At 33.2% G+C, this 72089-nt stretch overlaps 2 protein-coding genes across 6 annotated transcripts; both read right to left on the bottom strand.

Annotated features, from left to right (window-relative positions):
* Window positions 1–4427: 4427 nt before the first annotated feature.
* On the bottom strand, window positions 4428–9672 carry LOC133183243 (zinc transporter ZIP1-like). Of its 2 annotated transcripts, none has more exons than XM_061318197.1 (2): window positions 9648–9672; window positions 4428–7778 (listed from the first exon to the last, which is right to left on the bottom strand). In XM_061318197.1, the coding sequence occupies exon 2, from the start codon at window positions 7504–7506 to the stop codon at window positions 6469–6471; it is 1038 nt and encodes a 345-aa protein (XP_061174181.1). In that variant the 5' UTR covers window positions 7507–7778; window positions 9648–9672; the 3' UTR covers window positions 4428–6468. The 2 variants fall into 2 exon arrangements, with proteins under 2 accessions (XP_061174181.1, XP_061174180.1); XM_061318196.1 differs by lacking the exon at window positions 9648–9672 and adding an exon at window positions 8672–8840.
* A 23344-nt stretch (window positions 9673–33016) lies between these two features.
* LOC133183242 (zinc transporter ZIP3-like) lies at window positions 33017–56404 on the bottom strand. 4 transcript variants are annotated; one of them, XM_061318191.1, is made up of 4 exons: window positions 56323–56404; window positions 52740–52838; window positions 50139–50237; window positions 33017–34219 (listed from the first exon to the last, which is right to left on the bottom strand). In XM_061318191.1, the coding sequence occupies exon 4, from the start codon at window positions 34202–34204 to the stop codon at window positions 33245–33247; it is 960 nt and encodes a 319-aa protein (XP_061174175.1). In that variant the 5' UTR covers window positions 34205–34219; window positions 50139–50237; window positions 52740–52838; window positions 56323–56404; the 3' UTR covers window positions 33017–33244. The 4 variants fall into 4 exon arrangements, with proteins under 4 accessions (XP_061174175.1, XP_061174178.1, XP_061174177.1 ...); XM_061318194.1 differs by lacking the exons at window positions 50139–50237; window positions 52740–52838; window positions 56323–56404 and adding an exon at window positions 47147–47223; XM_061318193.1 differs by lacking the exons at window positions 50139–50237; window positions 52740–52838; window positions 56323–56404 and adding an exon at window positions 35232–35290.
* Between the last annotated feature and the right edge of the window lie 15685 nt (window positions 56405–72089).

The following is a 72089-nucleotide window of genomic DNA, read 5'->3' as shown; positions in this document are numbered from 1 at the left end:
ACTGCGTTTTCTTTTTACATGTCACTAAGTGGAGTTTATCGGAGTTAGTAGGTACAGATGTGTACTTATTCGATAACCTTCTTTTATTTAGGTCCTTGCAACCCTGCATGTGCTGTTGCTTAAAACAAAACGAAAAGGTGTAAGTGCGCACTGAAAGTGGATAAACCAAGTGAATTTTCGTTGATTTAAAAAAAATATTTTCCTGTAAGTGACATATACTGAAAATGAATGTCAATCCTTAAATTCGTATAAAAACAAGATGTGTTTGTGAAACACTGATGTCCCCGTATGGCAGCTTATGGTGAAGGTGAATGTTTCTCAAATGCAAGTCAACTCCAAGGTCAAGAGATCAAACATGTTGTTACCCAAAGAAAGGACTTGTGTCAATGGATATACCTGGTAAATATGAAAGCCCAAGCATCAACCATTCAAAAGTTATGGTCAAGGTTAATATTTCTAAAAGTGGGTCAAACTCCAAGGTCAAAATTAATGGAGCGCAGGGGAAGACCGATTCATAAGAAATACACATGCAAAATATAAAAGCCCTAGCACCGAATGTTCAAAAGTTATGGCGAAGGTTAAAGATTTTCAAAAGTAAGTCAAACTCCAAGGTCAAGGTCAAACTTGTTGGTATCCAAAGGAAGGTCTTGTCACAAGAAATATTACTGTGAAATTTGAAAGCCCTAATGTTAACTGTTCAAAAGTTATGGCTGAGGTAAAGTTTATTAAAAGAGGGTCAAACCATTGGGTCAAGGTCAAAAGGTCAAAAATATTAAAACCATGGAAAGCTCTCGTCACAATTGAATGCACATGTATGAAAGCCCTAGCACCAACTCTTCAAAAGTTATGGCCAAGGTTAAAGTTGGATAATTTTTTGCAAAAGTGGGTCAAACTCCAAGGTCAAGGCCAGGAGGTCAAATATATTGGTTCCCAAAGGAAGGTCTTGTCACAAGGAATACACATGTGAAATATGAAAACCATAGCTCCAACCAATCAAAAGTTATTGGTAAGATTAGAGTTTTTGTGGACAGACAGACAGACGGGTGGACAAGGAAAAACTATATAGCCCCGAATCTTTGATTTCGGGGGCATAAAAAATATAACCCATATTATGGCCCCGACTCCTACCTCGTGGGACTTCGATAAACCTGAATCTGCACTTCTGAGAATACTGGCATATTAATATTAATAGCCATACTGAAGTACTTATTGAAAAATATGTTACAGATTTTTTCCTATAAATTCTTATGGAAAATTTTGACACCCCCCCCCCCGGTTCAAACTCTCTCGATCTGCAATACTGAGAATGTTTGTATATTAATTTATTCAAGCATAATCCTGCTGCACTTGAAAAGATCTTTAAAAGATTTGTTTCAAAATACTATATATATAGTATTCCTATGCAAAATGTGTATACTTATTGTGACCTCCCCCATCCGTGGGAGACCATTATTTGAAAACAAAAAATTAAATCTTCACTACTTGAGACATCTTGCGTATCAGTTTAATCAAACATAACCCTGCTATTCTTGAGGGGAAAAAATCAATTTATTTATTTTATTTTTTAATATTGGATTAACCATAGGACCGTGGGCCACAGCGCTCACCAAAGGACTTCACTGGCCCTGCCTTTCTTGAGGAGATTTTTTTCTCCCCTCTTTATTCTTGAGAATGCTTGCAACTTCATATAAATTCTTACCCCCGCTAATTCTTGTGAAAAAAAAAACAATTTTTCATAGTTATTCTTATGTAAAATATTTTCAACTTCCTCATTTAGGAGATTTGATCAAGACATTTTGATCTGCATTTCCTAAGGACGCTTGCATATTAAAATGAGCAATCATAAGCCTTCTGTTCCTAAAAGGAAGATTTAAATGATTTTAATTTTTCTTTCTTAATATTTCCTTCAAAAACTTACCCCGAGGACATCTATTGAACCAATCTGAATCTGCACCCTAGTGTTTCTGCACCCAAGCATGCCGTGGGCCACAGCAATCACCTGAATCAATATGGCCAAGCTGTTTTTCATCAGCAATTTTTTTTCTATCAAATATTCCTGAGTAAAATTTTGATCCCTGTTATGACCCATACCAAGGTATCATGATTTGAACAAACTTGAATCTACACTACCTGAAGATACTTCCATATTGATATGACTAATCATGGCTTTGCTATTCTTGAGAAGATTTTTATTTTTTCCTATATACATTTATCCCTATGAAGAATTTTGATAGCCCACCGTGGCCCCATCTTTCCTCCGGGGGTCCTGATTTGAACAAACTTAAATCTGCACTACCTGAGAATGCTTCCATATCAAAATAACGAATCATGGTTTTGTTATTCTGGTGAAGAAAATTTTTAAAGATGTAATCCTCTATATTCTTATGTAAAACTTTGATTGCCCATTGTGGCCCCATCGTACCACTAGGGTCAAAATTTGGGCGAACTTGAATCTACACTACCTGAGGATGCTTCTTTATCACTCTGACTAATGGCTTTATTGTTCTTGACAAGTAATTTAAAGATTTTTTCCTATATATTCCTGTGGAAAACTTTGATCCCCAATTGTGGTCCCATCCTACCCTTGGGGGTCATGATTTTAAGATATTCAAGCCTGCACTACATATAGTTTCAATTTTTTTGCTCGTTAGTTCTTGAGAAGAAGATATTTAAAAGATGTCACCATTTTTTGAATATAAATTCTTAATTATCTCCCCCTTGAAAAAGTGCGTGGCCCTTTATTTGACAAAATTGAATCCCCTTCACCCAAAGATGTTTTGTGGCAAGTTTGGTTGAAACTGGCCAGGTGGTTCTGGAAAAGAAGTCGAGAATGTAAAGTCTACAGACGGACGACGGACAAAATGTGATAGGAAAAACTTAATTGAGATTTTAGTTCAGGTGAGCCATATATATTTTGCCATTAAAAAAACTAAAATCCAGGCCAGGATTTCCAAAGTTATTATAAAAGCTAAAGGGAAGAGAAACTTACAATCCTAAAGAAAAAAATTTATATTTCCCCCACTTCTTTTTCCCCCAAAAGCGACAGCACCCCCACCCCATCCCCAAATCTATCACTTTTATTATTCAATAGGAATTCTTTTACAGTCATGTTGCTTTTGTCTTTGTAATTCTATCATTACCTGGTGTATTCTCCAAACTTTTGACGTAAAACATTTGAGAGAGTTCGACCTTGCGAGGCATAGAATAAGGTTAACACAGAAATAACTGCGAACGATAGTACATGTATTGTCCTGCCGCCTACCTCAAAGTCAATTATCAAAAGTTTAGACATTTGACTGATTTTTCATATTTATATAGATGTTCATATGAAAATTCACAAAACTTAATTTATTTTGGAAAACAAAGAGAGATAATTTTGGTAAAACTTGTGGTTTTCTCTATAGTTATCAATGGAAAACGGAAAATAGTTTTAAAACATCTCCCCCCACCCCACCCCCCGTGAAACAGAAATTCCTTTTTACAGGTATTAAATTTAACATATTCATGCCAAAGCACCAAAAAAAAAAAAAAAAAAAAAAAAAAAACTCCAGCAAAAATGACCTTTTTTCACCAATTTCTAAGGACTTTACAACTAGACCATTGTATTTTATCAGTCATATATATTTATTTTTACATGAGTTAAGCAAAATAAAGATTTAAGGGACATTTATCCATATCCAAAAATATTGTAAAATCTGGTGCCTGATTTCAATAGAAAACATCGTCTACCCCCCTTATAAAAAGAGTTGAAATTAAGAGTAATTAAGTATTTGACAATGGTATTAAAATTATTAATCAATTATCATTTAACTCTTCTTTGCATTTAAAAAAAATTATGGCCAAATTGTCATTATTATTAAATTAAAAGAATGTACAATGTAGGCGGGATTCGAGAGTTCTTAAATTCATTCTTTACTGTATTGAACTTACTTGAAGTTTCCCTTCCCAAGGACACATGACGATTATTTGTTTATTATCTAGATTTTGTTGATGTGATCTGATCTGATGACATTGTGATAAGAGGTATTTGTTAAATTTGTACTTAAATGTTTTTCAACTAATACTTCGTTCTTAAACAGTTCTTGTAACCGAATTCCTGCTGTGACGTCAGAACAACTTGTTCTTACTTCCTTTTTTATTGGCCTTAATACAATTTTTAACAAATATATCAATTACATGTAAATGTATTATACGCATTTCCGTCTTACTAAACTTGTAAAACTGCAAAGAATATTTGAAATGTTTATCAAAAACTCTGACAAGTGCAATATGCAACAGAAATGAGGCCTAAGGGACTTGACAGTCACCTGAGTGTAATAAAAGGTCACGTCTTGTGCATAGGCACTCCCCAGCTTAATTGTTAAAAAATATATATCTACTATACTATAAACATAACGTTATGTTTATAGTATGATAGATATATATTTTTTAACAATTAAGCTGGGGAGTGCCTATGGTCTTGTGATCATTTTCTCAACTAACCCTTCATAAAACGTTTAACTTTGAACAAGTTCGATTATTATACATGACAATGATTGTAAATAGATATGGCAATAACTTGCTTACTGGAAAGATGTTTCTTATACTTTTATGTAAAACATTGGGCCTTCTTAGTGGCATATTCCTGCAACAGAGTCCACGGTGAGGGAAAAAAACTGATTTATTGGTAGATCATCTTTAGAGTGTCTCAGGTGGAATTGAAAATGGACACATTTATGAATAGTTACTAAACTAATTGAGTGGTGAAACTTCATTTATTCAGAATATAACATGAATTCCAGTCCTAAAGATATCATTTAACACTGGGTCCGTAATTTAGTAATGATGTAGCGGAGCAGCAATTCCTTCGGTCACAGAAGACCAGCAGTCCGTAAATGACGCATCACCAGCTATTTTCATCTTGATGGAAGAAATGTCTCTATTATTGTTTAATGCTTAACTGTGTCCTGCTAGGAAAATACGCAAACTACTACTGGCATTTCCGATTTGTAAGGGAAAACCTTGAACGAAAGAGATCGTTTTATGTATTGATAGATATTTGAATAAATAATATTTATTTAAAGATAAACAGGAATAGTTATGCTGCATTAAGTATATGTACTTTGCTCTACGATGCTGCACTAACCACTTGCAAATATAAATTCTGAAGTAAAAATAAATCCTACATTGGCTACTACTTGCACAGGCATTGCATCAGGAGATGCATATTAGATGCTTGGGATGCTGCATGTGAACTCTACTTTCCAGCTGATCATGTGTGACAGGGTTAAAATTTCTGAAAGAGGTCAATTTTGAAGTAATGAAATTAAAAATCCAAAAAGAACAAAAAATTGCAAAGATATTGCAATGGGGAAGACATATTATCAATCATTTTAAATGCTGTATTTGGCCAACATTTTTATCGCTGGTGTATCAGTTAAGAGCACTATATTCTCAGGTAAATATTATTCAAGCAATGATATCTCGACATGATCCCTTGAATCTGTATGTTATATAGAATTTTTTATTTGACAGATGGAATTTATTTTTACAGTGACATCGTCATAGAATCATACAAAAATGAGTGCAGTTATTACATGTATATGTAAATGTAGTTATGCTTGTCATTCTACAAATCATAAACAAGAACTCGCTTATTTTCTGATTATGGATGTTACGGAGTAAAATCATCGACGAGTTAAAACTTAAGTATAGGGTAGGGTGGTGTAATTTCCACCGATTATTTCCCTGTACTTAAGTCTTGTTCAAGTATGCCACTGCCTGTTATGTTACAGACTTTACTGAATCTTCTTTTTTTTTTTACTTCGGAGTACCTTTTATTTTTCAGGTTACATTGTTTTTATATGCATAATTCGTCATAATGTGAAATAAATGCATTTGATTTACACATTTTCTATACAGATATTTTCGGGTTATAAACCTCTTCTTGGATAACGTAATATTCCAGTAAACAACTTAATTACGCTCATGGAAATGAAAATTATTATCGACAAAATACATTGAAAATGCATTTTGTCTCTGCATAAAATAGATGTACATACTACATACACAATAATAGGCTATATTGAAATAAAATATTTAAAGGTATTTAGGAAGGGTGGAAATTAACCCGGCGGTCAAAGTTACATCACCCTACCCTAGGGACTAAATATCACTCTAAGCAATACTTTATCTGAATATGTTTTTTTGTAGTACTAACAAGATACTAAACAAAATACTTTGAGTTTCAAGTTAAAATTAAAAAAAAAAAATATACAATATATAATCGTTCTTAATCATACAAAGAAAATTATTTTTTACAATTGAACCTAATCACTAAATATTAGCAATATTAAATGCCATGATATTTAGGTCCTTACCAAGTGCTTGTTAATGACAGTATGAAGAGGTGTATTTTTATGCATTATTTACAAATTGAATATCAATGACGGAGACATTCAAATCTGCTCCGAGGATTTTTACTCCTCCTCAGTGGGCTTCGTCCTTATAGAACTGCAGTCCTATCACAAGCCCAAATCCCAAGATTGTGAACACGACCTTTGATAGATTACGGCCTTTCCTTAGTTCTTTATTTAAGATTTCAAAGAATGTCACGTAAATGAAGGAACCAACGGACAAACTCTGGAGCACCCCTGCAGCAATAGCCTCACTGTGACTGTCCTCGCCCGTTTCAGTTACGATGTATCCAATGACAACACCAATGGGGGCAACGATCGAAAGCAACGTTAAAGAAACGAGAATGGATCGAAATTTCTTGAAACCTTCAGCTAACTGTAGCCCGACACTGAATGCAACAATGCATTTATGTATAGTTAATATTCCAAGAAGTTTCCAAGTATTTGGATCGGATCTCTGAAGACCGACGGACAGACCCTCAAATATCATGTGGAATGACAGAGCCATAAGAAGAACAATAGATCTGAATGCCAGAAATTCTGGGTCATGCATTTCTATTTCTACTTTAGGTTCCTCTTCGCTAGGAATCGAGATTACTGCCTCCTTTTTGGTGTTGTCCAAAGTAATTGCACCATATTTAACATTGTCTGAACAATCACCATTCTTCTCCAACTGTTCTTTCTCTGATGATTTTAAATCGAACGTGCTCGTTTTCTCATTTTTTCCTTCTTTATATGTATCTATATGTGCTGGGTTTTCATGTCCCACGTCATGCATATGATGAGAATGCCCGTAACCACAAGTCCCGATTATATGCTCAATCAGTAGAATAAGGAAGAATCCAGCCCCTGTCAGTCCCTCAGCTATTGGATAGTCAAAGGAAACGGACTCCTCAAACAATTCCACCGATTCTGGTAGTAAATGCAAAATGGCTGTTCCGAAGAAGACTCCACCTGCAAAACAGTTCAGAACTCCAATCCATTTCTTAAGCTTGCTCTGAGAGGCTAGTTTCTTCTCAAATAGTTTTAGCATTGCCAAGGGCAATAACCCTATCAGAAAAGTAACAAAAAAGAGGATGAAAATGGACGCAATTTTCGCCACTGATGCCATCGTGAGCACAAATAATCGGGACTGACACAAAAATCTTATTTAGTCAGAGGCTTATATAGTAGGAAATAACTCCAAATTGGCTCCATGTGATTAGTCACCTATCTGAGAACACTGAACCGTGTGCAGCACTGAGCAATACGTTTTTGTACACGCATGAGCTACTTCAATTTTTTTGCTTCCATTTATCACCATCAATTAAATTTCCTCCTCGTGGTAATCAGCGTCGATTAGTGCATTATAAAAGGTACATGTACATCATTTAGTTTTCTAACCTGCAAAGCATGAATAGATAAATAAATAAATTGATTAATAAAATAAATAAAAGCTTGTTCATATCATTTTTGTAAACGACATTAAATTTTACACGTTTAAAAATAGCAAAATAGTGCACATGTTATTACTTTTTTCCCGTGAATGACAAATTCAAACACTATTTATGATAGTACATGTATGAACATACCATGTATCAGTCACCGTACTGTTAATAAATCATCATCGATACTGTACCCCTTATCTTGCCTATGACAGGGTCAGTTATAAGTTATCTTATCAGCAACGCAAAGTTAATCAACGTACAATAATGTAATTTTTTTAAAAATGATTTTCCTGGCATTTGAAATACTTTTGAATACCTGTTAAAAACAGTCATGTTTTTTATGACTCATTGATCTTGCTTCTCACACATTCAGAGAATAGGAGTTTTTAAATTAGAAACATTCATAAATAAAAATATTAAATAAGATATATCCAAAGTACGAAGAGCACTTTACGCAATAGGCATTATTTTAGGTTAATTCAAAATTAACAACTTTTTTCTAAATCCCGAGAACATCCATCAAAATATCGTCAATCCTTTTTTCCGTGAGGGATTTTACACACGAGACTAACATTCTCGTGTAATTTTTCTTCTTTTTAAGCACAATTCCTAGACCACTATAAACGAAGTAATGAGATCATTAAGAATGAATGTGAAACAAAGATCAAGGAAGTCTGTCTGCGCTTATTAACAAATCAAATTAATAAATCTATTAAATTACGTAAGAACTTGTACTGTGGTTAATTTTTACAGAGTTAACTAAAAACATTAAACATACCTGTATTCTTTTATGCTCCAGGAGTTGTATTTGATATATATGATCATAACTGAAATCATAAATGAACTCACCTTATTCAATAGGTTTACTTATAATGTCATGTTTGCAGATACCACATGTTAAAAGAGTCCCATTAATCACCGAATTAGCAATTCATGTTGATATACTCCTGAAGCAATGGGAGAAATAGTTGTGTAAACAAATCAAATGTATTTTATTCAAGTGTAAAACACGGTTATTTCACACCAATGGACGCGTGTAGTCGAGAATCGGGCTTTGGGGTGACAGTTACATGTATTTAACAGCACGTTTCGTTTGCTGAAATTATTGACTTAAAAGTTTCGTACCACTTTCACAATGAATATAAACGTATAAGGTAGTTTTGATATTCAGTCATATTTTCGTTTTAGTTTAGTTTTGAAGGGAATAGATTGATCATAAAATGACAGAGGGTGTATATCATTATATGGGTGGGTCTGACTGAACCAAAACCCATGCGCGGATCTAGAAGGGGGGGGGGTTGGAGGGGTCCGGACCCCGCCCCCCCCCCCTGGAATTTGCAGAGGTATTAAATGTATATACTGAAGCAAATAAAAAATGACTGGACCCCCCTAGAAAACGTGGACCCCACCATCACCACCACGAAATAGGTGTTTTTCACGTTTGGGAAATGGATTTTACGTTTTGTTTGTTTGTTTGTTTTTTGGCTTGTCAAGTAATTTAATGGATAGGGAAGGGAATTTAGGTTTTCTTTTTTCTTTTTTGGACCCCCCCCCCCTGGAAAAAATTCCTGGATTCGTGCCTGAAAACCGACAGAGAAACGGACAAAGCAATTTTACTGGATTGCATGCGAATGGTGGGTAAACGGAGTTAGAAAGGCAGGCTGAAACGAGAGGCCCATATAACACAACGCTCACCAAAGTAACTCATAAGGTTTTTATCGTATTTTTTCCCTTTTTATTCCCATGAAAAATTTTGACCACAAGGGGTCATGACCAAACTTGAGTCCATACAAGATATGGATGCTTCAACATCAATATGACTTACATATGATAACTGTCTGTGTTCTGAAGACTGAAGCCCCCCCCCCCCATACATCGTATACATCTTATAGATGTATTATGGAAAACTGATCCCCGATTAGAGTCCCATCCTTACCCAGGGGTCCATAATTGTGAAAAGACGAGTCCAAAATGAAAATGTTAAGCATGATTCAGTATGGTCCTCTACTCTTGAAATACATTCCTTCATTTTTTTTTCTATATACTAGTGTAAAACGGTGAATCCCTATTTCAACCCCAGCCTATCCTCAAAGGCCATTATTAAACTAACTCGAATCTGCTCTACCTGAAAATGCTTGCATATTAATGTAATTATTAATCATGGCCTGATTGTTCTTGAGATTGATTGATTGTATGTTGTTTTACGTCCCTTTCGAGAAATTTTCACTCATATAGAGCCGTCACCATAATCCCTATGTAGCGTGGATCCAAATTTGGTTAAGTCATGACCCAGTAAAGCTAGGATGGGGCAACCCATATGGGGTCCAAATTTTCATGGCAATATAGAGGGAATCTACTGAACCAACCTAAGAACAGCAGTGTCAAGGTTACCAAGGTCAGGTGGGCATTATGAGCTTTGGGCCTCTTGTTACTTTAACTTCACAGAATTATGAATCTTTATAATCCTTATCTTTTCTAAACGTGTAAAAATATTTTATTAAAACGGAATGAGGAGAAGCATTTTAAAAGATTTTCACAGAAATATACTAGTGTATCTTGTTGTAATTTACTTTTGCACTGTAAAAAAAAAGTGCATTTGGAGTCGTGTGTTGAACCCATTTTTAATAACCATGGTAACATCATTCTGCCATTCATGGAAATGAATATATAGTACTATATTACTGTATCTTAGTGTAATTTACTTGCATACCAAGATTCTCCATGCACAAAAAATGTACAAGGGGTAGCATTTTGAAATATTGTTTGACAACAGACAGATAAAGGAAACCTTACCAATTCATAGTCCTTCTGGTCTTCAATTATTGTATATTCTTTTTTTTTTTCAATTATTTCCCTTAAGTATTGCATGATTATACATCCGCTTGAAAAGCTAGGGGTGTATAGTGATAGGGATGTCCGTCCGTCAGTTACGCTTTGGGGTACCCATCCCTTATCTGCAACTCCTCTTAAACCACTTGAAAAAACATTGAGACTTTTCACAGAATCTTTTCTACATAGAATCATTGTGATCTCCTATTTTACTTCTTGGTTGGACATACAACGTATGTTTTGGGGTTTCCTATAGCAATAAAATGGACTTTGTACTCATATGAAAGCCGGGGGTATCATTTTGTGAGCTCAGTGCTCACAGTACCTCTAGTTACAGTCTAGCATCAAGATATATGGCCTCAAGTAGATTCATATCTCAGGCATAAAACAATTCTATATACATACTTAATAAAAGAAAACCTGTCATTTAATGCAAGTTTTATTCAAAATCAGAATTTGATTCAAGTTAAGTGATATGCCTATTTGAATCAATTCACTTATTTGCCTTTTTTCTATTAATTTCAAAGGAAAATTTGAAAAGAGATATGAAGAAAACTAACATTCATCACGCTCAAAAGTACATTGAAACAAAACGAATTTGGAGCAGAGCAAACACGGATCTTTAGAAGCATCAGAGGTGCGATCAGGTACCATGGATCGAGGAGAACCATCCCCTATCCATTGGCGCATCCGGGGGGGGGGGGGATCGGGGGGACCCAGGGGGCGAAGCCTCCGAAAGCTCTCGAGTTTTAGGAATTTTATGCAACAGTTTTTTAAAACTTATTTCAGCTATATTTTACATATAATTAATGCAATATCCACACAAAAATTGATTTATTTTTCTCATGTATATTTTTGCCTCCTCTAACCCCCCCCCCTCCCCCCAGTGCTGTCGTCCACTCACAACTGCCTTGTGCTCCCCCTACAATGAAATATACATTTACGTGTGCGGCATGTGACTTCTTCAGGCTATATTAGGTTTAGCTGTATAATACATATAATTTAAGACGTATTGCTGAAAGAAGACCAACCCAAATATAGTGCATTGCGTACCTTTTTTTAAAAAGATCCACTCTTTGATAAAATACGCAAATACGAAAAACCACATCCTAGTAAATTTGGCAGAGAAATCAGTTTGTGCTGTGATTGTGACGGGTTTTCTTGTGTATTTAAATGTTATGTTCATTTGATGGACAGATGTTGTTTTAGTAAATTAGTAGATAAAATTCTATAAATCATTTGATAAACAGCAAGGAAAAGATTGCACACGGCCTTTAAGATATGCAAGGGTCTTTTCTTTAAAAAACATCAGTCATAAAAAGCTATTTCTTTTTTTTTCATTTAATTGTGTTTATATGTTTAAACTAAATAGTTAACTCTCTCTTTATGGTTACTGTAAAGAGTAAAGTTTAACAGAAAAAGTAAAGGCATCGACAAAAATAAACTAGAGATGATCACTAAGTTCATAAAACAACCCGCTCACAGGCACTCACTCCTGTAATAATCTTTTTAACCCATTGTATATTATTAACACAAGGTATCTAACTCCGAATTACAATGGAGTACCATCTCCCCAGAATCGCAATATTTTACACTTTCAGAGAAAATGCACTAGCAAACTGTTTATAACCATATGCATTCTCTTCTACAACAATTTATCTAAAAAACCATACACGGCATGTTTGTCTTTATTTTCATTCATCTCCGTAAATAGCGTCAAAGCTCGCCGACTGGAACATGAAGTGCTATGTACTAATCTCGGACAGAGAACAAAATTAAAAAGATCAATGGGTTAAAAAAATTCAATTCCAGTGTTTATTGTAGTTAATAAATAAAATTTGTTTATGCTATATTTTCATTAAAAAAAATCATGATATTTTATTATATTTTCCGTAATTTTAGAAACAGTTGAATTTTTCAGTCGGGGAGCAGAGTTTTGACGCTCCAAGAAATATAAAATAGGAGATGCACAATGACACTATGTAAAAAAAAAATGTGTGGAAGTCTCGTTCACTTTTAATATTCAGTGGTATAGGAGGAGTTGCGGATAAAAGTTTGGTACTCCTAAATGTTACGGACGGAAGGACATATAGACCGACACCCTCATCGCTATATACCTTCATTTTTCAAGCGGGAGATATAATGAACACTTGACCCCAACTGTGGAGAAAAATCGAAATCTTTAAACAATTAAGAAATCTAGGTGTGAATTTTAAGGAAGTCCATTTAGGACCTATCAAAAAATATTTTTGAATTTGATATAATGAATTGTCGAATTTGTTATCAAGAATTTAATTCGTAATAACAATTTTTTTTGAATTCGTTATAACGAACTAAAATAAAAGTTGTTATAACGAATTCCAAAACGTTTTATAACGATTTAAACTCGTTAAAACGAATTCTTTAATTTGTTATAACGAAGTAAATTCGTTATATCGAATTTTTTTTATATTTTCCTATAGCACCCGATTGTTGAATTTGATTAAACAAATTTAATTCGTTAAAACAGAAAACAAATTTTTGAATTCGTTTCAACAAATTTTTGAATTTGTTATAACGAATTCAACAAATTTGTTAAACAAACTTATTTGTTTTAACAAATTATTGAATTCGTTATAACGAATTCAACAAATTTGTTATAACAGATTAAATTCGTTATAACGAATTTAAGGAAATAACAAATGCGACAATTTGATTTATTGAATTCAAAAACAATTTTGATAAGTCCTAAAAAAATTTCCGCAAAACAATGCTTCATTTACACTGAGAACACTGTATCCAAAGCAGATACCCCAAGTAAAACGTAATCTTAAACTTATTGGCAATTTTCTTTCATTCGTTCAATCTTTATCTCCTCATTCGGAGATTTCAGGAACAGAGTAATTAATACATATTTACATTCGTGAAGAGAAAATTAAGTGTACGGTTGAAGGCATTATATAGTGCGTTTTGTACATTATACATTGCGTATAATTTAATAATACAAGTGAAAGAACTTTAGAGCATGCGTGTTTTTACAAGTGGCAAATATTGAATTTCATAGTTATAGAGAGATACAACTGTTGATTTTCCCATTGAGTCTGGTTTTATTTTAAGCTGCTTGTTTTCTATTTCAGTATGTTTTTGCAAATTAATTGTTTGTTTTGTGTAAGTGTCTCTTTTTTTTTCCTTTTCCGCCGCTCATATACCTCTAAGAACGGATAGGTAAAATTGCACTTAGATTGATAAAAATCTATATAAACATTATCATATCTAATTAATAGAACAGACAAAAAGACATTGTTAGATGTAAGAGAGCTCGGTTATATAATTTTTTGATACACTATTGTTTTAATGATTTGAAAAAAAATCAGAGGAAAGGAAGTAATTATCAATATCATAACTAAGACTTGTATCTTTTAAAATAATGCAATTAGGAGTTTTAAAACCAATTTAAAAATCATCTGTTTGGTCACCAAGTGCAGTTTCTACTAACAAACATGTTTATGAAGTTAATTACACCATTTTACTGAATTCACACAGAGAAACGTGCACACATTTCATGAACTTGATAATATTTAAGCCAGCCATTCAAATTCTAAATGTTTAAAAATCTAAGTTTCTCACATTTGAAGAAAAAGATTTTGTAAGGATTCTTGAAATAGGAGACGACAGGCCCACCCTTATTGTAGCCCTGTATGGCTGTTTATTAATGCCAATCACAGACAGTAATTGACAGGCAATTAGATTGACCAATGGGTTCGTATTTCTGGCGATAATCAGCAATTTCCAGTGCATTAGAGAATGTTAACCCCAACAGGTCTGATCTGTAATAAGGAAAAGGCCGGTCATAACTTTGCCGATTCATGTAATTGTAAATATTTTCACACAGAATGTGATTTTGTTTGTTTGTTGTTTAACGTCCCTTTCGAGAATTTTTCACTGATATGGAGACGCCACTACTTGCCGGTGGAGGGGTGCAAATTTATACCTATACTCGGCACCCAGGGCCATTGAACAGTGAGGTATCTTGTTCTTGTTAACAGCTACTGCGACACGGGACCTCGGTTTATACGGTCTCCTCCAAAGGACCGGTCTCCACGCCCCGCAGTGGATTTTAACCCGAGACATAAGGATCAACTCGTTACTCCGCGACTCTGTAACCACTGCGCCACGCAGGCGACCAGAGAATATCAATGTAACAAAATATTTTTCAGAAATAGATGACATCCTAAATTAAGTGATGAAGATAAAATATCTATATATATATGGAAACATATTTATAAACTTTTAAACAATATTCTTTGTAATAATGTCTACCTGAGCAAATGGAAAAGAGAAACAGATAGTCATTGCAAATTATGCCATGTGAAAGAAACTTCAAAATATCTCATTTTTGAATGAAAAAATGTAATTCAAATATGGAACAGATTCAGTTTATACCTGAAAATAGATATCAAATGGAAACATGTAATGATTAGATTCAGCTCTGAGCGTAACAGAAAAATTGTATCACTCAATAAACCCATCTCTTATGTTGCATATGGAATTTATATACCATGTACGTATAAGGTGTGTTGTCGACTACATTCATTGGATGAAACCGGCTACAACATTCTTTATCATTTTAATTCTCCAATTTTTTTCTACGCTTCAATTTTGAAAAACCTTAATTCTATTGTAGACTATAGACTTTTAAAACAAAAATTGCGTACAATATTTCTGCATACATGTTTCTATTGCTTTAGATTGTCTTAAGTCAATATTGTCACTGTTTGTAATGTAACTTGTTCTAAATATGTTTTATATCTATCTATCTATCTAATCTTATCTATCTATCTATCTATCTATCTATCTATCTATCTATCTATCTATCTATCTATCTATCTATCATCTATCAATCTATCTATCCATCCATCCATCCATCCATCTATCTATCCATCTATCCATCTATCCATCCATCCATCTATCTATCTATCTATCTATCTATCTATCTATCTATCTATCTATCTATCTATCTATCTATCTATCCATCCATCATCTATCTATCTATCTATCTATCTATCTATCTATCTATCTATCTATCTATCAATCTATCTATCTATCTCAATGTTTGTTTTTATTAAGTAATAAAAAAATATCGGGAAAAAAATCATAAATCTTATGCTTTTTATAAAGGCCTTATTAGAAAATATTACCCATTATTTGGTCGTATTTCGATATTTTGTTTTTCATACTAATTATTAGGCCTTTGTTTTTATACTAAATTCGACTAAGGGATATTCCCTCTATCAATAGATGGGGCTCACAGCAGGTGTGACCGGACAACAGGGGATGCTTATTCCTAGGCACCTGATTCCACCTCGGGAATTTCCGGAGGTCCGTATTTTATGCCCTGTTCACAGATTTTTATTGTTTGTACCTTACTTTTTTATTAGGTCGATCGTCGTCACCCTTTTACTTCTGGTTCTTTCGAGATATGTAATTTTTCCAACCAAATTGTAAAAAATAAGGCTTATGATCCAATCTCAACTCTGTCCTTTTTTAACTGGTCAGTTCCATGCATCTTGACACATGGAATAAAGAAAGATCTTTTCTATCTATCGAGATGTATTGACACCTATTAAATCTGATTCATTTATACTGTGAATTTCGATGCATGCATTCAAAACGAATGTGTCAAGATGAATGGTGTAAACCTACCTTAATAGTGTGCAAATTTAATCGGCATGTATTTGCACTAAAAAAATTAAACCTTTTCCTTTCCACCCAATTTTCAAACAATTTAAAGAAGATAGAAATGTTTGGCAAAGGTAGAATTTTTTCTCTTGAACGAATAAAGCTTCAGTATTCAATCAGAAAATATAGTGAATTCTTCTATATCCTTCTATATATCTATTTTTTTTTAAAGAGTTTAATTTTGTTTAATCCCAATTCATTAAATTTTCAGACACAGCACTTATTATTTTTCAAATTTACCAATTTTGCATAGAAAGTTTTTTTAAAATAACAATTAAGAACAGACGTGTGGGCCACAACGAAACGCTCACGCGAATCACCTTTGTCCTGCTATTCTTTAAAACTAAGACTTTTTTCCCTATATTTCGGGCACTCGCTTCGTGATTGGATTCTCGTTCGCCGCGCCTCATCAAACCTAACACGTAAACATAGGTAGCGACTGTTCCCTCGCAAAGCACCCGGCAAGAGAAGTGAATATCACGTATCTTATGGATGAGACCTTAAAAACCGAAGTCTTATGTCACAGAAGACGTTGGGACGATAAACAACCCTCATTGCTCAATGACCTAGAGTACCGAGTAACTTTGAAACCCTTCATCGGCATATGACTACGTTTAACAACAATCAATCCATATTTCTTTCAATAAATAATGTTGATCCCACATAATTCCCATCTTAGATCAAAGGGGTTTAAATTTAACTTGGTTCCCCCAACCTATTGATGCTTCAATATCAATATGACTGCCATGACCTTGCTATTTTCGAGAACATTTTTCAACAACTTTTTCCCTGTTTATACACTGTACTTTCAATATATAAACGTTGATGGCATTGATTTTAGCCTACCCTTACCTCAGTGTCGTTAATTTGAGGGGAAAAAACTTAACTTTCATCAACACAACTGTACAACAAATGTAACGTTTCTATTAGAGATGTATTTGAAGATTCCTTTTCCGATCCCATGTTCTGTTAAAAAACCGTAAAACCTGTGATGTTTTGATTACAAGCTCTGTTTTTTTTTACTATTAATCTTACTGGGCAGAGCTTCAATACCAAAACTTGGGAAAATCTGAACTTCAAATCTTCAAATGTTGTCTACGGAATATAATATACCCTTTGTGGGCTTATTGAAGTTGGTGAAACCAAGGGTTCACTTAATAAAAGAATATCAGGGTATATATTTTAAATTAACAACGGGGGCTAGCAGCTTCTATAGAAGCACTTTAATTTACCTGATCACTCTATTTCGTCAATGAAAGTAAGATTTTTAGAAAAGATTAACCATCATACTAATAGCCCATCAATGAGTACACCTTTCCGTAGACAACGAAAAGAATACTGGGTTAGAAAACTAGGCACGGCCTTTCCATATGGTAGCATTGACAATGTCGATAGTTTTGGGAATCTTCCATGTCCACATTGTAGCAAAGTGAATGTGATGGGGCTTCTTTAACAATACACAGAGACGTAAGCGTAGACATGGGCATTGGTCTTACAATGAACCTATTATACACAGTGTCTCCTTTGATTCATTACTACTTTATGTAAATAAACATTTAGTTCATCACATTCTCACCAAACTTTAATCTGTCCCTTGTAAAGTTTTAAATATTCTATTTGGTAAAAAGTCAAGAGAGTCTAAATTTAGATTGTTCAACAGCAGAATACAGGCTCAGATCTGTAATTATGGATATTGCAAATTATAGATTTTTAAACCGCCACGTTTTGCGGAAGAAAATTCTGCTCAAATAACTCGTTTGTCCTTAAACTTCAATATGCCAACAAAGGATTTGACGCAGTTAATATAAGTAATATTTTTAATCAAAAAATGGTGCAGTCTTGTATTTCACCATATTTCATTAGTTGAAGTCCATGTCTTGTATTTCTTACAAATATACATCGACTATTGCTTCCAATTTTTTTAATTACAAAAAAACTCTACAGTACTTAAACAGGTCGAGACCTCTATATTTTCTGACGCCAGCATAAATTTGCATGTAAATTAGCTATCTGTTTACTTTACCAACTGTTGAATGAGTCGCAATGCATTATGGGCTACTACAAGTATCAATACGAACTCAGTTGTGTTGAAAATAAAGGGCAACTTGAATTGTCCCTTGGAAACTCATTTTAATTTCTTTTTTGATATGTATAATCTTTCTTTTCTAATCTCATATTTACAAAATTTGCTTTATGAGGCCTTATATAAACTTGTAATACATCGGCGTAAACCATTGTTCACTACTGTCTCAGATATGTGATATACATGTACATGTGCATAGTTTTAGACAGTAGTACAAGGTGCGCAATTATTATTTAACTACTCGATATCATCAATTTTTTTTATGTACACTCAAATATCAAAGCGTTTGTACGGTATTTGAAGCAACTATTAATCATCTTAAACAACTCAAATATTGAATGTGAGCATTGTTCGAACAGTGTCTTCGGCATATCATCTTTCAGTTTTAGCCTTATAAAGTAAAAAAGAAGCTTTATGGTTTTTCCGGTGACCATGTAAATATTATGCAGTAAGCCGACGAAAACCATATGTCGTTATTGAATCGTAAACACGTAGTGGACCGTCATGCTTTGCGACTCAATTGATTTGAGAATGGGTTTGACGAAAACATCGTCACGTGTTGAAAAGTGCCTTCCATAAAAGGTAATGTACCTGACCTGTTAAATATCGAGCATCTGAAACATATTCCTCCGACATGTTTATGTTCCTCTTCACCCTACAACTATAGTCCTGCTGGGCACGTTATTACTGGTGACGTAAATATAGTTATCAATGATGACCTAAAATCACTTATTTTAAAGGGGCCAAAATTTAGGAACCCTGGTCTTTCAACTGGCGTCATAATTTCAGACATATTGTGATTTCTGTAGAAGATTACGCCAGGCGATGGGCCAAACATGTAAAAGACCTTGATACTTTGTCAGAATGGATTAAAAGTATCAGATGGATGATCAGAGTTTCTTAAAAACCATATGTCAGTTTTAAATATTTTTAATATTCCTAATAATCCAAATGAATTTGAATTACCATACCTATACTGGATTCCTAAACTTTTAACATTTTGTAAAACCATATATTAAGGTCCGGCTTTTAAACATCATAGAGAGGTGCTTTTCAATAAAAATAATACTCATTAATTTACTTAACTTGTCATCGTTCATTTGCAAAATTATTTTGTTAAAAAACATTCTGATTGTACACACAAGTACTTTGAAGTAGACATTAAAAAGATGCTTGAGTTTCCAATTAACAATATCTTTGTAGTGATCAGGTTTTCCAACAATCTGTCGGAATTCCCATGGGTGACAATTGCGACCCTTTGTTAGCAGACTTATTTCTGTATTCAAACAAAGCAGAATTAATTCAAAAACTTATACATGAGAAGAACAAGAAAACATTGATGTAGCCATCAATTGTCGCCCGGGAAATAAATAAAGTAAACAATGGAAATGAGTCTTGATCATCAAACCGCTTCAATATGTGTGAAAAAGGCATGCGTCTAAATGATGGAGACGATAGTCAAGAATATTTTGAAAACTTATAGTCGGATGAAAATCGAACAAAAACGATACCCTTTTAAACTTTATCAATTCCTCAAGTAAATGTTGGCTGCATAAAATATAATTTGAAACCAGACACATGCATCACCTATTTTCAAAAATGTCTTTCACCTTAAGAATATAAAACACGAACTGTGTAAAGTACGTTTTTACGTTTTTATGCGATAAGTAAAATTCGATGTTCTAAAAAAAGGGACCTGTCGTTTTTTCGATAGTAAATGATAAGCAACTTTATATATTAAATATGAAAAACATTCATATTTTTACAGATTCACTTAATGGAAGTAAATATATTGTGTATCTCGTAATTTATAAAGGGAAAGAACATTCTGATTAACAATCTTTTTAAATGTTTAGAAAACCTTTAATTCTGAATAACTTCTCCCACCTCAATCCCCATATACCAACACTTAAACTTATATGTATAGAGCAGCCCGGTCCTCTGGGCTGCAATAAGACACTTGCTGTAGCCTTCAACTCGACATTTAGATATATATACGACGTAGATATAAATTAAAATTAGCTACTTCCATTTATATGTCGACTCGATATATCCCAGTGAACTTGATATAAAAGATACAACAGAGTCAGACATATCTACTAGTATTTCAAATTTGGATGTTTTACTAGAAAAAGAAGTTAATGGTGACCTAAGACCAAAACTTTATGATAAACGTGATGACTTCAGTTTTTCTATTGTCGTCTTCCCTTACTTAAGTAGCAGTATACCCTCATTACATGTGTAACCAGGATTTGATGAGGTTTCAATCATTTATTAAGAAACTTCTTTTAAAGGTACCGTTCTACAATAATATATAAATACAATGACAGTTAATGCAGTATAGGACAGTTCACAATTAAAATATACTAATACTTTATCTGTCTTATTTCTAAAAATTATATCCCAATTACACATTTACATCTGTTGAATATGATAAATGAAACAAATAAATAATTTCATGATATTCAACAAATGAGATACTTATATATATTACTTTCATTATGTACCATACTACTGATAAATATCATTCATTATAATATGGACATAAAAATAAAATATCATGATTGTCACATACCCTAAGTAAGGATTTAAACAGGAGGTGTACGTTGTAATTGAGCCAATGAGTAACACAATTAGGTTCACATCAACCTGTCATCAATAATGACATCATATTTACTATTTATCAAGTGTAAAGGTTTCAGTATAAAAAAAATATCCTTGGTTATAAAAGTGCTGTATTTGGAAATATATCATATACTTTGAAAATCTAGAATTACATCATTATATTCATGATTTATCTCTTTGAGAAATGATTATAATAGAAACATTATAATAACTGAACTGTTTGACTTAGAATTGTTACCTAAACAATGAACGAATTATAACCCAGTAAAAATATCAGAATAATTAAAATATTTCATATTATCACATACACTGCATTGTTATACATATAAAAATAAAACTATTTATGCCACAATTTCACTTACATTGCAGAACAGTCCAAGAGATCTTCCATGTATTTTTCTTTAGATTGAACAAAGCAAATATGGCTTCAGATAATTACAGGAAGTATGTTAGACAAAGAACATTATATTTTGAAAAATAATTTTTTTTTTTTTTAAATCACTTTTTATCAATTAAATATTATAGTAATATTCCTAATAAACCAGGTTCTATCATTCAAAATTATTGCTGATCTAAGATTCTGAAAATTTTAAATGAAATATATATCTATATAAGTATTAATTAAATGGACATTCTGTGCAAGGTGTGAATGGTCATGTGGATAAGCATCCGCTTATCCAGAGGTCCCCGGATCAAATACACCCAGTGGCAAATATTTTTTTAGTGCAATTTATTTTTATATGTTTAATAATTAAGAGCCCTCTATACACTGCACACTAAAGAGTTCTGATTTGTGGTATTTTTATGCAGATAGAGTAATCTGCCCTTTGATCTAGAATAAAATAAATTGACGTGTACTGTTTATTTCTTAATTTGTGATCAAATAAAGCATTTATAACATTTTAATAGGCTAAGATGAATAGATTGAACACTTTAATTTGCTGGTATTTTGCCCATTTAAGTAAACAACAGTGATTTTTGTTCACCAGTACTACATTGTCTTTGAACATTCTTCCTGGGGGTAAATGCAAGGACACTATGTTGAACATGTAATAGATAAGCTCAACATTTACACCTTTACACACTATAATTTTCTCAATGTCCAAAAAATCTTTTCCTTTAGTGTATAGAGGATCCTTAAAACAGTATTTTACACATGCATATGGGATTTATATCTTCCAGCTGACTTGATACGCAAGAGCATGCTCCACGTACAAGCAATTTCTAAATAGAGGCAAGCTATAGACAACACGTCGATGAAACAAGGATATCAACAGTCTTGTTAAAAGTCATCATTTCCCAAGTTCTATGGTCGGTACAATGACCTTGTCAGCAGATACTATCTATCATTAAGTCGAATGCTAACTGACGTTTTTCATACCAATTGTTAGGCCATTATTTAAACACTGAATTATCTACGGATTTTCCCATTTGCCCGAATCATGACAAAGAGCACATGGCGGGTGTGGTCAGTCTAAAGGGATTGCTTATTCGTCCACGGCACCTGATCCCATCTCTGATGTTTTTTGGAGGCCTGTGTTTGCTCTGCTTACGATTTGTATTATTTCAATAAACTTTTGATTACTCTTCGTTATCTCCATATTTCATCCACTACTCTGACCCCACCGTACCCTTGGGACTACTAGTATATGAATTGAAGATACTTGCACTACTTTGGGATGCTTGCGTATCAATAATTTAATCAAGGACTGCTTTTCTTGAAAGAAAGAATTTTTTTTTAACCTGTAAACATGTATTCCTATATTAATCTATGATCTTCTATTGTATGCATTTTTATCATTTTATCCCAAGAAAAATTATTTATATGCTCTATTTCAACGATTTCTGTTCATCAATAATTTCTTTTTTTCCATTTTTCCTAGCGGAAAATGGCTGGTATCTTTGTTGAACCCCTATATTAACACATATACTAGTATACTAGTATATACAAGAAGTTAATGCCAGACTTAAATATTTATATAGAAATGCATCTTGCTTAGTACTCAGTCTAAAAAGACTCTATGTTCTGCCTTGATACAATGTTACTTCTTGGTATTGCGGAATAAATAAGCAACTTAAACACAGATTACAAGTTACCCAGAACAAAGAAGTAAGGTTCATTTTAAACCTTGGTCCAAGAGAGAGTATTTCTAGTAATATTTTAGACTCTCTGAATATGTTTAGAGTGGAGGATAGCGTTAAACAATTAAGATTAAACCATGTTTTTAATATATTTTCGTATATCATGGAAATGCACCAGCTTATCTCCATGATCATTTTGTACTGAATAATAATATTACAAGAAGTGCAACTAATAAGAATGTTCATGGACCTAAAATAAAAGGGAAAGATCTTCATGTTTTTTTCTATAATGCTATTAAAGACTGGAATGCATTGCCACGTGAGATCAAGGAGATGAGTACTAAACAAAAAGATCTTTTTTATCTACAAATGCTAGTGATACTACGTGAAGGCTTGTCTAATTTTATTTCTATTTAATTTTATGTTAGTTTTATAAGCATTATTGTGATAATTTTTAAGTTAAATGTGTAATGAGAAACATGTCATTTTTCAAAGCATTATGCTATATTCATTCGAGTACCCTGCCTAAATTCCATTATTGTAATTTTTTTGTTACTAACATATTTGTAATTTAAGGACCCCATTGGAAATAAGCTTTTTAAAAAAAAAAAAAAACTTTTATGGGCTATCCTTAGGTAATACCTATAATCTGTATGTCATTTAACTTATATAATAATACATGTATATGCTCAATTAGATCTTTATTAAGTAGCATAGTGCTGAGATAATGTCTGTTTTTTTTTTCTATTAATAGGCTAATCTGTAGTGTTTTAAATTGTGTGTAATCATGACATTCTGTGATATTTTTACCTGAATAAAAATGCCCGAGAACATTTTTCAATGGAGTATAGAGAGTCCATAAAAAATATATAAACAATTCAACTTTTCGTATGTTTTGACCGGAATTTAATTTTGTTAAAATACTTTGGTTTTTTGTTTTGTTTTTTCTTTTGTGTTTTCTTTGTGTGTGAGGATGTGTGTGTTGTGTTGTGTTGTTTTTTATTTTATTATTGTGTGTGTGTGAGGGTGTGTGTGTGTATTTTTTTCTGTAAATTTCTTTGTTTTGTTTTGCTTGTTTCTTTCTTTCTATCTTTTTTTTTTTTTTTTTTTTTTTTTTTTTTTGGTTTTGGTTTTGATTTGTTAATTTATTTTTTTTTTCCTGCTTACCTCTCTTGGTAAATTATGTGGCATCTTGTAAACTTTAGCTACAGTTTACGAAGAGCTTAAATTTATTGTCGATGAAACTCAGTTCCACCTATTAACTGATTTACCATTGAAATGTTGTATTGGTAATTTATCGAACAGTTACTCCTTGTTCCTGGCTTTTCTCTAGAACAGAAAACTTTTCAAAACGATCTTTTGCAAGGAACTGGGTATGATTTTGATGGACACTCGAGATTTTTTTTTTAATTTCAAAACAATGTGATTTTGCAAAACAGTTAGTGTTAATCAACCAGACCACATACCATTTAATATACCATGACTTTCTTTCGATAATACGAACTTGAATGGGGTACAATGTATATTCGATTTATTTAATGTAAATTTATACTGCATCTCTGACAGATATTTCTTTCAATACTGCCTTCTATTACCTACCAAATTAGTCCCTCCCACGACTTGAATAAACTTTAATATCGGCTAGCTAGAATATTTGATGAGTAATAGTCCAGCTCTTCTATTTACTTTTAAAATTAGTACATATTGAAGCAGAGGCTGTTGATCCCCCGATTTTTGCTTCACCTAAGTCACAGGAAACCAGAAAAGGGACTGATTTAAACAAACTTTAATCTAAATTAACATGGATTTTTCCTTACTAATTTTACTTATTGAACACTCTGATTTCAAGGAAAATTTCTCCAGATTTTGCTAACACTGAACTTTATTGCGGACAAACCTTCGGTGTAGATTAGAAAAAAGTAAACACTCATATATAGGAGTTTATACATACGTTTTGCCTTGTCCAGTTGTGGTAGTAGTTCTTCAACTTTTCAAATGAGGACATCTTTTGTTTCACCACTTCTTCATCATCTCTTATTGATATAAAGCAGGACTATGCATTGGAACCTTAATTCTGAGATGCTTTGTTGCAAGTTTGTTTTAAATTTGTACAGTGTTCTGTAAAAGATTATTCTAGTAACTTTTTCAGTGAACATAATTATAATAGTTAATGTACATTAGAAAAGGATAATTAAAATGATAATTATATGAAATTTCAGTCTCTTAATACATTTTGACAAATATATATGATATATTAATCAGCAACTTGAATTTTTTTTATTTACATTGGTTTAAACATGTTAAATAAGTCTATTATATATGCTTGATAGATTTTATTCTCTGAATGCATCTTTTCTTATATATATTATCAACAAATGATTTTAAAGAAGAGTTCTCGATAAATGGTACAGGCTCAATAGAAAAGAACCATGAGCTGGAAGTTTACGGAGGAAACAATTCTATTATTAAATGGGTAAAAGTAAACATTTAAGACAGTGGACAAAGTAGGTCAGGTGGTAGGAAATACACTTAGCAATTCACACAATGGATATTCAAATGGAGAGTATACGGAAAAGAACGAATAATTGTGTACTATGCAGATCTTTAATTACACATACAGACAACGGAAGACAAACAGACGGACGTGATGAAACGTTTATTATTTTCGTCTTTGTTTCTACTTATTTTTCAGTCTCTTACTATTTTATACCATTGGTGGTGTTTTAAAAAAAAAGTGTCCCTTGTATTTCACAAAAAGTATTCATTTAGCAATTTTTAAATTGTAAATTGTTATAAGAAACACAGTTCTAACAACTTTGAAATGGGCACGAGAGGAGAGCATGTTATATTTTTATAAGAATCCAAAATATCAAATAGTAAGACCTTCTCAAAAGAAGGATGTTTACAATTTAGTTGTATTTAAATACAAACTACTTTATCACTTCCTATTCTCTTAATCGCATTTTTTCTGTTAATTGTAGAAGACATTACACAGAAATTGTTTGTTTTTTAAAATACCGCAGAATGATAACGTTTTTTGTGTGTGTTTTTAAAATTATACTGATAATAATTTTTTGCTTTTGGGTTAAAGTTAATAACATTTTTTTTAATTATGAAAAGGGATTAAAATTTGTAGATATAATTAATTTAAGTTTAGTCCACCATTGCCGTTTTTTCTGCTGTTAAGACTTCTTCTAAACCACAAATAACCCTTAATCCTATTCTAAAGTGTGGAACATTTGAAAACATTCAAAGAAAAATATTCAACTTCAATTTTTTATAATGAAGTAGAAATGTTTGGCAACTGTTTCTTGAATTGAAGATGGGAATTCATCTGCTATGCCATATAAAGGTCAATATTGATACTGTTCATTAACAACTGTTTTTGGTTCGGATTCGGATAAGGGCTATATAGGGATTATTGCAGATTCCCTATTAATCAAACAAACAACAGATATTATTTTGCTTGTTTAATGTGGCGCTTCTGGCCGCGGTGATCAATTTGCTGGGGCTACCACAGGGCTGCCCCACAATCAACAATCAATACAACAAATGTGACGACCCAAATCGGGCGGATCATGCACTGGGTAGGTCACAAGTGCATGAACGTCACCAATTCAATTATAAATCAAGTTCAATCAATAAATCAATAATCAATCAAGTTCAATCAATCAATCATTCAATCAATCAATTCAATATCAATCAAGTCAACTGCTTGTCAATTACAAGCCAATGCACAAATTCAAATCCTGAATTTCAATTTACATGTGCAATAGGATAAACAATGGAATGAGCGTAAGAATATGTGTTGCACTCCTCCAGTTGCGTTGAGGTGCGACGAAATACGCAAACACACAGAATTACCACCGCGACGTCGGTTGAAGTGGACGCTGTATCAAGCAGGCAGTCATCACGGATTACGTAAACACACAGAATTCACCACCTTGACATAGGCTGATGTGGACGCTGGACCAATCAGGCTGTATTTACGGAATGAGCAAACACACAAAATTCACCATCGGCACATAGGCTGATGTAGGTGCTGGACCAAGCAAGCCGTCCCTACGTACATATAATATCCGAATACACATAATCCACCACCGCGACATAGGCTGTTGTGGAAGCTGGGCGAAGCAGGCAGTCTTCAGCTACAATGACATAACAAAAAGCAGCAGTATTTGTTCTAAAAACAAGAGGAGGGTGGGTGGGTAAAATTTAAAACATTGCCACAATTTAACTCCCAAAAATTTTCCATGACCTTACCGTTTAATCGATTCTTCTAGAAAGGAGGTAGAAAAGAACTTATTATTAGACTATATACAAATGGACCTAAATTATCCGGAATGATAGCTTGTGACTAAGGGTGAAAATTTATATTTATCCGAATGTACGTAACTTATCCGGAATAGATAAATATTACTAGGGTTACTGAAATAAACTCACTTATCCGAGACCAGGCTCGTATAAGTGGTATTATTGCAGATTCCCTATTAATCAAACAAACAACAGATATTATTTTGCTTGTTTAATGTGGCGCTTCTGGCCGCGGTGATCAATTTGCTGGGGCTACCACAGGGCTGCCCCACAATCAACAATCAATACAACAAATGTGACGACCCAAATCGGGCGGATCATGCACTGGGTAGGTCACAAGTGCATGAACGTCACCAATTCAATTATAAATCAAGTTCAATCAATAAATCAATAATCAATCAAGTTCAATCAATCAATCATTCAATCAATCAATTCAATATCAATCAAGTCAACTGCTTGTCAATTACAAGCCAATGCACAAATTCAAATCCTGAATTTCAATTTACATGTGCAATAGGATAAACAATGGAATGAGCGTAAGAATATGTGTTGCACTCCTCCAGTTGCGTTGAGGTGCGACGGAATACGCCACTTGCAAGGGCCATGAATACTCGTGTCTACCACGAGTAAGAATGGAACTGCAACCGCCACCAATGGGGGTGCCAAGAACCATGGTGACGGCGGCAGTACCTCAACGCAAATGGTCACCGTCGACCAGGGCCTGCTCATTCACCAATACAACTTATAAAACAAGTGACTTATTAGTCAATTACTATTCAATGCATTAAAGCAAAATATGAATTTAAATCGTCAACGGTCATTCACCTATTCCGTTATATGTGTTGAAATGCAATTATGGACTTGTGAGAATAAAACAACTCCCCGTTTAATCTAAAATTGTGGATCCTTACCTGCACTCTATTCCCTGTCCCGTTGGTTTATTTTATCGTATTACTTACCTACTAGGCTGTTACTCCTGTTACGCATTTTTATGGCTTTTATAAAAATTTAAACTATCTTTGCGAGTATTGGTTATAGTTGTACTAAAATGTGTGGAGTGTATCAGACCCAAATTGAACAAAAACGAGATATTTACGTCATCTCTCAACTTAGAATACTTTTAAACAATATTTGTGTACTTAACCCCCCCCCCCTTCTCATTTCCCTAGCTGCATAAATCATATTTCCTCTTCACAATTTATCAAACAACTATAATCCATAGTAAAATAAAAAAAAAAAAAAAAAAAAAAAAAAAAAAAAAAAAAATCATTGAAATGAAAGAAAGTAAAAATATGTGAGCCTTGTAACAACTACTTAATGGATGCCTAAACATGTACATTTTATAGCCAGCGTTTCAAAGCTAAAATAACCCCCCTGCATGTTGGTGGCAAATGTGCTTTAGCGGTTGCTCCCCAATTGTAGTGAATGAGATTTAAATTTTGTATTCTACAAATAATAAAACATATGGGCATAATATGCCGTATCCAATACTGACTAAACCTGCTCGAAGTTTCCCTGAAAAAAGGATAAACACCTTTTATGACTGGTCATGGAAGTACTTGCAACTACATTCGAATCGTTAAACTGTTTTAATTAAAAATAACTGCCAAGGCTTATTTATTTAATCATCACCTATTAAGTGTTTTAAAGTACGACTAATTTTAGTTTTATATAACCTCATGCCATAAGGGTAGTTTAACCTATTTCAAACAAAAGGAAGAATACTTTATATCGCTATTACTTAACGTAATGAAACTCTTTTGCGTTGAAGGTAGGAAACGTTGATTAATAGCTGAGGACAATGTGCTATAGCTATTGACTACACTATGAGATCGATCACTGCAGATTTTTAAGGGACATATAATATAAGAAAGAAGCCCTGGTGAAATACCTAGCTAAATGTTCGTTGCACCACGCTATGAAATTAAAATGCTAGCTCTCTTGTGTTAATTTTTTGTGGATATTTCCCGCTAAGTAGACTATTCTAATAAAAGTTTAATCATTTTCTTTCTGATAAACGTTATTTTGGAAGTCTAAATATTCCGAATACTTTGCCTTGCTTTCTGAAGTGCAACCATCGGCATTACATTGTACCTTCGGCATACTTATTGTTCGTATCATTCAATTGTCACTAGCGTAAACAATATATGTAAACAACATGTTATGCCCCGAAAATGAATGGAGATTTATAAGTTTCTTGACTTTATTGCAAAACAGCCGCAGTAAGTTATACAATTCGAGGTAATTGCGATACTAAGTGTTCTGAGTATTCAAAAAATATCTGTAAGGGAGTAGTTTTATCTCTGGGAAATTTAGGTATAATCGTGGACCATTGTGTATTACACACAATTATACATGTATTTGGTAAAAATTAAACAGAATGATAAAATTAGTCTCAAGGCTTAAATCCCCATTAGGCACTGACATAGGTGTGCAATAAAATAGATAAACACAATAAAATATCCGAGAAAACAAATTCTTGAGTACGTTGCAACTCTTTGTCCATGGGTATGTGCGGTGGAAAAAAACTGGTATACTTTATAAGGCATACTTCTGGACATATCTTGGATATCCCTTACCAGATTAGCTTAAAATTGAATGTCAGTGTACCTTAAATAAATGGATCAATATTGTTTTGACAACACATTATTAACTCCTTGGTTTTGACTTTTCTTATGTACTAGTAAATTCAATATTGCAATTTCATATCAACCCATTAAATCTTTAAATAATAATAATAATAATTGATTCATATATAATTTAACTGATTATTTGACAAGCTTTGTTTCCCCGTCTCCTCGAACACATTAGCAGACTATCCATTCAAAGATAGCCTGATAAGCAACATACGGAGCAAGTACTGGGTGCTGCTTATCCTAGTGAGACTCCTGACCAATCACTTTTATTAATCTGCCTATCACAGTGCTCTAATAGCTTAACTAAATATCAGAACAAGTCCATCCGACGGAGACGAGGAACCAATTTGATTTTGACCATCTTTTTTAAAAAAAAAAATTACCAGTTTATTTGAAATATCCCCCCCCCCCTTCACACAAAGACTCGCTTAACCAAATTATACTTTTCCCTAGAATGTAATCTAATAGCTGCGATTAATTGAAGCTGGATTAGGATCTATATCATTTGCCAATTCCACTTTTATATCTAGTATTAACACAACTGCAACATTTCCTACTTGTTTCTTTTTTGCAAATCTTTAATTACTATTCTAATGAATTACTTGGGAAGTGATAAGGTCATGCTTTGATGGAAAGGAATGTTGTGCCCATTGCAGCTGTTGACTCACTGATAAAGCTGTCTTAAAAAAATAAAATTAAAAATGTTGACCTGTTTTTGGTAATGTACCTGAAAATAAATAATCATGGTAACATACATCTGTAATCACTATCAATTACTTATGGTTTTTTATGTACTTACTGCCTTTTGTACCAATATAATTTGCTCCTTGCTTGTGCCTGAACCCTGCAAATTTGCCTACCTATTCTAATGCATATGAAAAATACTTTTCCACAGCTTTGCTGCAGTTTGACTGCTCACTGTGAGACAAATGCTTGCAAAATTAATAAGAAATGTTTTCATCCTATTTCAATAAACTGTGATTTTGCTTTCATTAGTTGGATTTTTATGCAGAAATTGACCATGTGGACCAAATGAGCTCTCATATGTTGTGTAACATAATATACAAGTTAACTCCCATCCCATTATGTAATAGGAAAATCAGTTCATACAATATCATCCATAAAACCTTACACCTTTTTGTTTTCTTAAAAAAAAAAAAAAAAAAAAAGGAAAAGATAACAAACAGTACTGTTCCAAACCTTTTCAAAAGACCAACAAACAAATGAAATGATACAAGTCTGCAAATAGAGCATAACACTTACACAATTTAATAAACCTCCTCTCAGTACACACAGTACTTTGATTACTTGAAAAGTGAAAGTGCACAAATTCTCCTGAATGCTTTCTCCGATTTAAGACGATTACATTTTCTAAAATGCGAATCAATATACCTCCTTCGAGCACGATAAATCTATGTAGAAAACAAACTAAAATTCTTCTAGTAAGCCCAGCTTCTGAGAATATTCCGTGTTTTATGAAATTACCCCCCCCCCCACCCCCCCCGTTATAGCTATGATGGACTCGAAGTTTAACATTTCGCTCCTAAAAATAATAACTCAATTTAACCAACATTTGACCCCCAAACTGATCTTAATATATCCCTGTTACCTGTAAAGTCTCACAAATTACAACATCGCGTAAAATCAATTCAATTTGCGAAAAAGTCCAATCAGGCCAAATCCAAAGTCAAACTTCGCCATCGATACGTCTAATTTGCTTTGAAACTACAAACCTCAATAGTTATACTAAAAATCAAACTTATTTGATTTAAAAATTTTAAAACATTGCCACAATTTAACTCCCAAAAATTTTCCATGACCTTACCGTTTAATCGATTCTTCTAGAAAGGAGGTAGAAAAGAACTTATTATTAGACTATATACAAATGGACCTAAATTATCCGGAATGATAGCTTGTGACTAAGGGTGAAAATTTATATTTATCCGAATGTACGTAACTTATCCGGAATAGATAAATATTACTAGGGTTACTGAAATAAACTCACTTATCCGAGACCAGGCTCGTATAAGTGGTAATATTAACAGCCTTTTTGAAATTACGGACATTTTGATATCGAATTATTCTACTTAATTCGTGAAATAAATCGGTGATTTTTCAAATTATATATATATATATATATATATATATATATATATATATATATATATATATATATATATATATATATATATATATATATATATATAAGGAGTTATTATATAATATTATAATATTTATAAAATTCTAAAGATATCTTAATTTCAAAACCTCAATATTTTCCTTTAATTTTTATTTTCATGAATTCTGTAAATAACAAAATACTTGCATCTTTTTATTATTATTTTTAAAGTTTATTTTTCACCACCTTCATCAGTAAGAAATAATAATTGGAAATATACAGTAATCGTAAATCTGCTTAATGTTGAATAATTTCCAAATTATTTGTTTATAATATTTAGTACAAATTCATTTCCCCCAAAATCTAGACATCTGAAATAATTTGATTTATATAGGCTTCATCTTAAGCATATCTTAAAGCTATTCAGTTGAACGAAGAACAAATTCACCAACGACTAAAATTTGACCGCCTTTTTAACCTTAAAAAAATATTTTTTACAGATCATTTTCTGTTCCTTTTATGATTTATAAATTGATTTTTCGTTTGTTTTATTTGCTTGTTCAACGAAATTTCAGGGGCTTTTCATGTAAAAAATGATGGCTTGAAAAAAAAAGATTTTGATACAGAGTACTAGTCTGTGATGTCTTACCGATATATGACATTTTTATTTTCATCCTCGGTATAGTTTCCCTCTTTTCTCTCATGTATATGAAATCACATGCAGAAAATGTTATTTCTTTGCTGTTTTGGTGTTCTCTTTCTTAATACGCTAGACAAATGTAATATCATTTGAAAAGTAGATTGGGTAATATTCCCCAATACATTTATTTACTGAAGATATCATGGCAAGATAAATAGAAGAATGAATGCGTGGGATTACATTGAATTTCACACAATTATAAATATATAGATAATACAATGTAGTAGCAAAATTTACAAAACCGGTCAAAAGAATATAGTGCACAAGTTGTTTGAGTGTAACTTCAACATAATCCTCGCTTCAACACTGGCATCATCTAATGGTCATGACCTTCATGGTCATGCTTAACAAACTGGATGCCAATGACAACTATGTATCCAAGGACAGTAAACAAGACTTTTAAATGACTTCTTTCCTTGGTAATGTGTATTTCATTATTAAGGATTTCAAAGAAAGTCACGTAAAGGAAACAACCGACCGATATGCTCTGCAAAACCCCCGAAGCAATATCCTGCCCATGAGCATCTTCTCCCGCTTCCGTCACGATGTAGCCAATAGCGACCCCGATCGGTGCGACAATAGATAAAAGAAACAACGACAACAGCACATATTTGAACTTCTTCAAATTTTCTTCAAGCTGGAATCCCACACTGAATGCAACTGCAACCTTATGAAGGGAGAGAACCCCCAGTAAAATCCAAGCATCTTCCTCCTCTGTCTGGAGTCCGACGGCCAAACCCTCAAATATCATGTGAAATGACAGAGCTAACAGTAAAAGAAATGATCGAAAAGCTAGGAATTTAAAATTAGGTTGCTCAACTTCCACCTTGACAGATTCTACCGTTCCATTTGCTTTTTCCTGAGACTTTTCGTCGGTTTTAGTATCCTTTTTCGTCCATGCGTCGTCATTGTGTTCTATTTTGTTCTCATGTCCTGTGTCATGTAAATGGCCGACATGTGAGAAACCATGGTAACTAATGAGATGTTCAAGTGTTAGCGTAATTAAAAATCCACATCCGGTAACAGCTTCTGTGATTGGGTATTCGTAAGAGATGGCCTCCTTTATCAGTTCTCTAGCCTCCGGCAGCAAGTGCAAAATGGCTGTCCCAAAAAATATTCCCCCTGTGAAACAGTTTAAAATTCCAATCCACCTTTTCATTCTCTCCTTCGACATCTTCTTCTCACACAACCTTACTATCGCAAACGGCAAGAGCCCGATAAGGAAGGTGATGAAAAACAAAACAAAGATTCCCACAATTCTTGCAGCTGACGCCATTTTTCAAAGGATTCTCTAGAACAAAAATTTCAAAAATAAGCAGAAATAATGCAATTCAAATAAGCTCTACATCCACAATTTCACTAAAGAATAATTACTTAGATATATGAGTATTCATTCTAACTTAAACAAAGAACTCATATTTTACCTAAAATTTTAACTTTATTAAAATTCACGATAAATAGAGAATTATTTTTAGTAAATACCCCGGTAAGTAACAAAAGAAATAGAAACGACCAGAGTCGCCCATCTCATTTTTTCAGACCAGCGAGCCACGGATCTGCAGCTACCTTTCTCTCTGTTACCATTTATATCTGACATTTTAATGTCCTATACATGGAGAATCTACCCTCAATTTTACCCTCGATGTTCACGTGTATATTTAAATCTTATACCATTATTTATACATTTTCTGTCCCAATTACATTAAGTGAATTGAAATTACATAGACATGGACCCCCCCTTTTTTTCAATAATTTTGCTAGTATATACTTTACAATGGAAAACAAAGCTAATTTACGCTTGTGCGACCTAAATAATAACGTTTTATTATTATTATGTTTTTTTCTTTTCAAGAATTTTTGTTCGGTGGTGCACTTCCTCACAGATTGAAATTGTTTCTACTGACTTGAAGTAAGAGACAAGATACATGTACTAGTACTCGATCGTCTGCAATGTTTTTTTTTTTTTACTCCAGTGAATATGAACTGCTTAAAATATCATGAACTAATTCTCAATTTTAAGTGACATTTTAAAAAAAGTAAAATAATATTTATAATATATAAGTATTAAATATAATATATAAAATACTGCAGAATACGAAAATTTGGGTCAATTTAACCTCATTGATTAACATTTAAAAATATTTTAAAAATGGAAATACTGCGATGAATTAATAATTCATGGTGTCCATTTCCATTTAAATAAAAAAATAATAAATAGCCGCGTCATAATCATGCTTCATAAGCAATTCAAAATGTAGTCTAATATCTTAATAGAATAGGTGAATGTAAGAATAACAACTTACTTCAAAAAATAAGTCTCGTTCTTCAAGCAACTTGTAAACTAATTTAAGCGTTTAAAGAACTGACAAATCAACCCTCAAAAAATCATGCGCGCAAGAAATTTAAATCTTTTCGTAAATATGCATAATAATATTTTCAACAAATAGGTCAGGGCATATTAAGTGTCAATAACAAATCTCGACTAAATCGCAATAAACAAAAACTGAGGGACTAAAAAAACCAGGTGTTTGGCAGACAGTAATGTATCGCTAAAGCTATGAATATAACTTTTCGATTTTATATTTGTGCTACTTTTTCTGTGAAAGTTTGGCAACTAGAAAACCAGAAAGTCAGTCCTTCGTTTGAGCCAACCCCAAAAATGCATTATCGTCTTTTAGATCTTCATCTGCCTGATTAGGAAATAGGAAGTCATTTGCTTAACAATTATTGTAGTATTGTAGATATACCACTACCTGTTTAATGAAAACAAAGTCAAACTCGATCTACTACGTCTTATAAAATTGTTAACAGTCATGTTGATTATTTCGATCTTCTGACTTTGACATCCGATTGCAAGACACCAAACTATATTATTATCTTCTCTGACATAAAATGTCAAATGATCAAAAATTACTCGTTATGGTCATCATTTTGCAAGTTTTATGGTCTATACAATGATCTTGTCAGCAAATACAACCTATCATTAAGTCAAATGCTGACTGACATTTTTTATATTAATTGTTAGGCCATTATTTACACACTCTGTTTTTCCAGATCATAACAAGAAGCACACGGCGGGTGTGACCGGTCGGCAGGGGATGCTCACTCCTCCATGGCACCTGATCCCACCTCTGATGTTTTGGGAGGTCCGTGTTTGCTCTGCTCCCGATTTGTATTGTTTGAATGGACATTGAGCTATTGAAAACTGTTCGTAATCTCCATATTTCATGATCTCACTTTCCAGGGTCCTTGTCTAGCCCTGTTCTCGATTTATAGTGTTTTTAGGATTGTGAGATTGGTTACAGTGACATTTTTAGCTCACCAGAGCTAAAAGGTCGTGAGCTTTTCTGCTCACCTGTTGTCCGTCGTCCGTCCGTTCGTCTGTCTGTCCATCCGTCCGCCTGTAAACTTTTCACATTTTCAACTTCTTCTCAACAACCACTGGGCCACATTTAACAAAAGTTGGTACAAAGAATCGAATCCCTGGATGAAGGGGGGTTTAAATTGTTAAAATGAAAGGCCAATGCCCCTTACAAGGGAAGATAATCAAGAAAAGACAAAAATAGGGAGGGCCACTAAAAATCTTCTCAAGAACCACTGGGCCAGAAAAGTTGAAACTTATATGGATGCATTCTGGGGTAGTGTAAATTTTAAATTGTTCAAATCATGACCCCAAGCGGTAGGGCGGGCCTCATAGGATATCAAAGTTTTACATTAAATATATAGGAAAAATCTTTTTTAAAAATCTTCTCAAGAACCAACGGGCCAGAAAAAGCTGAAACTTATATGGAAGCATCCTGGGGTAGTATAAATTGTTCAAATCATGACCCCTCCGGGAAGAGTAGGGCCACAGTAGGGAATCAAATTTTTACATTGAAATATATAGGAAAAATCTTTGAAAATCTTCTCAAGAACAGCTAGGCCTTAAAAAGCTGAAACTTATACGGAAGCATTCTGGGGTAGTGTAGATTCTAAATTGTTCAAATCATGGGCCTCTGGGGTAGGATGGGGCCACAATAGGGAATTAAAGTTTTACATTGAAATATATAGGAAAAATCTTTGAAAATCTTTTATCCAAGAAGCACCGGGCAAGAAAAGCTGGAAGCATCCTGGGGTAGTGTAGATTCTAATTTGTTCAAATCTTGACCCCTGGGGGTAGGGTGGGGCCTCAATATGTATTACAAAGGGAAAATCTGCTGAAGAACAGCAGCTAAGTTACTCAGGTGAGCGTTGTGGCCCAAGGGCCTCTTGTTTGACCGATTAATTCAAAGCAAGGACTATTCTTTAAACTGTTCGCCGCCTCCTCTCATCCCTTTTTACTAAAGACTTGCATCTAGCCTTGTCAATGAAAAAAATCAACAGATTTATCTCTGTTATGGGTGACCTCACGTATATTTTTTGATACTGAAATAAAGACAGAATGTCTTCAATATTGTCATCGAAGATGACAAAATCCTTTGCCCTTTACCTTTAAATTAGCGGGCAATGACCTCTGGTATGGGTAGCTACCTTATTATCATTTTCAAAACCCAGGGAGAAGTTATGTAGAGGCATTCCATCGTCTAAATTCTACAATTAATTTACTTAGGTATGAACACAATAATTAACACTTCATTTTTTTTTAAATTACAAATACTTCGAAATCAAGCCATACTGCCCTTTGTGGTATTTTGTTATCTATTTGTGAGGATTCTGAACACTTCGTCACAGCACATGAAAACAAAACTTTAACCTCCGCTTACTGTAGTTCATTACCATATTTAATTAATTTGGAAAACACCATTCTAGTCTTCATTGTAGACTTTTTTGTATACACTGTAACTTGTTATTATGATAGGCATAATTGACAATGATTGGATAACGATGCATTGTGGGATACTGCAAATATTTGTAAATCAGTGCAAAACAGTCTGCATATCTACAGTTTGAATTTAGTGTTCGAACACTACCAGTGATATGTCGAAGTGAATTGGCAGTCCCAACCATCTTTTCTTAATACCTTTTCACGTGTTATCTCAAATCCTCGGATATCTTTTTTACCAAGTTTTATTTTGGTCCTGTTGAGATCGAGGTAACAAGGTTCTACTGTATTTTATATTTTGATGTTTTACTGAATAAAGACGTCAATGAAAAACTAACATTTTTATAATAAATAGGATGTTTTCAGCTTTTACATCTGATATACTTTCAATATTTAAAAAGCAATCTTCCCTTATCATCAGCGTATGGTGTATTTGTCTCCCAACTAATTTGGTACACAAGAGCATGTTCTGCATATGATCAATTTTCAAACTGGTGCAGGATACTTACAAATAAGTGTATATTACAGAGGTTTCAATAGTTTCTTTTTAAAAAATTCCATGTTCGGAACAATGACCTTGTTAGTATTTACCACCTATCAATGGGTCGAATTTAGATCACGTTTCATACTAATTGTTAGGCCATTTTTTTTCTACGGTTTTGAATATGGATTTCTCCGTTTAGCTGATCAAGGAAATATGGAGATAAGGAACAGTAATCATGATCAAAAATCAATTAAAACAATACAAATCTGGAGCAGAGCAAACACGGACCTCTAAAAACATCAAAGGTGGGATCAGGTGTCATGGAGGAGTACAGAGAGTCAACAGGTAATATTTACTCCTCTTTGGCACCTGATCCCAGCTTTGGTGTTTTTAGGGGTCCGTTTTGACCCGTTCTCGATTTGTAATGTCTATAGAATTTATGAAATTCATTATTTGTGACTCAGAGTGACCCAAGAAATGACTGGATGTCGTAAATGTGAAATGAAACATTGTTGAGAGAACACTTCAATACGCACGTAATCTTACCTTGACTAGGGATGAAATCAACGCACCGTGACCGCGGTTTATTTTTTAACCCCTAGGGACAATATTACAATGTAACTTGAAACTAATGGCAATCTTGTAATGGATAAAAGTATAAGCATTTTGTAAAACAAAGAGAAGTCGTGCTTTGCGTCTTATTTCTATTGATACACTGTTTCTTATATATGATTATATTTTTAATGAAGTGGCATTAATGTAGAAAATATAGTGACGGTCTAATTAAAACATGCAAAAGTAATCAAAATTCTTGAAAGTTAAGCGACAAAAATAACTTTATAGACCGGATCTTTCCTAGATAGATATGCACACGGACGGCAATTAAGCATGATTACGGTTTCAATTTAGAAAACAAATTTATAAATTTTCCTCATTACATAAATAAATATAATAAAAGCTTTCAAAGTAATTTTATGGAGGAATGGTTTCACTTTGAATTTGGAAAATAAAAGTTATAAATTTTAAAATTGAAATCACATAAAACATAAGAAATGTAGGAACCCCAAAACATCTAAAAGGAAATTCATCCAAAATAAATAAAAATATGGATATAATGTATCCTCTTTACTTCGTGATACCAATTAAAGGATTTTTAAACTTTTTAAGTTCATTTTAGCTTTCATCCAGACTGTTAATTCTTTTGCAATGTCAACTGTAAAAGACCTTTCTTTAGAAATTTCAAAAAAACATCAGCGTTTAAGAAATCATTGAGATGTAAATTATACAATAGTATCGTCACGAAGTATTTTAATGTGTATGCCTGATAGCCATTGAGACAGATGTTGTGACACCCTAATCCAGAGGCCTTTTTAATATTTTTTTTTTGTGATGAGGTAAAAACGACCACAAAGTCAAAGAATTTACCCCAAATAAGTCAGACATTTCACTATAAGTCTGAAGGAAAAGCTGACCATTAAATTACAAAATCTGAATATTATGGACTTATGTTTTTGCATTTAGATACCTCATTTTTTAATCAGAGCGAGCTATAAATCTATTACCTCCACTTTCTCACAGGTATTTATTGCTTCAATTTATTGAAGAAGTATGAAATGCTTTTTTTGTGCAACAATTTTCATTTTATACTTCTTAATATGTTCCGAGGTAGCTTGAGGTCTTTCATGTCTTGTAAAAAAGTTGATATTTGCACTCCATAAAAGGATAGTAAAACATATTTACATATTTAAAGAAATAAAATTTCATTTAACTTCTATTTTGCCAATGTTTTTAGCAAATAATGTATTTTGCAATCATATCACCATGCACATGCTTTTTACACAAAATATTATATACGAATAGTAATTAATAGAGATAATAAATGCTACATACATGTAAGTATCAAAAACATGTAATCCTGATTTCTGGACCTATAATTTTTTATGCTAAAATATATTTGCTGATCAATTTTGAACTAAAAATTCCTTATTGATGTTTTTTTTTCTCAAAATGTATTCGAGATTTTATAATTTTTACTATGTAAAAGCTCATCTATAATGGTGAACTTTAAGGGGGAAAATTGGACAAATTGACATTTCTTTGTGAACTCAGTGACATTTTTTAAGCATTTAAGTTACTTAACTGTTGATTTTCAGAACATTAAGATTTTTGAGCTTGTACCGAAAAAGGTATGTAAAAAAAAATGTGTATATGGACCAATAGTATAAAATAGTTATATAAATATGTAACTAGGAATATTTTGTATCCGTGGTTAATTTTAGTCAACGGGACAATTTTAAATCTGACTAAATAACAAAAAAAAAAGAGGCGAAGAGAGTAAAACAGTGATCAATTTCATAAATCATGTAGGCAAAACAAATCGTAAACAAGGCAATAACAGAGATCCCTGGAAACATAGAGGTGAGGTAAGGTACTTAGGAGGAGTAAGCATCTCCTGTCAACCGGTCACACCCGCCGTGAACCCTGTCTTTTAATCAGGGAAACGAAATAGTCAGTGGTCAAAATAAGTATGAGACAATGGCTAAATAATTGAAACATATCAGTCAAAATACGACCACACGATATGCTGTTTGTAATCAATGTCATTATAACAACCATAGAATTTGTAAAATGCTGTCTTTTAACGAGATTATAAAAAGTTCTCTAACATTAAATAATTTGTCAATAGCCTACCTCAGTTGTTATTACCTCGGTTAATCATTGGTCATACACAGAAATCTGCATTTTAAAGAGTCAATTCAGACTAAAGGAAGGGGCCATTTAGTTAAAGGTAAGTAAAACAAAAGAAAAAATACTGGAAGTTATACTACTTCATGAATAACTTTAATAATAATTTAACCCTGCTATTTGAATCTAAGATGAGGCCATAAAATCTTTTTTGAAACTCACAAGGTTAATGAGGAATTCCATTGGTTGTGCAGAATCTTTGGATTATGTAAGACTTAATTGCCTTTGTGTTCATAATATTTACTTTTAAAAAAAAATCTTTATAAGATTCTTCAGCTGTTAAATATAATTTCTCACAATAATTAAAACTAGGCTTTTTGATATCATAGACAACTGCTTCTTCGATAAAAATGGAACTCAGAAATTTTTATATCTTGTGATTGGTCATCAACAAAATTACTTTGTAAAATATCTCTCTGATTCTTCACAAAAGTTCTCTGAGATTGAAATTTGAAAGGATGCTGGAGTTCATTGCTTTACATAACTTAAAATTATTTATCCATTACTTTCCAAATAAACTCATTTTGATTTGGAAAAAAAGCACTTCAATTTTCAGCTCACGAAAACTTCATTATGAAATATGTTGAGATAACGAAGAGTATTTGAGCTCAAACGTCCATTAAACATTACAAAATAGGAGCAGAGCAAACGCGGACCTCTAAGACATCAGAGGTAGGATCAGGTGCCATAAAGGAGTGAGCATCCCCTGTCGACCGGTCAACCCGCCATGTGCTCTTTGTCATGGTCGGGAAATAACGGAAAAACCCGTCGACAATTCAGTGTGTAAATAATGGCATAACAATTAGTATGAAAAAAAATCAGTCAGCATTTTCTGAGTAATTTTTCATGCTGGTATAAAGTAGCTAACGAAATGCAATTTTATTTATTATGTGTTTTTCAATTGAAAATTATAACGTTTGCATCATAAAAGTCACCCAACTATCTAGAAGATGTTTCAATAATTGCATATGTACGGATTTTTTTTAACTCTCTATATGCAATCATATATATACTTCCGTTTATATGCTAATAAGGTCTTATTTTCCCTTCATAATAGATATACGTAAAACTCATACAATCATAACAGATATAATTCATTTCTCGTAAATAGGGTCAACAATACTTGACATAGTATCATGATACACATATCAAACAACGAATTGTATTTTTCATGGTCAGAAATTACGACTCGAACTTGATTAGGTTATCTATAATTATTAATATTTTTCATACAAATGTGTTTTGGAATTATCCGGCAAATTCAGCCTAATCGTCTTTATTTTAATAATTGAGGTAACCATTACAGTAGAAATATGCACACAGGACATCAGACAGTATATCTGAATAATGTGTGAGAGTGAGTGTTCAGCAAGAAATCTTTGAATTATATCCAAATTACAGCTCTTGACCTTTTAATCTGTTATTCATATGCCCCTTCCTCTCGCCATTGTGTATCTCTTACATGGCGTCTAAATCAGCGTTTCGCAGTCAGTTTCATTAACCTTGACCTTCAACTACCTTTCGCCTTCTCTCTATGACTGGAGAGTCAAGGTGTACCCTCCAAAATACCCGTTATAGCTAATACATATACCTATCAATCTTCAACCAAGATATTTTAACTTTTGACTTAAATTAGTTGCAATTAATTTGTTTTGGTCAGTTATGTTTTTAAAAGTTTTTGATACTCTTCTAACCATGTTTACAACATTTTTACTGAGGCATCCTTTACATATATAGTTTAATTTTTTGACATCAAATCCCTCCAGTTACTAGTATCTATCATCTCTGTAGCCAGTTTTGTCCATAACATATTAGATATGCACGAACAGACACGCATACGTGCTACTTACTATAACATCTTTTGACTTCTTTGTGAGGAGATAATAGGAGAGTTTTTTGACTGTGACATATTTTCCTGATCATTTAACATGTGAGCCCTCAAATGTTCTTATTCTACTTTTTTCCTTGTTTTTTTAAATTCTGTCTTAAAAATTATCTAACCATTCAATTGTGGCCAAGTACCCTTATATATATGTGTGAAGCTTTCGATATAAAGAGAACACATCTAGAAAAAATATATTTTCAAAAAATAAATTGCTCTAACGTATTCATTAAAACACACGACGTTCTTTAGTATGATTTCATTGCAGCTGTCAACAATCGACTCAAAATTTGACCATACCTTATTATTAAAGAATTGAGCAAATGTTTTCACAAAAATGTGAAATGTAAACAGATAACAATATACAAAGGACTAAAGAAAGAAAAAAAACTGTCAATTACTTCATACAGACTGTGTTAGCTGGTTCGTCTATTCAGTCACGTTCACATAGCTCAACCTAAATCTTTGATTACGAAGTCTCCTTTCGTAGCCAACGACACGTGAAAGTTTCACATTTTTTCGTTAAATCCCTGTAGTCAACATTTCCATTCAATGTAAAATGATGTAAAAGTTTAAAATCTAGGTTATCCAATACCCTGGATGTAGTTTTACTACTACTTAAAATAATTGGTAGTTGAAATAACTTAAAGAGCTTGGTGAAAAGGAATGTAGGGTTTTTTTTCTTCAGAAAATCGAACCTTTTTTCCGTTAAAATGTTTAATGATGAACGTTAACAGAATAATTGTGAAAGTGTGACGAAAGTAAAGATGATTTTATTAACGTTAGAGAAGAGCACCCCTTCGGAGATTATGGGGTTTTTTTTAAAAAATCAATGGACAAGATCTATTAGCAATCATAACCTTTATTTTGTTTTGTAGCTAGACAGAGGAAATAAGGGCTAGTGCAGTATTTTTGGTCTTTGAGAGCTCTATTTTAACTATTTCTCTTTCCCCATTATCAATGAAACTCTATCAATAAGATAATTTTGTTTCACATTATTTGAAAGAAGAAGCTGCAAAAGTAAAAACAAATATGATGATGATGATTATATTCTACAACGGAGTTTTCGTCTAAATTTAACAATTTCTCAACTGATAACAATCAAATCAACATTATGCAAATTATTTCGGATTTCTCCGTTATTTCCCGATCATGACAAGGAGCACACGGCGGATGCTCACTCCTCCATGGCACCTGATCCCACCTCTGATGTTTGGAGGTCCGTGTTTGCTCTGCTCCTATTTTGTATTGTATAATGGACTTTTGAGCTTGAATACTGTTCGTTATCTCCATATATTTCATTCGTTATAGTTTTATAATTGTTTGCAAAATCTACTGTTTGGTAGTATTTAGACTTATTAAATATGTTTCATTCCAATTGTTAAGTTATTGTTTTATACCTATTTTGACTACCACACCGTTTACTTGATCAAAACAGAGGGCTCACGGCGGGTGTAGTCGGTAGACAGAGCATGTTTTCTTCTCCTGGGCAACTGATCCCTCCTCTGGTGTTTCCAGGTTTCTGTGTTTTGCCCTATTCGCGATTAGTATTGTTTAGATTAATGAAATTGATCACTGTTCTTTATCTTCACCACTTTCATGCAACACATGTTTTATTTGCTCGATATAAAGATTTTCTTCAGGGAAATCAAGACTTTCCTTAAGCCTATGTCACACAGAACGAAGTCGGGAACGTATTGTTATTGTTCCAACTTTAAATTTGCCTGTAAGAATTCAATGAGATGGCTCACACAATTTGAATGAAACTTCCCAATAAATTATAATCACTAATTGTAATTGTGCATGCTAAATCTAAAATCTTTGAAATGGCAACCGTTGCCTGGAAATACTGTACAACAGTATATTCGAGAAGTAGTGTAAATCAGATGTGGATGTTAAAAACTCCAAGGAACATTTAGAAAATTTGAAATCACAAAATTTTACTTAAATCAATAACATCAAAACGTACGACTTTTCAACACTTTATACAACCAAACCCCGCGATAAATTGAAGTCCAGGCTTTTTGACATCATAGACAACTGCTTTTTCAATAATAATGGAACTCGTAAATATACTTACCTTGTCATTGGTCAATTGCAAAGTTATTTTGTTAAAAAGCATTCTGATTGTACACAAAAGTACTCTGAAGTTGATATTAAAAGATGCTTGAGTTTCTGATTGACAATATCTATGTAGTTTTTAGAGATGAGGTCTTCCAACAATCTGTTGGAAAACTCATGTGTACCAATTGCGCCCCCTTATTACACCTATTTTTGTATTCATAAAAAGCAGAATTTATTTAAAAATTTCTACATGAGAAGAAGAAAACACTTGCTTTTGCCTTCAACTCGACATTCTCGATATATCGACGACGTATTAGCAATAGTTACTTCCATTCATATGTCGACTCGATATATCCCAATGAGCTTGAAATAAAAGATACCACAGAGTCTGACACATCTGTTTCATATTTAGATATTTTATTAGAAAAAAGACGTTAATGGTAAACTTACAACAAAGCTTTATGATAAACGTGATGACTTCAACTTTTCAATCATCAACTTCCCTTACTTACGTAGCAATATTACCTTATTACCTGCATATGGGGTTTATGTCTCTCAGTTGATTTGATACGCAAGAGCATGCTCTACGTACGAACAATTTCTAAAACGAGGCAAGCTATTGACAAACCAGTTGATGAAACAAGAATATCAACAGTCTCGTTTGAAGTCATCATTTTGCAAGTTTCTTGGTGGATACAATGACCTTGTCAGCACATACAACCTATAATTGATTTTTCCGGGTTTTTTTCCACAGCAACAGTAGCCAGGCATGGTATTTTAACCCCCAGAAACTTGAGGACAAATACATCATTGAATGTTATGTAGTTTGAATGATTTTAATGGAAGAAATCAAATTTAAGCAAAACACCACCTTTTTAATGGCAATAGTAAGAATTTTTTTTCCAACAGATACCAATTTTTTCGCAGAATTAGTTTGACTTGTTCAATGACAAAAATGAATAAATAAATAAAATGTCCGGGACCAAATGAGAAACATGAAATTCAAAAATTAATTTTTCTTGTATGAAATATGAAGATAACGAACAGTATTCAATCTCGAAAGTCCAATGAAACGATACAAATTTGTAGCAGAGTATACACAGACCTCAATATTTAGAGGTGGGATCAGGTGCCATGAAGGAGTGGGCATCCCCTGCCGACAGGTCACACCCGCCGTGTGCTCCTTGTCATGATCGGGAAAACGGAAAAATCCGTAGAAATTTTAGTAAGTAAATAATGGCCAGACAATTAGTATGAAAAACTTTTGTCAGCATTTGACTTAATGATAGGTTGTATTTGCTGACAAGGTCATGTATCGACCATAAAATGATGACTTCACCAACGTGTTTTATCAAAAACATATAAAATAATAATTACTGCATCCATTCATTTTTTTCTTATTTTGAATTAAACTTGAATCGCAATGAACATTACTTTCATAGCTGCATTCAATATACATGTCTAAATAAAGCAATGCATACAAAGAATTTTTTTAAAGTTTTTAGGAGAAATCTAAATAGAAAAAAATATTCGTTAAGTAAAAAATAATCTATTATTCGTCTTTTACAAAAAATGTTAACCAAAATTTTAGACAAATAATTATCGCATTTAATTTTTCATCATTATCATTATTTTATATTTCATTATTGTTTTATTATATAGTACACTTTTCCTTTACTACAAGCAAAATGCCTGTTTTCATACACATGTAGCAATAAAATACTGCAATGTTAGATCAACAGTTTCTTGAATGTCGATGTGAAAGATCACTCTTATTATCTAAGATTCGTGTGTAAATCTCGAGTTTTAGAAAACAGAGAAGCATGAATAATGACCTTTTGAATTTGTAGCCAATTAGTTGTTTATATACACTAGACTGTCGCCATTTAAAATTTCATAGTGTTAGAGAGAGGGGGGAGAGAGAGGGAGATTTCGAAATATCGAAAAGTGATTGTAAGGTATTTTGAACACTCTAGTCAATGTACAAAATGTATATTCTATGATTTGCAATTATCATTTTTTGTTAGATTTCTTCATTTCTGAAATATTTCTACTCTCTAGACTGTAGTGCTACAAGCATAAGATAGTTATTGAGACAGTTTTTTAAAAATATAATTCTTAAAGGTTTTTAATATGCATAATAAGGTTATGTGTGCAAAGCTTATGAATAATACAAAGCACGGCATACATCGAAGACAAATATACATTAATTAATGCCAGAATCATAATGAAAAAAACTTACATGTGAGTGCTTTGTCAATTTTTCCTGTATCCAGGTGACTTATAATCGATGCTAAGATTTTAAAAGTAGAAACAGAGGGCTTTTTCAAGGTCAATGCCTTTTTAAAATAATAAAGTATGTTATCCGTAGTTCAATTATGGTAATAAGAGATTGAGCTTTACGTTAACGTCTATCAAAGTAGATCATTATTCTTCAGGATTACATAATTTGTAAAATGTTAAGCTAGTTGTACTTATATCTTTAGTTTTTTCCAGAAAAAAGATACAATTTTACCTATGCACAGCACCATACCGACATGACTTCCATAGTATGTCTTTATTTTCACATAATCCAAGTAAAACAACGAAATGTCTCAGCATCAACAAAGTTTTAATTCATTGCAATCAAGTTATATATATATATATATATATATATATATATATATATATATATATATATATATATATATATATATATATATATATATATATATATATATATATATATATATATATATTTCCCTTTAACTGGGCCATTTAGATGTTTGGTAGAATTTAAACAAATTATCACCAAAAACTATTGCATACGAATGAAAATAAACTTGAGAACCGTAAGCTAATATAAGAAACAAATTGTATGATATGAATTTGCTTCTTTTACATACAAATTTTATTGCAAAAGTTAGTAGACGATGTTTGCGTCAATGACTTTATCTTTTTAAAATTTTTTTAATACGTGTTTAATTTTCCTTTGCTTTGTTTATTTGCACAATTATCTTTTATTTATTACTAGCAATATATATACTTCCGCCTATTTTGCATTTTGGAAAAAACAAATACTGCAATGTTGGCAACAGTTTCTGATATATCAATGTAAAATATCATACTGATCATCTAATGTTCAGTGTGTAAAGCTCGAAACTTCAGAAATTGGTGATGCGTGCACAATGATTTTTGCCAGAACGGATCTGATCTCTTGCCATGTTAGTCTGTCAGTCGTGATGAGAATTTCAAAAGTAGAGACTATAGCTTTTTCAGATTGATCAGATTTTGAACATAAGATACCCTGTGCAAAGTTCAGTTATGTGACTGAGTATTTGAGCACTTAAATCCATACTTTAACTTACAATGCCGTCTATCAAATTAGAATTTTTTTTACAGGATTACAGAACTAGTTAAAAGCAATATTTGTATGTTATTTTCATTTTTAATTATATATGTATCCCTCCCCTTCTCTGAATACACCCATGACAATCACCAGATGAATTTTACTGCTTCAATATAATCGGTGTAAAATATTTCAATCTCATTTCTATTTACCTTTACATTTATGAGAGGGAGTCAAAACACATATTTATAGGTCATTGGTAAAAACTTCACGCTTAACCAATTTTAAATCTATTAAAATCAAAGCTTCGGAAATTACGGCCCGATTTAGTGACGAACAGACATTTCTTCCCGTTGTGGTAGATAACATTTCTAAGTGGTTATGTAGTTTATACATGCATATGGCTTGCGTAATAGTGGTTTAGGGTTTGTTTAAATTATCTACCTATAATAAGATCGTCAGTTTATAGATACCGAGACAATGACGACAGACCTCGCCATGAAATGTCTTTCAAAGGGGTTGTTTAAAATTATATTTTGTGTGTACAATACCTTTATTTAAAAAGCCTTAATGAAACATAGCATTTACATTATCTTTTTTTCATTATCTGTTCATGTTTCTAAAACAGAAAAAAATAGAATAATAGTTGGGGTTAAAGAGTTTATATATCATTTACAAGTAATTTTAATTAGAAATCGGATCTCGATTTATAAAATGTAACTAGATTTACTAAACATATTTTTTTAATGTTACTTTAACAATTGAACAAATTAAACATCTACACGAAAATTTATGAATTTAACGTAAAATATTTAATTTTAAAACACTTATATGCTGCTTTTAAATTGACCTAAAAATAGCTCCATATATACTGCAAAGTTATACATTTTTTCGACAAGGTCGGTATTCAGAGCGATTATGTCTGTAGGACATGTCTCTGAATTTTATAACACAGCTAAACACGCAGTGTTGGAACGATCTTGATGTTGGCAAGTTTCCAAATTATCGAAGATTACCTTGATCAAAAAAGGTCCGTGTGTACAGCTTACGACTTCAAAAATTAGTGACGTGTGCATATCATGTATCTATAACAGTGAAAATGTTTATTCGAATCATATGAATCTTGATTAAAATTTCATTATATATATATAGGATCTCCCATGATTTGTAGTTGGGTATGATTTTTATCCAACGAGTTGTGTGTTTTTTATCCCCGAGCCTTGGCGAGGGGATAAAAACACACAACGAGTTGGATAAAAGTCATATCCAACTACAAATCATGGGAGATTCTTTTTATCCCATGTTTAATACTTCACAACCAATGTTTTACACTGTTTTATATAGGACTCCACTTTATTTTACTTCATCGCGCTAACGCAAAAACCATTGTGACGTCACAACTGTGGATTATGAAAAATTTATCCAATGAGTCATATCCACGGGATAAAGGGGTAAACATGGGATATATATATATATATATATATATATATATATATATATATATATATATATATATATATATATATATATATATATATATAATCTTTTTACAATAAAATATTTTGAATTTTTCAATCAATGAACAAAATTCTTTACCTTTAAATTTTTTCGCAATATTACGGGAAAGATATCCGACTTCCTTAATTTCTTTATTCATAAAAGTATAAAGTCTTATTTTTATATTTGTTAAAATAATGTGCAATAATCACAAAAGTGTTATTAAAACAGACATTTTTTTTAAATCCCGAAGCGAACATGGTTTTATCGATAATAAAAGTTTGTCATGTGCATAAAAAAGTAACGTGTGCAAAGCTTAGGACGTAACAAAATGTGCCCTAAATTGAAGAGAAAGAGGCAAATACACACAATTAAATTACAGAGTCATAATGAAAAGAGAAAAACTTACATGCAAGTAGTTGGTCAGTTTTCTCTTTACTTTGAAGACTCAAAATCGATGCTGTGATTTTAATAGGAGACACAAGGGTTTTTCCAAGGTCAATGTGATCTTTAAAATAGAAGTGCTCTGTTCAAAGTTCAGTAAGTGGGATAAGCATTTGAGCGTTTCAAACAATTCTTTAATTAAATGTCTTTTACTAAGTAGATTATAATTGTTCAGGATTACAGATTTAGTAATGAGCTAATGAAGTTTTATTTTGTTTTCCTTTCTTTAAAACAAAATAGTACGTTGCTGTTTAACATGGAATATTTAAATACGGGATATTTATATTTGGGTCGAGAAAATTTTTGACCTGCTAGCTGCAACAATCAAAAGCATCATAGTTATCTTTTGGGTTCATCCAGGTGAGCTTAAGACACAACACCTGCGAAATCAGTTTTTAACTATATCTTCTTAAACACTCCAATTAATAAAATAAAATCTCTGTAAAACTGGAATTTTTAGCGAGACGCAAATTTATCTATTTGTTCTTAAAAATCAGTATTTAATTTTTGCGAAAAGTAATTTTAGTGATTTTATGGTGCATAGAAAGATAACGGTAATCTCTAATGTGGAATAAATTGTTAGCGAAATTTAATTTTAGCGATCTCAACACCTCGCTAAAATGCCAAAATTGAATCCTCGCTAAATTTTCTGCTTATACGGTAGTAAATGATGCTCTGAACTAAAATTTAAAAGCCATATTTATCTATTTAACATCCATTAAGTTATAGATATACGATATATTGGATGTTTTTGGTGCCTCCATCTTGAATGTGTTTATTCCATTTCTGTGATATTTAACTTTCTAATAATAAACATATGTCTTTTATTTCTTTCACATCTCTTTTATTTCTTTCACAGCTGGTCGCCCGCGTGGCGCATTGGTTAGAGCGTCTGCTCTCGAGTCGCGGAGTAAGGAGTTGATCCTTACGCCGCGGGTTCGAATCCCACTGTGGGACTTGGAGACCGGTCCTTCGGATGAGACCGTATAAATCGAGGTCCCGTGTCGCAGAAGTTGCTGGCACGAAAAAGATCCCTCACCGCTCAATTGCCGTAAGTGCCGTGGATAGGAAAAACCACCGGCAAGTGGTGGCGTCTCCATATGAGTGAAAAATTCTCGAGATGGACGTTAAACGACATACAAACAAACAAACAATCTTTCACAGCTGGTGGAGACCTGCTGATATTTGGACACATGTGTCAGTAGTTTTAGTCTTTATGCACAATATGAAGGTCACGACCAAAGGTCAAACATGGTAATCTATAATTTTCTTCATATAATTTTCTTAAAAAGCTAAAATTTCTGAGACCCTATTCTTTTGGCGTTCTGACATTTCTTCCCGTTGTGGTAGATAACATTTCTAAGTGGTTAAGTAGTTTATACATGGCTTGCTTAATAGTGGTTTAGGGTTTGTTTAGATTATTTACCTATAATAAGATCGTCAGTTTATAGATACCAATACAATGACGACAGACTTTGCCATGAAATGTCTTTCAAAAGGGTTGTTTAAAATTATATTTTGTGTGTACAATACCTTTATTAAAAAAGTATAATACCTTAATAAAAAAACCTTAATGAAACATAGCATTTACATTATCTTTTTTTCATTATCTGTTCATGTTTCTAAAATAGAAAAAAAAAATAGAATAATAGTTGGGGTTAAAGAGTTTATATATCATTTACAAGTAATTTTAACTAGAAATCGGAACTCGATTTATAAAATGTAACTAGATTTACTAAACAATTTTTTTCTTGTTGCTTTAACAATTGAACAAATTAAACATCTACACGAAAGTGTATGAATTTAACGTAAAATATTTAATTTTTGAAGACTAATGTACTGGTTTTAAATTTACTTAAAAATAGCTCCATATTTACTGCAAAGTTATAAAAAAAATTTCGACAAGGTCGGTTATTCAGAGCGATTATGTCTGTAGGACATGTCTCTGAATTTCAAAACACAGCTAAACACGCAGTGTTGGAACGATCTTGATGTTGGCAAGTTTCCAAATTATCGAAGATTACCTTGATCAAATAAGGTCCGTGTGTACAGCTTACGACTTCAAAAATTAGTGACGTGTGCATATCATGTATCTATAACAGTGAAAATGTTTATTCGAATCATATGAATCTTGATTAAAATTTCATCATATATAATCTTTTTACAATAAAATATTTTGAAGTTTTCGATCAGTGTTCAAAATTCATTACCTTTAAATGAGCAACTTCAATTCTTTTCGCAATATTAAGGGAAAAATATCCTACTTTCTCAATTTCTTTATTCATAAAAGTATACATTCTTATGTTTGTATTGTATTATTGTTAGAATATGTTTGTATTATTGTTAGAATAAAGTGCAATAATCACAAAAGTGTTATTAAAACCTACAGTTTTTTTAAGTCCCGAACCAAACATAGTTTTATCGATAATAAATTTTTGTCATTTGCATATTAAAGTAACGTGTGCAAAGCTTAAGAGTTAACAAAATGTGCCCTAAATTGGAGAGAAAGAAAAAAATACACACAAATAAATTATAAAGTCATAGTGAAAAGGAAAAAAAAACTTACATGCAAGTAGTTGGTCAGTTTTCTCTTTACTTTGAAGACCCAAAATCGATGCTGTGATTTTAATAGAAGACACAAGGGCTTTTCCAAGGTCAATGTGATCTTTAAAATAGAAGTGCTCTGTTCAAAGTTCAGTTAGTGAGATAAGCATTTGAGCGTTTCAAACAATTCTTTAATTAAATGTCTTTTACTAACTAGATTATAATTGTTCAGGATTACAGATTTAGTAATGAGCTAATGTAGTTTTATTTTGTTTTCCTTTCTTTAAAACAAAATAGTACGTTGCTGTTTAACATGAAATATTTAAATACGGGATATTTATATTTGGGTCGAGAAAATTTTTGACCTGCTAGCTGCAACAATCAATAGTTTCATAGTTATCTTTTGGGTTCGTCCAGGTGAGCTTAAGGCACAACACCTGCGAAATCAGTTTTTAACTATATCTTCTTAAACACTCCAATTAATAAAATAAAATCTCTGTAAAACTGGAATTTTTAGCGAGACGCAAATTTATCTATTTGTACTTAAAAATCAGTATTTAATTTTTGCGAAAAGTAATTTTAGTGATTTTATGGTGCATAGAAAGATAACGGTAATCTCTAATGTGGAATAAATTGTTAGCGAAATTTAATTTTAGCGATCTCAACACCTCGCTAAAATGCCAAAATTGAATCCTCGCTAAATTTTCTGCTTATACGGTAGTAAATGATGTTCTGAACTAAAATTTAAAAGCCATATTTATCTATTTAACATCCATTAAGTTAAAGATATACGATATATTGGATGTTTTTGGTGCCTCCATCTTGAATGTGTTTATTCCATTTCTGTGATATTTAACTCTCTAATTAATAAACATATATCATGTATCTTTCACAGCTGGTGGAGACCTGCTGATATTTGGACACATGTATCAGCAGTTTTAGACTTTATGCACAATATGAAGGTCACAACCAAAGGTCAAACATGGTAATCTATAATTTTCTTCATATAATTTTCTTAAAAAGCTAAAATATCTAAGACCCTCTTCTTTTGGCATTTTGAAATATTTCAATTTTGTCACAAACACACATGTATATATACAAATGGATTAATTTTGCCATCCCCTGTCGACCGGTCACACCCTCCGTGTACATGTACTCCTTGTGATGACTGGGTAAAGGAAAAATCCGTAGACAATTCAGTTTGTAAGTAACGACCTAGTACAATTAATATGAAAAACGTCAGTTAGCGTTCGACTCAATAATAGTCTGTATAAGCAGACAAAATTGTTGTATTGAAAATATAGAAATAATTTTACATCCGCTGTGCACTTCCTTAAAACTGTGGAAAAAAAGGTGATCATCGGTGTAGGGATGTTATCTGAAAAATTATGATAATACTATATGTTTACTTTTAACCTGGTATTTTTAAGAAATATGATTATCAAATTCAAATCAGTATTTTTTGCACTCTACTAAACTGTCAATAGATTCTCATTATCTAAGAATGTATAAGTGCATAAGATGTTATTTATTTTTCATGAACTTAACCACTGTATAACAAACTTTTGTTCTTTCAGTGAAATAAATAATTTCAATTATGATTATTAAATAATCTTGTGGCACACGTCACTGATTTTACGGGTCAATTATTTTGATCATCCAAGGCCCGTGTGTACAGTTCATGACATTTGGCAAGTCAGTTTCAATTATGCACACGTTACTGATTTCTGAAATCATGAGCTTTACACACGGACCTTAGACGATCAAGGTAATCTTCTATCATTCATACACCGCGTGTTCACCTTGATAACACAGTGACGTGTGCTACATGATTTTGTTTCTTGGCCTTGCTGAAAGGAATGTAGAAAAAATATAAAGCTATCTTTCAGTCAACTATTAAGTTTATCATCCTTTCGTATAACCATAAAAGAAAATTATTGAAAAACAAAATGATTATAGTCTAACTATAATACGTAACAGAGTAATTTAAACTTTAAAAACATTTCTTGGCAGACGTTTTCATTAACTTCATTCTTTCATTGTCTGGCTGTTTGCAACTATTAAAGTAACATAAAAAATGTGCTATAGTTACGTTTTTTTATCAATAGACTTTCAAGTCGTGGTTAACACTGCTATTAATTCATATATAATCCAAAAAGTTTTCATTCAGCATTATTTTCCAAAGAATAGATTTAATTGGATTAGGAACGTTAATAAAAGACTATTATCTTCTTTTTCTGTAAGGACGCTGAATAGAGAGTCGGAATAATCTTAAATTTGGTACAACACACACTTGACACAATGGTTTCTCGTTGGCGATGCACACCTCTTTCTTTGGATGTACATGATTTCGATTTCATTATAATACAAAGTTTTGTCAGACCGGAATGCCTTCAGCTCCTATTTCATAACAAGCCTTTTGTAGCTGTTTTCTACGTGTTAGATATTCAAACTGTTACGGTAACAGAAGAATGTTTAGTACAGCAAGTAATTTTTTAAAATCAAATTAAGAATTTTTATATCTGTTATATTTTGGTAAGCATAGTCTTAAATCTGAAGCTTATTGTTTTAATGTTATAGTTAGAAATCTAGCAAACGTTAGAAATTAATTTTTATGGTCATGTAAAAGGAAACAGGAAGACTCAAAGATGACTGTGTACAGCAAATCCATATCTTTAAATCACTTATTAATTGTAATAAACTGTGCACGTTTTGTGTGAAAGCTTATCAATGATCTTGATCATTCAAGGTTAGTGTGCACAGCTCATGAGAATTGGCTAATCAGTTTCAAGTATGCACACGTTATTGATATCTGAAATCTTGAGCTTTACACACGGACCTTGGATGACCTTGGATGATCAAGTTAATCTTTGATAAATTTAGAAACTTCCCAATGTCTTGATCATTCATACACCGCGTGTTCACATTCTTAGACAGTGACGTGTGTTTATCTCTAGACCTTGTCGAAAAGAATGCACGGGTTTACAATAAATATAAAGCTTTCAATTTCAATGTTTATTGTCCTTTCATAAAACCATAAAAACTTTTGCAAATTCTGTTCATACAATGTAGTCTGATTATAAAACATAAAGGTACATTAGATATTAAAAATCACACTTTCTAAGATCACTTTACACATTTCAAGCAGCTATTAAGTTACCTAACATCAAAAAAATGTGTTTTGTATATCAAGTTTCAATTTTCATCGATGAACATCCTAAAAGCTTTCATTCAACATGACTTTATATAGAATAGACTTATTTAGATGAGGAACGTTAATAAAAGGCTCTTATCTTTTGGGAGGAGGGGTTAAGAATACTCTATAGAGTCGGAATAAACTTTTTACAACATACACTTGACACACCTCTTTCCGAACACAGTGCAAGCTTTGCTGGGCTGAAATACCTTCGGCTTCCATAAAGTGTGCGATTATTAGTACTTATCTTCAAGCTTTAATCAAAATATTTTATATACTAGTCAATCCTAAAATAATATTTTAATATGAACTTTCGAACTCTAATAAAAAGTGACTATTATTTTTGTTACATTTAATCTATTACCCCAACATATTCTAGTCAACATCATATTGATAAGAATAGTCTTACCTTAACAAAGGTAATTACTATAACATTTCTTTAGGAATCTGTGAAGAATTGGTATAATCTATAACTTTCATTCAACACACACACTTGACACTGTAGTTACGCTGGAGATGCTCAACTCTTTCTTTGGAAATATTTGATTTCATCGTACATGTTGTAATGCAAAATTTTGCCTAGCCGAAATGCCATCGAGTCTAATTTTATTTAAAATTTTTTTTAGCTGTTTGCTTCGTTTTAAATATTCCAACTGTTAAGGTAACAAAGTAATGGTTAATGACTTATCTTTTTTTAGCACTGTAACTGTAATATTTTTATAAGCAGACTCTAATATTTGAAGTTTAATCTACTGGTTTTACATATTAAAGTTAATTGAGAAGCAACATAGGGAATACTTTTATAGCCATATAAAAGGACATAGAAAGAGACTCAAAGATAGCTATATATCTGAAGCAAATCTGTATATTTAATTCGCCAAGGTCATGTCTTTCAGTGCGATAATATCTTTATCCTGTAGCACACGTCACTGATTTTATGAGCTGTTCACGCGTCCTGTGAATGGTTGTCAATTTTCATGATAATCCAAGGTCCGTGTGTAAAGCTCCAGACTTCAGAAATCAGTGACGTGTGCAATTTGCAATTCATGGTGAACAATATAGCCTCATTTTTGATAACGGAAAGGTTGTGCTGACCTGCACATGTCTGTACTATCTAAATAAGGGAGGTCGGTACAGAGAGATAATGGGTTTCAATGTTTAGGTAAATAGCCTTTGTCTTGATTTGATTAGATTCAGTCACATGTGCGGCCACGACCTACTTCCTACAAACTCTCCATAGTTTATGTTTAATTAACCCAAAATGTGCACGTTGAGGTGTTCTTTAAAATTGTTTTTCTTTTACAGCAAGGACATCTGCATTATATGCTGAATATTGTTGATTTTTCATAAGGTTGCCCTCTAAATAAAACTGCGTCATAAAAGATCCCTTGTTTGCAAGAATCATTGTTATTGCATGCTGTCTCTCTCTAAAGGTCCTTTAACAGTTAGTGGGTGTTGTACAAAGGAACTGAATTTACAAGACTGCTAATCTGGATAGCTAGCCCGGTGAAAATTGGGGAAAACGCATATAATACTGTTTTTAGAGTATATAGTTCGAGGGGCTGGCTATCATCCTGAATCCCATAATGAGGCCTCCATCTTTTTACAGGGGAGGGGTCTGGGAGGGACCGTTTGACTCTCAAAAGAAATTGAGTTTAGAAAACCGGTAACATATTTAGCTAGCATTGGTCAAAATTGCGAAAAACCCGTATAATACTGTTATAAGAGTATTTAGTTCCAGGGGCTGGCTAACTTCCCGAATCCCATATTTTGACCTTCATCTTTTTACAGGGGAGAGGCCTGAGAGAAAACGTTTGACTTTCAAAAGAAATTAAGTTTACAAGACCGATAACATATTTAGCTAGCCCGGTCAAAATTTGGAAAAACGCATATAATACTGTTTTTAGAGTATAAAATTCCAGGGGCTGGCTAACATTCTGAATCCCATAATGAGGCCTCCATCTTTTTACAGGGGAGGGGTCTGGGAGGGACCGTTTGACTCTCAAAAGAAATTGAGTTTACAAAACGGTAACATATTTAGCTAGCCCGGTCAAAATTGCGGAAAACCCGTATAATACTGTTATAAGAGTATTTAGTTCCAGGGGCTGGCTAACTTCCCGAATCCCATATTTTGACCTTCATCTTTTTACAGGGGAGACGCCTGAGAGAAAATGTTTGACTTTCAAAAGAAATTAAGTTTACAAGACCGATAACATATTTAGCTAGCCCGGTCAAAATTTGGAAAAACGCATATAATACTGTTTTTAGAGTATAATGTTCCAGGGGCTGGCTAACATTCTGAATCCCATAATGAGGCCTCCATCTTTTTACAGGGGAGGGGTCTGGGAGGGACCGTTTGACTCTCAAAAGAAATTGAGTTTACAAAACGGTAACATATTTAGCTAGCCCGGTCAAAATTGCGGAAAACCCGTATAATACTGTTATAAGAGTATTTAGTTCCAGGGGCTGGCTAACATCCCGAATCCCATATTTTGACCTTCATCTTTTTACAGGGGAGAGACCTGAGAGAAAACATTTGACTTTCAAAAGAAATTAAGTTTACAAGACCGATAACGTACTTAGCTAGCCCGGTTAAAATTGGGAAAAACGCATATAATACTGTTATAAGTGTATAAAGTTCCAGGGGCTGGCTAACATTCTGAATTCCATATTTTGACCTTCATCTTTTTACAGGGGATGGGCTTGCTAAAAAGGTTAGCGGTATTGTAAACTCAATTCCTTTTGATAGGCAAACGTCCCTTCCCAGACCCCTCCCCCTGTAAAAAGATGAAGGTCTAAATATGGGATTCAGGATGTTAGTCACCCCATGGCAAAAGGTTTACCTTTTAATGGTATTTTATCCATTGTCATTATTTTGGTCAGGCTAGTTACATTGATTTGGGGTCCTCTCTCTTCTTTTTTAAGTGATGTCTTTGATTCGCTTCTTTAACATGTATCATAATGAGTCATTCAAGTTTTTGTTTTTGTTTTTGTTTTTTAAATTATTAGGACACTTACGGCAATTTGAATAGGGAACCGACTCGCCATTCTAATACTGTATAGGGAATAACCTTCTTCTGATTGCCGTGAAGACATTGCTTTTCAACCAAGATGACGTCAGGTGAAATAAACTTTTGAAATGTATAATGAGATTGTTTGTTGAGGATATATACATTTATGTATTTGTAAATCTTAATGACACAGGCAATGATTTTAACTACGTTATTTACTCGTGTTATTTTATCATAATTAACTTTAAATGTGTGCTTTTATAGGAAATTTAAAATAAGCGATTAACAAATATTAAATTTTGACCTTGGAGAAAGAAAAATTAGAGAGCTTCTTCACAGAAGAGTTCTTTATCAAGGTCATGATAATGCATAAATTAATTCTCCTACGACATTAACTTTGAATTAGATTTCGTGTCTCTGTACAATAGATAGAAACACTTAACGTTCCATATTGTCATTGATCTGCTGTACTGACACCAGCGCTCGGCGACAGATCTATGAACATGATACTTAGTCGGATTGGTATGAGGCGCCGTTTTGGTATTTACTGCCAAAAAGTGATATCACCTATTCGAATAGGTGATATCACCTATTCAATTGGTGATATCACCTATTCGAATAAGTGATATCACCTATTCGAATAAGTGATATCACCTATTCGAATAGGTGATATCACCTATTCAATTTGAATGAGTGATATCACCTATTCGAATAGGTGATATCACCTATTCGAATAGGTGATATCACTTATTCGAATAGGTGATATCACTTTTTGGCAGTAAATACCAAAACGGCGCCTCATAGATTGGGGAATCAGACCGTTTTTCACATTTCATGAAGGCATTTCTTCCGATGTAGAACTTTTACATCGGACTTAAACAAATGATCGTGATCTCTAATACGTATTAAATTGCATTGTAACAAACGCAGAAAAAGGTATAGTCTAGTTTAATCTAGGACAAGCTACCCTTGTTGCACCGTGCAACAGTAGGAAATACTTAGTCAATGTCTTGTATCTATGTTACGAAAACATAAATTGCCCCCACCCTTCGATTTATTTCTGATAAGTCATAAACATAATGAATTGAAGTTCCCCTTGACGATTGTTATCCCTACATACATCATCCATGCAAGTTTTGTACTTTAAAATGGACCTGCTCGAAAACCTTTCTATTAACCAATTAATCATTTTGAAAATGGAGGTCAGATCCAGCATTTGAAGCATGCGGTATAGTGTTCATTCCTAGATGCATTATCCGTGCAAGTTTGGTCAACATAAGGCTTATAGTTATTTTGGAATGGATCTAGCTGCTCCAAAATTTTAACCTAGTCACCAATCAAAAACATATTGGTCAGATCCAGCATCCGAGGTACGTTTGTAGAGTCCATCCCTAGATGCATCTTCCGTGAAGTTTGGTTATCTTATGTCTTCTAGTTACTAGGGAATGAACTTTCTCCAAAACAACGTTAACTTGATCACTCATCAAAACTCAGGTAAATAAAATTCAGACCCAGCATTTAGAACATGTATCCCTAGATGCCTCATCTTAGTCATCATATGGGTTATGTTACTTTGAAATGGAACTGAGCCAAAAACCTTCACTTGGTCAATCAGGCACCTGAAGCAAGTCTGGTAGCATGCATCCTTACACGCATCAATCGTGCAAGTTTTGACAGTAAATCGCTTATATTTCTTAGAACCTGTTCCAAAATTTTTAATTTTAATCCATTCACTCATCCAAAAAAAGTAATTTAAATCCAGCATCCGAAGCAAGTGTGGTAGTGTGCATCCCCAGATGCGTCATCCATGTACATTTGGTCACCATAGGACTAGTTGGGAATGGATCTGCTCCAAAAAATTTCATCCCTGGAAGCATCATCCTAGGCCTTGAATATATTTTTTAATCTTGTGATGAAGAACAGAAGGACCAAGGGGACTTAGGTGAGCACTTGCCCCTGGGCATCCTGTTGGACATTTTATTTCAAGGTTATTTTAAAAAAATATAACTTAACTTACAAAGAGACCTTGATGGGCAGCCAATTTAATTGTTTTCATGTCACATCTTAAAGACACATCCACGTCAAACACAGTACAATATCTTGGAATCCTGCCTGATGTTCATTAAAAGTCCCAAAGCTTTCTGCTATATCCACGTCAGACATAGTCAAATATCTTAGAATCCTGACTGATGTTCATTAAAAGTCACAAAGCTTTCTGCTATATCCATAGCAAACATAGTCCAATATCTTAGAATCCTGCCTGATATTCATTAAAAGTCACAAAGCTTTCTGCTATATCCACAGCAAACATAGTCCAATATCTTAGAATCCTGCCTGATATTCATTAAATGTCCCATCGTTTTCTGCTATATCCACGTCAGACATAGTCAAATATCTTAGAATCCTGACTGATGTTCATTAAAAGTCACAAAGCTTTCTGCTATATCCCATCAAACATAGTCCAATATCTTGGAATCCTGTCTGATATTCATTAAACTTAAATATAAAGAGTGGCCATTTTAAGTAGATGACCTGTGTAGGTTTTAATAAAGGTAACAAGTTTTCTGCTTAATATTATCAAATGTTGTTCAGTCAGTATTTTTGGAACTCTTAGGGTCAACTAATGAATTTTACAGATGTTTAGTAGATCTGAAGGATGGGAAAAGGGAGATTATATATTTAACATAAATAAAAGTATTCTTTTTTCAGGTCATGAGTACAGGATGTATACTACTTATGATGTTCACCATTATGCATCCTTCTCCCTCATCATGCTGTGGCCAAAACTTCAGATCTCTATACAATATGATATTGGTAATTATACCTCTGTAAAATATAGAACACCAGATAATTATCTCGTTATAACGAGATAATTATCTTGTTATAACGATGTAATTATCTCATTATAACGAGAAACCTAACTCGTTATAACGAGACAATTAACTCGTTATAACGAGATAACTAATTCGTTATAACGAAATACTAACTCGTTATAACGAGATAACTAACTCGTTATAACGAGAAACTAACTCGTTATAACGAGTAAGCTATCTCGTTATAACGAGATAATCATCTCGTTATAGCGAGATACTAACTCGTTATAACGAGATAGCTAACTTGTTTTAACGAGACAGCTAACTTGTTATAACGAGATAGCTAACTTGTTATAACGAGATACTAACTCGTTATAACGACATAACTAACTCGTTATAACGAGATAATTATCTCGTTATAACGAGATAACTAACTCGTTATAAGGAGATAACTAACTCGTTATAACGAGATAACTATCTCGTTATAACGAGTTAATTTTTTTTATCTTGTCAAAAATGAGCCTATCCGGCTTTCGTACAAGAATAATAGTTGACCGCTTAAAATATCTTAGTTTAGGGGTCTTGACAACCAAATCGCAAAGGGTCGTTTTTCATTGACCTTAATGTTACCACTTTATAAAGGTGTGTGTTCAAATCGGCTCTTATCTGATCATCCCTAAGAGGCTAAGTTCATTAAGTCAGGTTGAATTAATCAAAAAAAGCAATATGGTATATCCCGGGTGATGTTAAAGACAGATGGATAACCGGTAAAATACAAACCCAGTTTGATTCAACCGGTTTTAAAATAATTGAATTTACTACTTCAATCCTGAATAAATATTAGTTAATTCAGCTAGTTTGTTAGTTTATCCAAGGTTGTTCAGGCATGTTCATGCAGCATCGGTTTTGAAAGGGGGGAAAGAATTGGACTTGACAACTTGCCCGAAAAAAAGGGAAATTTGCAAACTCGAAAATCCATTGTGTGTTTGGGGGGTTCCAACTTCCTTTCAAAAACCAAATTTGCTAATTTACTGTGATTTAACTGTTTCAACAACAAAGGGAGGCAAACCAGGCTTTCAAAAAACATTTTCAATAGTAAAATGTTATGTTTGGAAAAAAGGGGCAAACAGCCCCTGATACTACGGGCCTACTGGAAATGAACACAAGAAAGTGCACCTGACTTTCAAATGTTTGATATTGAAACAAATACATGTTTTCACTATCAATGAACTGTTATAAGTGAGTGTTTGTTTTTATAATTGAATATTTCAGAATGCTGCAAAGTGGAAAGGAAATCCCATCAACGAATATTCTCTCTGCCTTCCAGTAGTCCCTTAAAGATCTCCAGAGACCGTTCCTCTGAAGACTCAAAGAAAATAATTTTGCTGTATAATAAAGTAGTAAGAAAAACTTCACAAAACCTGATGTATACAGATTTTAAAATAAAATAACAAGATGTGTCATAACGCCACGAATGCCCCCGCAGGCAGTCAAAATTTCAAATGCCATATTTAGTTTTAAATTTCTTTGTCAAACTTGACCTATATTTTCTGGTAAAATACTGCATATGTAATTTCAACCTTTTACATACATCCCTACAAAAGTTAGAGAGCGGAAACCGAAAATTTCGTATTTTTGCCTGACGCCACCTGCGTCAGGCAGTATAAGGATTATTTTTTTCAAGATCCGAAACTAAGCGATTATTCTTAATGAACTAGATTTTCTGGAAGCTGATTGACACTGGAATTTGTTACCTGCATTTAAACCAAAACAGTTTAATGAAGAAAAAATCGTATTATTGATGCAAAATGATGATGTGTTTAATTCCTTCAGTTTTTTTGGCATGCACATATTTATTCTTTGCAATTCTTTGTACGGGCATATCCGTGTAACATTTTTTCTGCGTTTCTAAACTACTGGATTAGTCCATTTGCCTTCTACAAAAGGGGTGACACAATCATTTCGCGCCAAATGTCACATGTAAATTATCTTCGCGCCTTTTTCTTGGATTGTTCTATTGAATGGGTGTGATAACTTCTATGGAAAAAAATAACGTTTATTCTTTTAACCTGATTCTTAAGCTTCAGATTTTTTATTAACAGTAAATTTTATCTCATTTTTAAAAGAACACATTGTATATGGGCAGGCTACACTAAGGCAATGGATTTGCTGATTATTCTTACTATTTATCCCATAAGTGAACTAGTCCAATCATAAGCAAACTCCCTCGACCTAGTAAATGGGACATCCCTTCTTGATTCAGTCTGTTTCCCACCTTTACTTTTAATATTACATTTATTAATAATGTACGTTACTAGGTTAGGTTTTGAAAAAAGCTTAGAAAGTCAGCCAGTAGCATATTATTTCATACTTTCTGATGTTCAAGGATAGTGACAATAGTAGGTCAGTACCCATATAGAAATGGGCTTAACTCCCGTAAGGTTCTAAGCAAAGAATCGGCAAAATGAAGAAGACATCATGATCTGTACTAGTTTTCATTTCAAGTAAAGGCACGTTATTATAATTATGAGAAAGGTCCTGAAATCGATTGAAAAGAAAAACTAAACAATTTTAAAACTGCACATAAAGATGTATTTTTAAACTCATTTATAATACATGTACATGTATATGGTAAGACCATCAGCGCGTGAGTTTCGTCCGGGTTGGGGGGTGGGGGTGTTATTAGTATCTTGTTTTGCTCTACCTATAAAGTGTACAGTCCATTTACTTTGAGTTCTAGAGCAACATTGAAGCATTTTTGTCTCAAACACTTCAAGAAAAGGCAGTTAAAACTGTTCATAATTTACTTCGACGTCGAGAACGACGGAAAACAGACCACTCTATAAAAAGAGGCCGTCTCATCAATCTACCATTGACCAGAGAAGTGCGCCCTCTTGTAAGAGAGTATATGTAATATGAATTTCTTTAGAATCATCTAATTATTTTCCCCAAAATTATTATCTACGCTATCGCACTTAAAGTTAGAGTTTCATCCCAACGTAACTTGTCAGCCCGTGGGCTAACTAATAAATGATTGAATAGTGGCATGTCTTAGACATTTGTTAATCTGCAGTATTTGAATATGAGATTTGAGAAAGTCAATTGTACATCTTGTGTAATGAAGTATCGCAACTATGTCGCTCCTTGATGACGCAAACGTTTAGCACCTCTCTTGCTCATACGTTCCATAGATATTGATTGATTAGTCAGGCAAGCTTTTTGAAAAGCTATTACTTGTTTTTTTCTAGGTTCAAACTTGACCCGTATTTTCTGGTAAAACATCTGCTAATGCAAATAAAACTGCTTTTATTTTTTAAGGAATTTGTTTCTCAAAGAGAAATCTATAGGCACTTTTCAATTAGTAGACATTGACCTTATTTCAAGATGCATTGAGTATTATGTTGGGGAAGTGCCCTGTTTACCCATATTGTTGTCTCTCAGTACTTTTTATTGGATTTGTCAGTGAGATTTGGCATTTCTCCGTAAGATTTCACTTTCAATCGATTTTACATATCTAACTAGAGAACAACTTCATTTCTGATTACCAAAAATAAACATGGTCTAATAACAAAGAAAAAGATAATACCTTGCTTTCTTTCGAGGGGTTTGTCATTTTTAAACCACTGGGTTTTGGCAACCCGAAATCACTTAAGTGTTAGAAAATTTTCTTTTCTTAGCGATTAAAAAGCGTCAAACTGAGACATCATAACGAAAACTAGCTGCTAAAATCCAAATGAAAGGATTTTCTGATTTCCGTATTTTCATTATAGCAAAACGTGGGACGTATTTTGGACACAAAATCAGTGCAAAATACGGCGAAATCGTAAGAGTAAACAGGTCTGTTATCCCCTTCTTTCAAACCCCCTCATTTTTATTTGATCAAATATCTTTAAAAGGGCTGAGATCGTCTCTAAACCATATATGTTCTTGCTTCACATGTCAAGATACACCTAGTATTATGTTGGGCATGTGCTGATGGGGCCAGCCCTATCCCAAATTGGACATAGAATGAAAATGAAAGTTACAAAACTGCATTGCAAATCTACAGCACTCCATCAATTATATTTTAAAAGATGATCTGGCTACCACATTAATAGTGCGAGGAGTTCTGGGAACCAGGTTTTACCCTACAATTTTAATGCATGCCCTTCCTACACTTAAATAAAAATTATTCACAAGAATCTTTTTGTCTTTTCCATATCAAATAACATTATTAACAAAATAAAACAACAGAACACAAAGCATTTTTTTACACAAAGAATTTTGCTTTATTCTATAAGATGTCATTCATCAAGTCAATTAGGACATTGTACCTTGCCATTTTTTAAAATCGTTTTTGAATCAAATCATAATGAAAGGATGAAATTACTCATCTTATTAATCTAAATACATGTAGTGTTTTAAATACAGAATTTATTATTTATGCTAATGAAAAACAAAAACAAAAAACATAGGTAATCAGAGATTACAGAGCTCACCTCAACGAATGTTGTCTTTGAGGAAGGCAAAGTCCCACACTAAACTAATAATCTAGGAGTGTGCATCCCTAGATGCAAAATTTATGCAATTTTGGTCTGATAGGGCTTGCAGTTACTTGGGAATAGACTTATCTGAAAACTTAAAACTAGTCACTCATCCAGAAAATGTAAGTCAAATCCAGCATCAGAAGCAAGTTTTGCGATTGTTCGTCCCTTGATGCGTCATCCATGCAAGTTTGGTTCAGATAGGCCTTATAGTTACTTGGAAATGAGATCTGCTCCAAAAACTTTAACCTGGTCACTCATCCGGAAAATTTAGGTCAGATCCAGCATCCGAAGCAAGTCCAGTAGTGTGCATCCTTAGATGTATCATCCATGCATGTTTAGTCAATATAGGGCTTATAGTTACTTGGAAATGACATCTGCTCCAAAAACTTTAACCTGGTCACTCATCCGGAAAATGAGGGTCAGATCCAGCATCCGAAGCAAGTCCAGTAGTGTGCATCCTTAGATGTATCATCCATACAAGTTTCGTCAATGTAGGGTTTATAGATACTTGGAAATGACATCTGCTCCAAAAACTTTAACCTGGTCACTCATCTGGAAAATATAGGTCAGATTCAGCATCCGAAGCAAGTCCAGTAGTGTGCATCCTTAAATGTATCATCCATGCAAGTTTGGTCAATATAGGGCTTTTAGTTACTTGGAAATGAGATCTGCTCCAAAAAATTTAACCTGATCACTCATCCGGAAAATTTAGGTCAGATCTAGCATCCGAAGCAAGTCCAGTAGTGTGCATCCTTAGATGTATCATCCATGCAAGTTTGGTCAATATAGGGCTTATAGTTACTTGGAAATGAGATCTATTCCAAAAACCTTAACCTAGTCACTCATCCGGAAAATGTAGATCAGATCCAGCATCCGAAGCAAGTTCAGTAGTGTGTATCCTTAGATGTATCATCCATGCAAGTTTGGTCAATATAGGGCTTATAGTTACTTGGAAATGAGATCTATTCCAAAAACCTTAACCTAGTCACTCATCCGGAAAATGTAGGTCAGATCCAGCATCCGAAGCAAGTTCAGTAGTGTGCATCCTTAGATGTATCATCCATGCAAGTTTGGTCAATATAGGGCGTATAGTTACTTGGAAATGAGACCTGCTCCAAAAACTTTAACCTGCTCCAAAAACATTAACCTGGTCATTCTTTAGCTGAAATTGCAGCATCTGAAACCTTGACTGGTACAATGAAACACACTAGAAGCATCCTCCATGCATCTCTGACTAATATAGGCCATAGAAGTACTTGAAAAGAAAACTGCTCCAAAAACCTTAACCTGGGATGCCGACGCAGAGGGTATTACATAAGCTTCCCCAACTTCGTTGAGGTGAGCTAAAGATTACAGAGCTCACCTCAACAAATGCTGTCTTTAAGTAAGGCAAAGTCCCACACTTAACTAATAATCTAGGAGTGTGCATCCCTAGATGCAACATTCATGCAAGTTTGGTCTGATAGGGCTTGCAGTTACTTGGGAATAGACTTATCTGAAAACTTAAAACTAGTCACTCATCCAGAAAATGTAAGTCAAATCCAGCATCAGAAGCAAGTTTTGAGATTGTTCGTCCCTTGATGCATCATTCATGCAAGTTTGGTTCAGATAGGCCTTATAGTTACTTGGAAATGAGATCTGCTCCAAAAAATTTAATCTGGTTACTCATCTGGAAAATGAAGGACAGATCCAGCATCTGAAGCAAGTCCAGTAGTGTGAATCCTTAGATGTATCATCCATGCAAGTTTGGTCAATATAGGGTTTATAGTTACTTGGAAATGACATCTGCTCAAAAAACTTTAACCTGGTCACTCATCTGGAAAATATAGGTCAGATCCAGCATCCAAAGCAAGTCCAGTAGTGTGCATCCTTAGATGTATCATCCATGTAATTTTAGTTAATATAGGACTTATAGTTACTTGGAAATGAGATCTGCTCCAAAAACTTTAACCTGATCACTCATCCCGAAAATTTAGGTCAGATCCAGCATGCGAAGCAAGTTCAGTAGTGTGCATCATTAGATGTATCATCCATACAAGTTTGGTCAATATAGGGCTTATAATTACTTGGAAATGAGACCTGCTCCAAAAACTTTAACCTGCTCCAAAAACATTAACCTGGTCATTCTTTAGCTGAAATTGCAGCAACTGAAACCTTGACTGGTACAATGAAACACACTAGAAGCATCCTCCATGCATCTCTGACTAATATAGGCCATAGAAGTACTTGAAAAGAAAACTGCTCCAAAAACCTTAACCTGGGACACCGACGCCGAGGGTATTACATAAGCTCCCCCAACTTCATTGAAGTGAGCTAAAAATTAGAAAGTTCCTTTTCAATGTATTACCAAATAAAGGGAACAAACTTCATACAATTTCAAATATTGAGATCTTGTGCAACTATTTCTATTATGCAGATAACAAAATAATGTGCCAAGTATGCATACATCACTTTCATAAAACAGTTATTCAGGGTTCATCACATAATTTTCTCAGTGTTAACATAATTCCCTCAGTGTTAACATGCAATGACATAATTCCCTAAGTGTTGATATAATTCCCTCAGTGTCAACATAATTCCCTCAGTGTCAACATGCAACAACTTCATGGGGAATTCACTATACTTCATGATTAGTTTGATTACATAATAAATAACTGATACATAAAAAAGTAAAAAAAAAAAAAAAAAAAAAAAAAGGTGATTTAATTTTTAAATGTACTTATGTTTTAAAACAATTATATAAAAAGAGTGTATGCAATACTATAAAACAAAGCATTCTTATAAAAACAAACAAATTCAGAATGGCTCTAAGTTTAAATTTCATGTCATCCTAATGACTGGTTTAAACTATCACACACAAGACATTCAATGTCAAATGTAAATGTAACAAGAAATTCTTCATCATTATAACAGTTCTTTACATGGTCTCAAAAATCAAAAACTATCCATACAATGCATGATACAAATGGTACAGAATATAAACTAGATGCTGTCATAAGACAGTAATACCCGCACTGATGTGTTTGCCTCTAAATGCAGGCACGTAGCATCAGGGCCTGCCCCCCCCCCCCCCTCTTTTTTCAAAACATAACTTTTTACTATGGAAAATGTTCATGAAAGGATGGTTGTCTCTCCCCCCCCCACTTTTTGTTGCATTACAGTCAAATAAAGGTAATGTAGTAGTGTTTATATAAAATTGGGGTACTGAAAGAAGTTGGAACCCACCCCACGAAATAGGATTTTCAAGTTGAGTTTTGAAAAAAAAATTTTTTTGGCTTGTCAAGTTTTTTCAGGTGAGTTGATTTTTTTTCTCTAGCTGCCCCCCCCCCTTTTAAAAATGTTGCTACGTCCCTGAAATGTGCTCTGACTGCTCTCCTTCAAATTCTGGTAACCAGGGAAGAAGCACACATTTAAATCGAGCATAAAATGCTCAGGTGAACATTCAACCCATATGGGCCTCTTATGTAAATCAGGTGCGGATTCAGGAATTTTTTCCAGGGGGATCCAACCCAGAAATTTCTTGACAAGCCAAAAAAAACAAAAAACAAAACAAAAAAAAAAAAACAAAAAAAAAAACAAAAAAAAAAAACAAAAAACACTTAAACTCCTCTCCCAAATGTGAAAACCTATTTCATGGTCGTGTGTGTGTGTGTGGGGGGGGGGGGAGGGGGGTTTGGCCGTTCACTTTTTAAGCTTCATATGTATAACTTTTCATACCAACTTAACAGGGGTCCGTGTTTTCTAGGAAGGAAGGGGGGGGGGGGGTGTTCCAAGGTCACTTTTAGTTGCTTTCGTATATAGATTTCGTATAAAGGTTCCGGACCCCCTCCCCCTCTAGTTCTGCGCATGTAAATATTTCATTACCAGTCTGATATTACCTAATAATGTAAATTCTGATAAAGAGAGAATTTTTGAAAGATTTGTGTAAAAAAAGGGGGGGGTGGTTAATTTTCTACCCATCATTGGAACTTCTTGAATTCATTGTCAAAACAACAAATATTATTATTTTAGTGCATAGCTTTTTTGATGAACTTAAAAAAAAATTAGATGCCAAAATGACAAATTACGCAAATTTTTATCAGTATTTGGGTAGGACTCGGAGAACCCCTTTCCAAATCTTGACCCAATCAAAAATCAACCCCCACCCACGATTCACCTGTTTTCCTGTCATATTTAGAATAGATGACACAAACTTATGAAAAAAAATTGTATGTAATTATAATATAAATTTTACAAATGTACACCTTTTTGGAAAATTTCTAGACTAGTGCATACGTCACACTGCGAGCACTACTTTTACCGTTATCATTATTGTTTTGCACATGGTGTATGTACATCATTATTATCACTGGGATTATTAATATTTAGTGTGTGTTTTAAATGGATTTATTACTCTATCAAGTTAACAGTACCTATAACAGGCGGTAAGTACATTATGAATATATTATTTTAAAGGTTTAGTAAAGAACGGGGTTTGTTTGTTGTTTAACGTCCTTCTCGAGAATTTTTCGCTCATATGGAGACTCCACCACTTGCCGGTGGAGGGCTGCAAATTTTAACCACCGGACCTCGGTTTATACAGTCTCATCCGAAGAACTGGTCTCCACGTCCCGCAGTGAATTCGAACCCGCGACGTAAGGATCAACTCCTTACTCCATGACTCTAGAGCAGACGTTCTAACCACTGCTCGATGCTCCACACAGGTGACTAGAACGGGGTAAAATAATCGGAAATGAAAATGGTTAGGGGCCTATAGGTGGAAAAGGGTCAAAGATCATTGGAATGCCACAATTATACAATGAGGCAAGTTCCTGGGGTCATTCCTCTCGTTCTATGGAACCGGAAACAATAAAATAGCTTTCATTAGAGCAAAAGCCCCTAAGTCATCTTTGTATTATTTCATTTCATTTCATTTTATTCAGGTACAAATATCACAGAATGTCATGATTACACACATTTAAAACATTACAGATTAGCCTACTAATAGAAAAAAAAAACAAACCAACAGACATTATCTCAGCACTATGCTACTTAATAAAGATCTAATTGAGCATATACATGTATTATTATATTAGTTACATGACATACAGATGATAGGTATTACCTAAGGATAGCCCATAAAAGCTTTTTTTAAAATCTTATTTCCAGTGGGGTCCTTAAATTACAAATATGTTAGTAACAAAAAAATTACATTAATGTTAATAATGGAATTTAGGCAGGGTACTTGAATGAATATAGCATAATGCTTTGAAAAATGACATGTTTCTCATTACACATTTACCTTAAAAATTATCACAATAATGCTTATAAAACTAAAATAAAATTAAATAGAAATAAAATGATATATACATGTATTAAAAACATGGTTTAATCTTAATTGTTTAACTCTATCTTCCACTCTTAACATATTCAGAGAGTCTAAACACACTAAATAGGATATGTGGGGTCATGACCCCCCAGAGGTCATTCCCAACCCCTAAAACTTCAAATGATCATATACATTGTATCTTGAAAATGGTTGAAAACTCTTCCCTTAACCATATATAATATTGTCCCTCGAGTCATTATGCATTTTAAATGGTATAAAGGTTATGACCCTTGAAGTCATCCTCACCCTGAAACTGGAAATGATCACAATATGACCTGCGTCAAAAGTGTGTTAGTGATAATCTGCTTGACATTTTATTCAGGACCCCCTAGGGTCAGTCCACCCTCCTAGAATTAGAAGATGAAAATCATTCAGAGATCATTATACTTTGTGTACATGTACATTTTTGTATTATTCACAGTTTATTTTATACCAAAACAAGTTATAAATAATCTGTA

Source organism: Saccostrea echinata, unplaced genomic scaffold (genome assembly GCF_033153115.1).
Source record: "Saccostrea echinata isolate AGI-Se365-2 ecotype Australia unplaced genomic scaffold, CSIRO_AGI_Sech_v1 ptg000009l, whole genome shotgun sequence".
NCBI classification, from domain to species: Eukaryota; Metazoa; Mollusca; class Bivalvia; order Ostreida; family Ostreidae; genus Saccostrea; species Saccostrea echinata.
This window is presented reverse-complemented; position numbering and strand designations above follow the sequence as displayed.

Coding starts and splice junctions, on each gene's coding strand:
- LOC133183242 (XM_061318191.1), bottom strand. CDS start 34,204: ATGGCGTCAGCTGCAAGAATTGTGGGAATCTTTGTTTTGTTTTTCATC.
- LOC133183243 (XM_061318197.1), bottom strand. CDS start 7,506: ATGGCATCAGTGGCGAAAATTGCGTCCATTTTCATCCTCTTTTTTGTT.